The sequence below is a fragment of the Mauremys mutica genome, chromosome 4, assembly GCF_020497125.1.
Source record: "Mauremys mutica isolate MM-2020 ecotype Southern chromosome 4, ASM2049712v1, whole genome shotgun sequence".
Classification (NCBI taxonomy): domain Eukaryota; kingdom Metazoa; phylum Chordata; order Testudines; family Geoemydidae; genus Mauremys; species Mauremys mutica.
Window position 1 is genome coordinate 121,802,437 of NC_059075.1, and position 71,602 is coordinate 121,874,038.

The 71,602-nt window shown below is 46.6% G+C and overlaps 4 protein-coding genes across 4 annotated transcripts; all 4 read right to left on the bottom strand.

Moving 5' to 3' along the window:
* Positions 1-3,513: 3,513 nt before the first annotated feature.
* Positions 3,514-18,078, bottom strand: LOC123369039 (olfactory receptor 10V1-like). The gene is made up of 2 exons (XM_045014410.1): positions 18,048-18,078; positions 3,514-4,607 (listed from the first exon to the last, which is right to left on the bottom strand). The coding sequence occupies exon 2, from the start codon at positions 4,459-4,461 to the stop codon at positions 3,514-3,516; it is 948 nt and encodes a 315-aa protein (XP_044870345.1). The 5' UTR covers positions 4,462-4,607; positions 18,048-18,078.
* Positions 18,079-27,376: 9,298 nt separating this feature from the next.
* Positions 27,377-28,821, bottom strand: LOC123369740 (olfactory receptor 10V1-like). Its single transcript, XM_045015673.1, has one exon. The coding sequence runs from the start codon at positions 28,819-28,821 to the stop codon at positions 27,874-27,876; it is 948 nt and encodes a 315-aa protein (XP_044871608.1). The 3' UTR covers positions 27,377-27,873.
* A 21,227-nt stretch (positions 28,822-50,048) lies between these two features.
* Positions 50,049-51,039, bottom strand: LOC123369040 (olfactory receptor 10V1-like). Its single transcript, XM_045014411.1, has one exon. The coding sequence runs from the start codon at positions 51,027-51,029 to the stop codon at positions 50,049-50,051; it is 981 nt and encodes a 326-aa protein (XP_044870346.1). The 5' UTR covers positions 51,030-51,039.
* A 10,451-nt stretch (positions 51,040-61,490) lies between these two features.
* LOC123369041 (olfactory receptor 10V1-like) lies at positions 61,491-62,764 on the bottom strand. The gene is made up of 2 exons (XM_045014412.1): positions 62,759-62,764; positions 61,491-62,483 (listed from the first exon to the last, which is right to left on the bottom strand). Exons 1-2 carry the CDS (start codon positions 62,762-62,764, stop codon positions 61,491-61,493), a joined length of 999 nt encoding a protein of 332 aa, XP_044870347.1.
* Positions 62,765-71,602: the final 8,838 nt, after the last annotated feature.

Genomic DNA, 71,602 nt, shown 5'->3' on the forward strand with positions numbered 1-71,602 from the left:
TGGACAAGGGGGATCCGGTGGACATTGTGTACTTAGATTTCCAGAAAGCCTTTGACAAGGTCCCTCACCAAAGGCTCTTACGTAAATTAAGCTGTCATGGGATAAAAGGGAAGATCCTTTCATGGATTGAGAACTGGTTAAAAGACAGGGAACAAAGGGTAGGAATTAATGGTAAATTCTCAGAATGGAGAGGGGTAACTAGTGGTGTTCCCCAAGGGTCAGTCCTAGGACCAATCCTATTCAATTTATTCATAAATGATCTGGAGAAAGGGGTAAACAGTGAGGTGGCAAAGTTTGCAGATGATACTAAACTACTCAAGATAGTTAAGACCAAAGCAGATTGTGAAGAACTTCAAAAAGATCTCACAAAACTAAGTGATTGGGCAACAAAATGGCAAATGAAATTTAATGTGGATAAGTGTAAAGTAATGCACATTGGAAAAAGTAACCCCAACTATACATACAATATGATGGGGGCTAATTTAGCTACAACGAGTCAGGAAAAAGATTTTGGAGTCATCGTGGATAGTTCTCTGAAGATGTCCACGCAGTGTGCAGAGGCGGTCAAAAAAGCAAACAGGATGTTAGGAATCATTAAAAAGGGGATAGAGAATAAGACTGAGAATATATTATTGACCTTATATAAATCCATGGTATGCCCACATCTCGAATACTGTGTACAGATGTGGTCTCCTCACCTCAAAAAAGATATTCTAGCACTAGAAAAGATTCAGAAAAGGGCAACTAAAATGATTAGGGGTTTGGAGAGGGTCCCATACGAGGAAAGATTAAAGAGGCTAGGACTCTTCAGCTTGGAAAAGAGAAGACTAAGCGGGGATATGATAGAGGTATATAAAATCATGAGTGATGCTGAGAAAGTGGATAAGGAAAAGTTATTTACTTATTACCATAATACAAGAACTAAGGGTCACCAAATGAAATTAATAGGCAGCAGGTTTAAAACAAATAAAAGGAAGTTCTTCACGCAGCACACAGTCAACTTGTGGAACTCCTTACCTGAGGATGTTGTGAAGGCTAGGACTATAACAATGTTTAAAAGAGAACTGGATAAAATCATGGTGGCTAAGTCCATAAATGGCTATTAGCCAGGATGGGTAAGAATGGTGTCCCTAGCCTCTGTTCATCAGAGGATGGAGATGGATGGCAGGAGAGAGATCACTTGATCATTGCCTGTTAGGTTCACTCCCTCTGGGGCACCTGGCATTGGCCACTGTCGGTAGACAGATACTGGGCTAGATGGACCTTTGGTCTGACCCGGTACGGCCTTTCTTATGGTCAGTTGTGAGCCTGCTTTTCTTTTAGTTCTTACAGCAGGTTGGCACCCACCTCTCACAACTGCCCTCCTGGCTGATGGTTATTCAGCAGGTCTTCAATGACTCATCCCTCTCACCGAGTCACACCCACTGTCCCCCATTCTGGGGTATACAGTCTCTAGCTCTTTCTCATGCCCCTGGTATGGGGCCATAGCACTGAGGCTTCCCTCCCAGCAACACGGCCTTCTCTAACACTGCAACAGGGGCCCATCTCAGTACCCTCAGTTGATATGTCTTTTTTGGCAGCCCTCCAGGAGCTCAGTCTTCAGCCATACCAGCAGGGCCCATCACAATACCCTCACTCAGTCTGGCTAGGTTCTGGGCTCAGTGCTGCCTGCAGTGAGCTGTCCATGGTCCTGCTGCTCTTCCAACCAGCCAGGCACCCACTACTCCCTCTTCAAGCTCCAGGCAGCAACCGACTGCTCTGCTTCTGCTGCTCCTTTTTATAGGGTCCTTCTGGCCCTTGATTGGCCGCTCCAGCAGCCCCTCTGATTTGCTGCTTCTCTGCAGCCACTCTAGGCCATCTGGAGGTCTGTCCCTCTGTTCTTTTCTGGGGTGTGGTGCAGCAGGGCTGCAAAGGCTCTAGGAGGAGCCTCCAGACCTAGTTCATCCTGTCACACCAACCCTGACATGACTGACAGGGCTGGAGGGAGAGGCCAGCCTTGCCCACAGCAGTTCTTTAACCCCTTTGTCACCAGTTCAGGGTTTACAGTCCCCATCACAGTGAAAAAAAAGTCTTTTCCAGTTCACTGGCAATTCTGAAAAAATCAGGAGGGTAAAAAGCATTTTGGGTTCATTCAAGGCCAAAGTTTTTCCTCAATTTTTTTGGCAAATTGAAAAGTAAAAAAAAAATGGGATTGAGCCTTTTGAGTTTGACCATTTAAAACTTTATATATATATAAAAGTAAAGGAAATTTTGAAGCAAAACATTGAAACATTTCATTTAAAAAATGTCAAAACAAAATGTTCTGATTTTGTTTTTGGAAGTTTGCCTAAGGTCACCCAGCAGGCCAGTGGCAGAGGAACGAGTTGAACCCAGATCTCTTGAGTCCCAGTCCAGGGCTCTATCCTCTAAGGATCACTACTGCTTAACAGACCATTTGTATATGCACATATTCCATTTCCATCAACAATTGCAGTCATTGCAAAAACAAATTAGGTTCACAATTTTATGTTCAGATCTAAAAGCCTGAGTTTTTGAAATCAGACCCATTATCACAAGAAGAGCTTGGGGCATTTTAATTGCCACCCGTGACACTAAGACAGCAAGGACAGGGTTAGTAAATCAAAGAATGAGCACTAACTTTCAATAAGTCTGTTTTATTGGTGATAAAAGGCATGTATAATCATTTATTTCAGAGAGGAGGAGAGTACTGCATGCTCTCCTCAGATGATGGCATGGTGTTGGGATGCATAATAAAAATCATCATGGACATGAATTAATTTTTTGTTGCTGTTCACTTTAAGCAGTGAATTTCTCACTGCCAGACTCTAGCTCTCCTTTGGTTTCCATTGCAAGGCAACGCTGTCTCCTGTGTTCATGTGCAGGAACTGCAGTGGCAATATTCCTTTTAGGTTCCATAGGGTTTCCTATGGTTTATGCAGTGATACAGATTTACATTTTCCAGCTGTATAGGTGAAGTACCTCTCATCCTGTCAAGGAATGACTAACAGGCAAAGCTCAGAAGCAAATGGAGAGTCAGCGGCTAGAGCATAATCATTAATTATTTCCTTATTAATGATCATAAAGCTTGGATTATTTTGCCCTCATTCTCAAGGTAGACACACTATGCCACTCTTCAGCACCCCATAAAGCTTAACCTGCCTTTCACTTTTAAAGAGGACTATATGAACTGTTTTAGACTATCTAACCAGTGTGTCCATCCACACGCCAAAGAAGCCTGAGCCTTTTCTGCTCGTAGACAAAGCACTTGTTTCATCCTTCCCTAGGTATGGTTCCTAAAGTGAATCCTAAATTTCCTTAGAATCAGAGTAATGCTCCATAGCACCTGCCTAGATAATATCACAATCCCACTCCCAGCCCCTACCAGTGACAAGACAGGAACTGATGTCTTAGAGATGAAACATTCTTCAACCAATGTCCAATATCCCAGAGCCATCCAATCTCCTGTTGTGTCTTCGGTGGAAGTGTCATTTACCAACCAATGGTCCAAAGTGGTCACTTTCTCTGGAACAGCATTGCCTTTCCCAGCGCTCTCCCCAGAGCATCCTTTAGGTCCTTGTTCCTCATGCTGTAGATAAGGGGGTTCAGTAAGGGGGTGACAAAAGTATAGACCACAGACACTGCCTGGCCTTGCACCGGGGAGTAGCTGGAGCTGGGGCGTAGGTATATGAAGCTGCAGCAGCCGTACTGCAGGAGGACGACTGTCAGGTGGGAAGAGCAGGTGGAGAAGGCACGATGCCGACCTGCTGCAGAGCGGATCTTCAGGATGGCGGCCACAATGAAGACATAGGAGATGCAGATCAGCAGGAAGGGGATAGTCAGGACTATCACACTAACAACAAAGATGATGGCCTGGTGTATCTGTGTATCTGCACATGCCAACCGCAGGACGGGCAGCACGTCACAATAGAAGTGATTGATTTCATTGGTGCCACAGAACGGTAGATGAAATAGCAGGATGGTCAACTGCAAGGCTAACTGGAACCCCAGAACCAGTGACCCTGACACCAAGCAAGCACAGACCGTCCAGTTCATAATGAGGGTGTAGCGCAGTGGGTGGCAGATCGCCACATATCGGTCATACGCCATGACAGCCAGCAGGATGCAGTCAGCACTGCCGAGAAAGACAAAGAAGAACATCTGGGTGCCACAGCCAGCGAGGGAGATGGTGGCCTTCCTCCCAGACAGGAGGTTGACCAGGGCCAAGGGGGCAATGACAGAAGAATAGAAGATCTCCAGCACTGCCAGATTGGCCAGGAAGAAGTACATGGGGGTGTGGAGGGAGCAGTCAGTGTGGACAGTGAGAGCAACAGTGGCATTCCCACAGAGGCTGAGCAGGTACACAAGCAGAAAGACCAGGAAAATCAGCAGCTGCATCTCGGGGAGGGACGAGAAGGATTGGAAGTGTAATTGTATCAGCTCTGTTCGGTTTTCATCCCCCATTGGACTTGCCGAGTGAGAAGAGTGGAGAGGAGCAGTTACTGGCAGCTATCATCAAAGGCAGAACATGAGCTGTCAGGTTCACACAGCAACTGGGATGATCAGATTCAGTATCAACAATCACAGAAGAGTCCAGAGACTTGGATAACCTGTCAAAGTGAGTGTGGAATAACAGAAATGTTGGTGAGGAAGGGATCCTGAGAAGTCATCAACTCCAGCCCCCTGTACTGAGACAGGACCAAGTAAACTTGATCAGTATTTGTCCAACCTATTCTTAAAAATCTCCAATGATGGGGATTCCACAACCTCCCTTGGAAGCCTGTTCCAGAGCTGAACTACTCTTATAGTTAGAATGTTTTTTTCCTAATATCTAATCTAAATTTCTAAGGCTGTAGATTAAGCCCATTGCTTCTTGTCCTACCTTCAGTAGACATGGAGAACAATCCATCACCAGCCTCTTTATAACAGCCCTTAACATATTTGAAGACCATTCTCAGGTGCCCCCTCAGTCTTCTTTTCTTAAGACTAAACATGCCCAGTATTTTTAACCTTTCCTCAGAGGTCACCTTTTCCAAAGCTTCTATCATTTTTCAGAGGGGTAGCTGTGTTAGTCAGGATCTGTAAAAGTGTCAAAGAGTTCTGTGGCACCTTATAGACTAACAAATGTATTAGAGCATGAGCTGTCGTGGGTGAATACCCACTTCGTCGGATGCATGAGGTCTTGCTCCAATTTGTCCATATCTGTCCTAAAGTGCCACACCCAGAACTGGAGACAGTACTCCAGAAGAGGCCTCACCAGCGCCCTCTTTGAAGAAGAACAACATCATCTGGTTGCCTTGGCCAACAAGGGTGATGATAACCTTTCTAATCAATTGATTTAGGCTCCTTCATACTTAAAATCCCATTTGAAAATAAGAATCTCCTATGTCATCTCGGTGTTTTTGAAAATTTAGCACTAGATGGATAAACTGCAACTTTTCAAATTTGTACAACTTGATCAACTTGACATCCATGCATATTGTCATACAGTACCGGATTTACCATGGCTCCAATGGCTCCATAGTGCCGGGCCCAAGATCAGAAGGGGGGCCCATAACACTCACTTCCTCCCCTCTTGCAGCACTGCAGAAGCAGAGCCTCGGAGCAGCAGGGAACCAGCATGAGAGCTGAGAATCCAAGGAACTGTAGCTCCATGGCCAGCTCCCTGCCTATAGAGCCAGCCCTGGAGCAGGGAAGGAACTACATTTCCCAGCATTCCCTTGGCAGCTATCAACAGGAAAGGGAGGGGGAGGAAGTGGGGAAGCTGTGAGACCCCATGCACCGCAGCTTGCTGTGGATGGAGAGCTGGCTGCTAGAAGGGGGTGGCAGTGTGAATGGGGAACAAGTGTGCCCAAGGAGTAGGAGGCTTTGGTCCAGATATCACCCTCAGAAGACTTCCCCAGATTGCATTAGGGATGCTGGTGTGACCTCGCCTGGCAGCCCCCAAAGAAGGAATTGGGTGGACTAAATGGACAGTGCACCTCTCTAGCTGAAGCCTAGCAAGGGAGGTATGTGGATCCCACTAGAAGATAAAATGATAAGTAAGGGAGGGAAGGCTCTACTAGAGTACCTGGGCAGCTTTAGATAGAGTACAGGAGGATTTCCACTTCTGAGCCATGGAAAAATAAATTGGCTTTTCCTTTCTAGATTTATCTAATATTCAGAAAGGGAATCTAGCACCTGCCTTCCAGATTTGAACACTCAAAATTCAGGAATGCTCAAGCTCAATTTAGGCTGCTGTTACTTCATTTCTCCCAAATCAAATATACTGAGCCACTGTAATTTGCTGTAGAAAAAGTAGGATAAAACTGAGCAACAAATGCTGGCATCTTCCCAGTTCTAACTAGGGCTCAAACTGCTATTTTCGACAGCCATTACCGTTTTTTTTAGTTTTGTTTGTTTAGAAAGAAGACAGTGATATTGCACTGGCAAATTCCCCATAGAAACGAAGAGTGGAACAAAAGAATAACAAAGATACCTCAACTTTTCCTCATTTATGTAGGACAGTCTTATAATATGGATCCAAATATCCTCCAATCACACAAGCTGAAAATTGTTCCACTTTACTGCAATTCTGTAACAATCCGGGAACCAGTCCTGTCTGTGTTCTGTGCACATCCAAAATTCCTACTGAACTCAGAAGTGCCTTGCTTTTGTAACCATACTACCTGATATTTTCAGCCCTTGTAAGCGAAGCAGGTTTACATTTAGTAATTGGGTGGGAAGCCTCAAAAGTTAGGTGCTGTAGGAGGTGTTGCTTATGAATTAGGTAATGTGAGACCTTCCTGTTACAATAGTAAACCAGTGCAGCATAGACTGCACTTTGCTCCTAGAGTCTAGAATGGGGTCCTTTGCTTCTATACTCAGCCCATTAAAGACAATGAAAAGACTCCCACTCACTTCAACAGGCTTTGGATAGAACAAGTTATACACAGAGTAACTCCCCTATCTTCATAGGGTCCTGGTCCCACAGTGGAGAGGGGCCATCTGAGCTTGTTGCAGAGCTGCTGCTCAGGGATGGGAACCCCCTGGAACTCCAGCCTCCAAAATCATTCAGGCTGCACTTTCTGCATGACTATGTGCTAGCTGAGGGGTGCGTGGGAATTGGTGGCCTCTGCTGCAGGTGATGGGCATCTCAGGTACTTAAAGCCATGGCCTAGAAGAGGAAAGTGCTTAACTGCAGAGTCTGCAGCTGCCTAGGGCCAGCGCTGAGGATTTAGAGTCCATAGTGCTGCTGTTGCAAGGTTCAAGCATGCTCAGCCTTGGAATTGGCACCCCTCCTTAGACTAGTAGCTACAGCTATCTAAGGCTGGCCTCTGGCAATTGGCCCCATGGATGTAGCCAGAGAAGCTGCAGGTGACTCTGTGACTACTGGGGGCCATTAAGCTAGAGCAGCTAAAGAAACTGGAGTTAACCTCAAGGAACAGAGGTCACCCATAGGAAAGGAATGTCAAGGGGAGCAGGGAAAGAGGAAACAGGTCAGGCTTGCAGGGGAGAATAGCGTCCAAGGTAGAAGGGAAACAAGCATGGGGAGAGGTGGGGGTGACCAGGTATCAAGTATCAGAGGGGTAGCCATGTTAGTCTGGATCTGTAAAAGCAGCAAAGAGTCCTGTGGCACCTTATAGACTAACAGACATATTGGAGCATGAGCTTTCGTGGGTGAATACCCACTTTGTCGGCTGCATGTCATATGCCATCATGTGCCAGCAATGCCCCTCTGCCATGTACATTGGACAAACCGGACAGTCTCTACGCAAAAGAATAAATGGACACAAATCTGACATCAGGAATTATAACATTCAAAAACCAGTAAAAGAACATTTCAATCTTCCTAGTCATTCAATAACAGACCTAAAAGTGGCAATTCTTCAACAAAAAAACTTCAAAAACAGACTCCAATGTGAAACTGCGGAACTGGAATTAATTTTCAAACTGGACACCATCAAATTAGGCCTGAATAAAGACTGGGAGTGGTTGGGTCATTACAAAACCTAAACCTAATTTCCCCATACCAATTTCCCCCTACTGTTACTCACACTTTCTTGTCAACTGTTTGAAATGGGCCACTCTCTTACCACTACAAAAGTAATTTTTTCTCCCTTGGTATCCTACTGTTAATTGAATTGTCTCATTAGACTGACCTCACACTTGGTAAGGCAACTCCCATCTTTTCATGTGCTGTGTATTTATACCTACTACAGTATTTTTCATTCCATGCATCCGATGAAGTGGGTTCTAGCCCACGATGCCCCAAATAAATTTGTTAGTCTCTAAGGTGCCACAAGGACTCCTTGTTGTTTTTGCTACTACAGACTAACACGGCTACTGTTGGAAAATTATAGTGCTAATGAAGCCTTTCCGTATTAGGCCTGAGTGAACCAAAGTTATGTTATGCTTGTCCAAACTGTGTTGGAAAGCTTACAGAACTCATTAGACTGAAAGCCGTGTATCTACCTAAGTCAGCTATTTCGCTTATCAGTTTTGTTTGGCTCCCCAAGTATATGTTGGCTCCCCAAGTGTATGCAGCTGCGTTCACATGTATGCATCCAAAGTATCTAGTACAAAGGGTCAACGGGTGTATCTTGTTTCCCCTTCAGAATGACAAATGTATCCTCAACAGCTGTATGTATCTTGTAGCCCCCACAAAATGATATATGTATCCTGCATATCCAATTATCCCCTAACAGATGCATATACAGGTTCTACAGGTCAACCAAATGACGTAGACAAACGTAGGCTAAGTTGTTTGTTTCGGGGTATAAAGGTAGGCCCATCTGGCCATGTAAGGTGTGTCTCTTTCTCTGGCACTAGCCGAGAGGAACACCCGCTCAGCTGACCGATCAATAAAGGGTGTGGTACTTGTCTTCCTGTCTCCGTGCCTCCTTGGTGTAATTAGGTAAGCTCCGGGGAGAACGAGCCCTTTTGGCTAACAAATGGCGACTCCGCCGGGACTTCTCTCCCTGTTGGGGGCGCTGACCGGCGGCCGAGGACGGCTCAGGAGAGTGGCCACCTTGAGCTATTGGTTTGCTCGAGCTCCGAGTCGCCGCAATCGACCGGGACGGCTGCGCCCCCTCCACAGAGAACTCCAAACGACACGGAGGCAAGACAGTACCAGAAGAGGGGAGTCCACCTGCCAGACGTGGCCACTCCGGGCGTGGTAAGTGCGTTACCTCCTGGGTTTGAGGATTAACGCCCCCGAAGAGTGAGGGTTGGGACATTGGGCCCCTAACGGTAAAAGAACCCACAAATAGGAAGGTGTGTGGGTAAAAGCTTTCTGGTTAAGGTACCTAGGTTCAGACACGGCTAATGAATAATTCCATTAACTCCACGAGTCCGTGGGCCGTGCTGAACAATTACTGGGACTTAGAGCAGCCCCAGGGCTGGCTTTTCTTTTTGGTAGGGGTACTTTTGTTTCTTGTTCTATTGGTATGCTGGAAGCCAAAACTGTAATCGGGTCTAGGAGCGTGTGAACCCATCTTCTCTTCCCCCCCCTTCTTTTCCGTGTGGGTAAGGGACAGTCTAAACATTCCACCTCACCCCCTAAGGGTACCCCAGCATATTATATGTACGTACATTATGGTTCTAAAACCTGCAGGTATTTAGAGAATTGGAATCTTTATACGCGTGAAGATCCATCTAAACAATGCCCATTAAAAGGTACCTTTAATCTAGATAAGATCATATATCTCAGAGGAGCTTTTAATCACCAAAGAAAAGCCTCTGACACAGTGTGAGCAATTTGTCTAGGAATGGGTTAATTTGAAATTCAGCTTGGCAGAGAGATGAAGAAAAAGTTGTTTTATGCTCAAGGTCAAAAATCAGCATAAACTATGTTAAGTACAAAAAAAAAAAAAAAAAAAAAAAAACAACTGCTTTCAGCCCCAGCTGGCTGTAGAAAAATAGAGACAGGCAAACTAAAGGCAGTACAAGTTACAGAACTGAGATTACATTTGCAAAGCTTAACTGTTTGGTAAGATCCAACAGTCTGACTTTGTGACGGATGCCGGTGTTGGTGTGGCTTGGTGACACTGGAGAAGCCACAGGTAGCTGACCTGGACTGGAATCTCTGAAAGAGACACCGCAGGAGATTCCAGGGTGTAAAAGAACAGCCCTCCCAAGAGCGGAAGCATGTTGGAAATTCTGAACAAGCTGTATACAGGATAATCTCCCGTCCACCTATTCCCCTTTTCTGAATGTTATATACAGACGTGGCCAGTCTGGATATGTGTAAGTATGGGGCATTTATATTTTTCTTGAGTGATGTGGGAGCATTCCCAACACTCTCCATTGTTGTTTTATTATTTTTAATGAAGCTTTAAAATTTGGTTATATGGTGTGCTTTCTCTATCCACCCCCCCCACCGTCCTGCCGTGTCAGTTTGATCACCTGACATGAGGGATAATTGGTAACAGAAATTTGTCACAGTTTGGTGAGCAATAGAGAATGGGGGAACCCTGTAGAATTTACACCATCTATTTGTTTTACCCTTGTTGTTTTATGCTTGTTTTATTTGGTTCTGTTGGTGTTATATGTTGAGGATTGCATACTTAAAGGTGTGCCCATTCTCAGCTGCAGTAAGTCTGAGAACTGGAGAAGGGTTTAGCATTCCTCTCTCCACCCTGGTTGACCAGGAAGGGTGGCAGGTGAATCTACCCCCAGTCGTAGCAGGACTGGGCAATAGAGTAGTTGGAGAAAAGGAAAAAAATGTGTATTTGATAACTAGAATTAAGCAATTAAGAGCATAGATCATGAACCAGGCAGCAACTCAAACCTGCGCCAGGCCAAGTTGCAGGCCTTGAGACAGGACTTCCAGTTATAAAAGGAAGCCCTGGCTAAGCAAGTACCAGTCCTTCAGGGACTTGTTAAAATGTAACCATTCGTGCTCAGCATATGCCGTAACAGCAGTGTGTTTGCTACAAGAGGCAATTAAATAGTTAACGCCAGTGGGCCATGCGTTTTGCCCAGGTGGCGAGCCTCACGAGGGAGGACTCGGGTCGTCTTGTGAATAAAATGTTTTAGGAAAAAAAAAACCAGAAGGGTGGGGGCAGAAGCCCATGAAAGAAACGGTTCAGCGCAAAAAAAAAAAAAAAAAAGGATCGGGCCCAGGCGGGCAGGCAACAGACAGAGAGCTTGGAGAACAGGTTGGAAACTTTTGAGGGTCTAGTGGAAGAAAGAAGTAAGTGAGTGTAAGCATGGGGATTTCAAATACTCAGGAGGATATTTGGAATGGTGATTTGAATTGGTAAGTGGCTGTTGAAAGACAAAGCAAGTGATATAAGGAAAGAGCAAGTGATTTGAAGGAGAGTGAAAAGTTAACTCTGTAGTTGCTGGAGGGAGTAGTAGTTGAACTTTGTAAAAATGCTAAAGAGAAAAGTTCTTGGTGTTTTTTTTTAAATGTTTGTAAATAAATTCAGGCAAAGAAATTATTAGATTGCAATCATTTGGCTATGAACAATTTTGTTGAATTAGCTAAAGAATGTATACAGTGCTGTGTAAATAAAAATTTATTAGGCTCTAAGGCACTATCAGTGGTGATGTTTTCTTTCAGTGTTTAAAAGCAGGAGTTAAAAGTAAAAAGCAAGCCAGAAAGCATCTGTATTAATGCAAGTTATCTAACTGATAAGGTAAAAGCCACTGAAACCTGGGCTGCCTATAAAACATATACAAAAAAATATGGGGTAATTCCCCTGTTTTGCCTAAAATCAACAAGGGTATTTGTATATTTTAAGCAATAATTGACTGCCCAGAAGGGGTAGACCTTTGTTTTTGTCTTTCAGATAATCAAAGAAAACTAATGCCAGCTAAACAGCATACAACATACCATGATTTACTGGCAGAGTAAAAATTATGTTTTGTGTTCTATGTTCTGTCTTGTGTGGTGTCTGTCTCAAGTGGCCAAAATTGTTGTGTTTAATATTTTCATGGGATGGTCTGGTTTGAAATAAGGCAGAAGGCTTGAATTGAAATGCAGATATTTGTTTTGTTCAACTTAAAATACAAAGTGTTTGAATACATCAGAAAAATGTGATATACTAAAGTCTTATGTATTTTCTTAAGTAAAAGAAAAAAAACTGCATTGGCCAAATTGCATACTAACAGTCTTTGAAAGCAAGGACATAAAAAGTTAACCCACTCCCCATATTGTACATGGGATCCTTCTGGCTACCTCAGATTTCTAGCCAGAGGGCTGGGGATGGTGGGAAGCTATTGAACTAGAGGTTGTATTGAATGAACTCAAAGTGGGTGTGCTTGTCCTGGCTTGTTGTTCCAAAGCTCTGTAATAAGGTTATTTTAGTAGAAGGGTATATGTGGCATACATTAAATAATAAGACTAATGTACTGTATAACAGCAATGTGTATGTGTTCATTGTTAACAAAAGGTGTATAAGTAAAAAGTAAAAGTTTCCTTTGTAGGTTAAAAAAGGAAGCCAAAAAGGGGAAAAGGAAAAAGAACGAGTTAAATGAGAAAAACTTTAACTAGCAAGCTCAGTCCAAAAAAAAAAAAAAAAAAAAAAAAAAGATACACACTGACTTCGTTCAAGGACACTTGGCTAACAACCAGAAAAGGGGGGCTGTACAATCTGCAAAGACACTAATGCAATGTGTTAGGTTTCCTTTTTACACAGGTAAAGACGCACTACCCGAAGACCCTAGCAGCCCTGCCACTCCATGGAACCTGGAGACCGGATCAATGTACAGGTCCACCAACAAAAGACTGCTTTGGCTCCACGCTGGAAAGGCCCTTATTGAGTCCTGCTGATTACCAACACCGCTGTGAAATGCCAAAGACTGACTGCCTGGACCCATGATTCTCACTGCAAAAAGACCCGTCCACATCAGGAGAACTCTCCTATATGATTAGCCTATTCTTTCTTCTAGTTCAACTGTGCTTCTGGACAGCAGGGAAAAAGGACAAGGTGACGTGCTAGCTAACCTCTCCCTTGTCCGCTGACAGACCTACTGTGCCTTTGAACTTTTCTAGAAGAATCAAAAACCATTACAGGCTGGTGTATTCCTAATCCCTCCCCTGTAGAATGCTGAACTACAACTGTTTGGGGAAAGAAGAAAAAAAACACTCACTCCACTGACATTGCCAAAGTCCAGGAATTCCTGACTAAAAAGGACATTGAGAACTGACCCTGGTGAAGAAACCCGAGGAATTATACACTGGCAGAAAAAAAACTTGTGGGACCCATGTTTGGGAATGTGGAATTACTTGGATTTTGGGGTTTATTCTACAGGCTGCGCCCTGTGTTTTGGATAAATCCTTTAGTATGTATTGCCCTTCCTAATTGGATTTTAAATGACATTGTCTTTATCCAGTTTTCAGATCACTTTTACATACCCAGATTGCTCACAAGGGGCTGCCATTAGATTAGCACAACAAAGAGCCTGGGTTATTTCCTATAGAAGGAAAGGGAATTGACCAGATCCCTGTGGGCTGGGGCCAATAGTGTTGCAGTCATCTGAATTATTTTTCAAAGGCCAAGAACATAATAAGAAATTGGGCCGACTAGAAAGGGCCACTAGCCTTATTTATGAAGTTCAGCTAACCCAAGTATACGCTGAAGTTGGTGAGTTACATGTCATTTCCACCCTTAGTTCTATAACCCAGAAGTTACTGACAGAGATGGTATTGAATATCACTGAGGCTGGGAAGGCATTGCAGTGGGATCTAGTATGTTTAAAATTTCAGGATTTCCTCGATGACCAGCTGATGGCCATTTGAAGTGATCTTGAGCACCAGACTTGACCCACTGCCCTTACAGACATATCAGGAGTACCATCTGATCTGTGGTCATGAAGACATACTTGGACACTTTCTGGGTGGAAGTGTGTACATTTACAGTGCTCCTTCCAAGCATATGGACCGGTTGGGGTGGGTGTGGCTCCCACATACCGAATCCTGCCGGGTCCATGGGGAGGATGCATATGGGATTAAATTATTCACCGAGACATCTGGGAAATTAAACCACTGGGTATACCTACCTGAGTTATAGTCAGTGCCCCGATCCCTTCGTTGTTAAATGAACAAGGTTCCACTCTTTTGTCCATGCATTCATTCCTGGGTTGGGGGTGACTAAGCTTAAAAGAGCAGTTGTAAATATTTCTGCAGAGCTTCATTGCTTTTTGGCCTCAAAGTGTGAGAAAACTCAGCCAAAAGGTTTGGTGAGTATTCTCAAAGGGGGGAGTTGTTGGAAAATTATAGTGCTAATGAAGCCTTTCCGTATTAGGCCTGAGTGAACCAAAGTTATGTTATGCTTGTCCAAACTGTGTTGGAAAGCTTACAGAACTCATTAGACTGAAAGCCGTGTATCTACCTAAGTCAGCTATTTCGCTTATCAGTTTTGTTTGGCTCCCCAAGTATATGTTGGCTCCCCAAGTGTATGCAGCTGCGTTCACATGTATGCATCCAAAGTATCTAGTACAAAGGGTCAACGGGTGTATCTTGTTTCCCCTTCAGAATGACAAATGTATCCTCAACAGCTGTATGTATCTTGTAGCCCCCACAAAATGATATATGTATCCTGCATATCCAATTATCCCCTAACAGATGCATATACAGGTTCTACAGGTCAACCAAATGACGTAGACAAACGTAGGCTAAGTTGTTTGTTTCGGGGTATAAAGGTAGGCCCATCTGGCCATGTAAGGTGTGTCTCTTTCTCTGGCACTAGCCGAGAGGAACACCCGCTCAGCTGACCGATCAATAAAGGGTGTGGTACTTGTCTTCCTGTCTCCGTGCCTCCTTGGTGTAATTAGGTAAGCTCCGGGGAGAACGAGCCCTTTTGGCTAACACTACCACTCTGAAATGGCACAGACAGTTCTATGCCTCTTTTCTATCAAACCGAGATGACGCAGCGTCTTTGCTTTCCCAGTGCCTGGCGGAGAGCAATACCTAGATAAAAGCAAGCAGGCAGAAGCTTAGTTTGGACATAAGGGAGGCACCGATAATGTGTTATGGGAAAGTGGGGTGATTGTCCTTCCTATCCTTTCATTTAAGAAGTTTTCAATTTGGGGTGCTGCTGGATCCTCAATGACACCTGGAAGTACAGGTGGCAGCAGGGGCCCAAAGCATAATTTTACAACTGCATCAGTTGTAAAATTTTAGACAGGTAAAGGGGGTGTTGGAGGGGACAGGAACAGCATGGGGGCCCCAGGCTGGGGATGAGGAGGGGAGGAGTCACATGGAGGGTCACATGGGGAGGTCACATGCCCCCCCCCTTTGTGTCCCTTCCATGAGTGCAGTACTGGCGAGAAATTATTTCTACTTGCACCACTGTGATCAAGTGATCCATCCCCTGTCACCCATTCCCAGCTTCTGGCAAACAGAGGCTAGGGACACCATCCCTGCCCATCCTAGCTAATAGCCATTTATGGATCTAGCCTCTATGAATTTATCTAGTTCTTTTTTGAACCCTGTTATAGTCTTGGCCTTCACAACATCCTCTGGCAAGGAGTTCCACAAGTTGACTATGTGTTGTGTGAAAAAATACTTCTTTTTGTTTGTTTTAAATCTGTTGCCTATTAATTTCATTTGGTGACCTCTAGTTCTTGTGTTATGAGAAGGAGTAAATAACATTTCCTTATTTACTTTCTCCACACTAGTCATGATTTTATAGACCTCTATCATACCCCTCTTAGTGGCCTCTTTTCCAAGCTGAAAGAGCCAGGTAAGGGAAGAAATTTGGAATCTAACATTAACCCAGGGGAAGAGTTATAAATCCAGGTGATCTCTGATCTGGAGGCAAGCCTCGGGGTGGATCAGAAGCACTTGCACTTCCATCCCTATAATGGTCTAAACAGATCTATGCAGGGAAACAATATCTGATTCAAGGGGCTCTTTAAAGTAGAAGACAAAAGCATAGCAAAATCTGAAATTCAAACTACAAATAAGACATAACGTTTTAACAGTGAGGGCAGATAACCTTTGGACTATTTTACCAAAGGGAATGATTAATTCACCATCACTTGAAGTCTATAATTGGAGACTGGTTATCTTTCTAAACCACAATTTATCTGACATGATGGCATCACTTATGTCAATAATTCCCTCTACTATAGGAATTAATGTCTGAAATTTTAAAGCTTGTGATATGCAGGAGATCAGATTAGATTATCATGGTCTCTTCTGGATTTCAAAATCTCAGAATCTCTTAGTTAGAGGATGACTTATTCCCTGAAGAAAGAGGGTTTATAACTCTTCTAAAACTCAAAACTTATTATTGTTCTTATTCAGATAAATGTCCAGACTTTTTGAATACTTCTAAACTCTTGGCCTCAATATCTTGTAGCAATGAGTTTCAAAGGTTAATTGTGCATGAGGTGAAAAAGCATTTCCTTTTATCAATATTAAATTTGCCACATTCCACTGGCATGGAATGAGCCCTTGGTTTTGGACTATGAGAAAGTGGCTTGATTTTCAAGCCATGAATTTAGCCAGCCGGGTTACAGCAGGCAAAGAAATCCAGCATTACTATGGCAGGAAGAGCAGGGACGTTTCCTTTTTACTGGGTCTCGTTTCCGATCCTTTACCCTGAGAGTGATCAGAGTAACTGCTGTCAAAATAGATCCCCATCTGCCTCTGAAAAGATTTGGGTCCCCTCTCAGAGAAAATCAAACCCACCCAACAGCTCCCCTATTTCTGCTTTTCATTAGGAACATTATTATGCTAACTACTTCCCAAGATGGCTATATGCTCATCTCATACCCAGAATGGTAACTCAAGAGCAGTGTTCCTGTCCTTTTCCTCACCACCAAAAGCTGACAAAGAATATGAGAAATGAAAGATCATTGCAGATAACAACAGCACTGTGCATTTGTATAGCATATTCTATCCCACATGAATGTGGAGATGGTGAATATTATTCTCCCCATTTGAGATAAGAAGAAACTGAGCTTTCCACACTAGTCCATTTTGCTTCCCTAAACCTGGGGATGGACGGCCTTGTAGGGGGGAGCATGTCTTACCTCCTCTCAGAAGCAAACCCAGCAACGGTCACTCCCTTCCTGCATCTCAGTTCTGAACATCTCCCTCTAGCCCTGGAGCTTTTACATGCTGTCTGGGCCTTAGGGAGTTGAGCTGATGAAGCAGCATCCTACTGCTTCTCCCAGGCAGGCAGCAGGAAGGGGCTGCTGGAATGAAAGGTCTGGCTCTGTTTTTACTGATACTCATATTTGGGTAGAAGTCCCACGGCCCTTCAATGTGAGGATGCCCGAGCAGTGTCTCGCTGCTGAGGGGAGCTGAGAGCTTCCATCTTCACGTGGAAGCTCCAGCCTTGGGCAGCCCAGATACAGTTCCCAGAGCCCTCCTCTGCCTTCCTGAGGCCAATTTCACCTTCTAAGTCCTTGAGGACATTGTCCCTAGAGGAGAGAGCTTAGCCAAGTACAGTTTTGATTCAACATCTTTCGCATCTCCATTCCCCACCACTCTCCTCCAGGATTGCCAACCCCAGCAGTTCAAAAATCACAAGTCAGCCTCTCCCCCTTGCCAAAATAATCATGAGATTGGCTCAAAATTCATAATAGGTTTTTAAAAAAAGAAAAGTAAATAACGCTTGGTCTGCTGATTGTCAAATCCCCCTGCCCAGGGCATGTGACATTAGTGTTGCCATTTTACAGCGAAAAATATTATTGTTGACCATTGTGCCACTATGCCAATTAATTTTGTGCCCCAGCTCTCCCTTCAATTCTGCACCTCCAGCCCAAAGCAATTCATTTTTCGTTTACCCCCTGCAAGCCCTCACATGTGCCCCAACCCCATCAACTCTGCCTACCCAGCCATGCAATAATTCTGCACCCTATATGCGTGCCCCAGTCCCACATCTGCCCCTTAGTGCACCTCTGCTCCTCCTGCAGCTATGGAGGCTCTTTACCCTTTTCCAGGGTATCTTCACCCCCACCTAAGGCCTGGGGGAAGGCAGCTTCAATGGGGGATTCTCCTCATCCCCTCCCCCAGACCTGGTGTTGCAGGGGTGCTGCTGTGGGGTCGGAGGAGGGGAAGACTGACCCATTCTTCACTGGAGGAGAGGGAAGGATTGGGGACCTACCACAAACTGCTGGGCACGTCCTCCCTTTCCCCTCCTGTGAGAATAGGATCAGCTGCTCCCTTCCCACTCCCCAAAAACTCCTCTCCAGAGGGGATTGGAGCCTCCCTGCCTGCCTTCTGCAGCAGCCCTGATTGGCTGCTCTATCCCAGGAGGTGGGGCAACAGGGAAGGCAGCCAATCAGAGACGAGTTCCCCCCAGGAACGGCTGGAATTCCTGTGATGATTGGTGCTTCTTGCCTCACTGCGAGACATGCTCCAGCTGGGGCCTAAGTCCTGTGGCTCGTGAAGATTCCCGTGGGCTGATGGCACTGCTCCCCCTCCCCAGGAGATACACAAACATGCAGTCAGGGCTTGAAAGGAGCAGCTCACACAGAAGCCAGCACTGAGGTAGGGACTGGAACTGTGACTGTGCTTGGAGGGACACACCCAGCCTGCAAGGACTAGACCAGGAGCCAGGAAATCCAAACTGCAAGCTCCAGGGAGTCTGTGCATGGCTGGGATGGCTCCCATATCACCTGGGAGCTGAGCCCATACAGTGGCCACATTTGGAAGGAGGAGCTAAGGGACCAGAGCCAAATTGACATGCCCCAGCAACCAACTGCACACCCTGAAGAGCTTGCAGCTCTCTGGGAATGCTCCCAGGTGTGAGCTGCGCTGGAGTAGGGACGGTCATTGTGGGAGAGCGCTGGCTGCATGGAGTTGGGTTAGATCATCTGGAGGGGAATCTGCCCTTCAGTTGTTCCCAGCAGCAAGGGGAGACTTTTGTTTCTCTCACCCAGAGGACTTGAGCCTGATCCAGAGCCCCTGCTCCACGCAGGAGAGTCTGAGCCTGCCACCCAGCTGTGCCTACTAGTCTTCCCCTCCACCGGGAGCCCATGGACGACTGTCGGGGACCCCCTCCCACCAAGAGGGAGAGAGACTTGCTTTAGAGCAAGGAATACCTTCTCATCGCGCTCCAGTGCCAGTCAGCAGCTAACGCCTGGGGGGGAACTGGGGGCATTTTGTTATTTTCACTCTGTTAGTGGGTATTTCATGCATATCACTGTGGGACGGGTTGGTTACTCATTGATTTGAGAACCTTCGTTCCCTTTCCCTTCTTTTAATTTTACAGCTATTGCTTCCAGGAATAAAATGTTGTTTATCTTTAAAATCTGGTGGTCCTTGATTCCCTATTTTGGTTACAAACCGTACCTGGGCATTAAGGCCTACTGGTCAGTGCAGAAGTGGTCAGATCTGTTGGTCAGAGCTGGAGTCAGGAATCAGTAATTGGAGCCAAGGGTCAGGAATCAAACAGGGTAGCAGGGCTGGAGTGGACAGGCAGGATAGGAGCAAGGCTGGGAACCAGGCAGGATCAAGGGTGGAGCAGGGCAGGCACAGAAGAAATCGCAGCTACGGGTTTGTGCCTTGATCGGTTGTTGCTGTTGGACTTCAGAGCAGGTTTGCTGCCTTCCTTGGCCAGTCAGGCGGAGAGGTCAATCAGGGGCTCAGCTGTGCATAGGCTGCCTTGAGACTGGACAGGTGCAGCTGCAAGTCCCCATTCCTGCCAGTGTTTATGAATTGTAATGTCCTAGAGATCATAGGGATTGATATTAATTTATGTACCCCGCCTCTAGGTGGCGATGCCAAGCTGTCATAGGTCTTCTCCCCCACTTGGAGCTGTTGGGTTCCAAGATGGGGACCTGCATGGACTTCTCTAAACTAAAATCCTAGTTTAGATCTGGTTTTCGCTGCCACCAGTTAGTTTAAAGTGTCTGACACACTGCCTGTCCCCCAGGCTTCCCCTGGGGAACCCAGATTCAAACCCCTTGAATCTCACCAGAGAGAGAGAGAGAAACAGCCAGTTCCCCTCCCCCCCTTCCCTCTCTCCAGCCTGCTCCGGAGAGATACACACCGAGTCAAATCCTTGACTCAACACAAAGAGGGACTCACCTCCCCCTCCCCTTCCCTAGTCCTTGGGAAAAATACCTTGATTCAAACTCCTTGAATCAAACAAAGAGAGATTCACCTCCCCCTCCCCTTCCCTTGAAAATGCAAACAAGAGAAGAATCAATCAAGTCCTAAAAAGAAAAGATTTTATTAAAGAAAGAAAAAAGTACACTCTCTCTGTATTACCAGGATGCAAAAATACACAGAGTCTAACCTATAAACCTGGAGAGGCTCTCCCCGCCCCCCTCCTTTCTCAGAATAATCAAAGTAACAGCAAACAGAAATAAAGATATTTCTCCAGCAAACACACAATTGCAAATATAGAAAGCAACTCAAAAGACTAATCCGCCTTTTTAACTAATACTCACTATACTGGATAGTAGGAAATACTCCAGGAGAACTTGGAGACATGTCTGGCCTCTCTTAGGCCACGTCTATACTTACCCGCCGGGTCGACGCGGCGAGTTCGACTTCTCGGAGTTCGAACTATCGCGTCTGATCTAGACGCGATAGTTCGAACTCCGAAAGCGCCGCGGTCGACTCCGGTACTCCACCGCGGCAGGAGGAGTTGCCGGAGTCGACCTTGGAGCCGCGGAGTTCGCTTCCGCGGCGTCTGGACGGTAAGTCATTCGAACTAGGGTAGTTCAAATTCAGCTACGTTATTCACGTAGCTGAATTCGCGTACCCTAGTTCGAACCAGGGGCTGTGTGTAGACCAGGGCTGAGATCCAAAGAGAGCACACAACTCAAACAAAGTATCAGAGGGGTAGCCGTGTTAGTCTGTATCTGTAAAAGCAGCAAAGAATCCTGTGGCACCTTATAGACTAACAGACGTTTTGCAGCATGAGCTTTCGTGGGTGAATACCCACTTCTTCAGATGCAAGTGGTGGAAATTTCCAGGGGCAGGTTTATATATGCAAGCAAGAAACAAGCTACTCTAGCTTGTTTCTTGCTTGCATATATAAACCTGCCCCTGGAAATTTCCACCACTTGCATCTGAAGAAGTGGGTATTCACCCACGAAAGCTCATGCTGCAAAACGTCTGTTAGTCTATAAGGTGCCACAGGATTCTTTGCTGCTTTAACTCAAACAAAGAACACAGACAAAGCCTTCCCTCCACAGAGATTTTAAATTATCCTGTCCCTTGATTGGTCCTCTGGTCAGGTGTTTCTCAGGTTACTGAGCTTGTTAACCCTTTACAGGTAAAAGAGACTTTAACCCTTAATTATCTGTTTATGACACAAGCGCTAAGAACCCAAGGCCCAGTGGCCTAACATGGGTTTCCAAATCCCCGAGGGAGGGAGGGATAAGTGGCTTTACCACCCAGAGGAATCAGGAGAAGACTCCGAACAAAAGGCTTTAAATTCCGCTCTCCTCAGAGAAAGCGGCAGATTAGCCACTCCTTCTCCTCTTCAAAATCCAACCACAGCGTAACCAGGCTTCCAGGCATCTTCCATGCCAGCCTACTGCCCACACGTACATCCCCCACTCGCACACGGCCCTCCTAACTCACCTCATTGCACACAGCAGTACAGCACAGGGCATCGTAGGCCCTACATAAATGTGTCGACTCTTTTTTGCTTCTTCTGCAATGAGGCAGAAGAGTTTTGGGGAAACCTCCTCCCTAGCACTCCAAACCAGGGAGTTCAAACCAGCTGACACCTTCAGTATGGATTTCTCCTCACATAGTCAGAAGCCATTTGATAAACGTTGCCTTTTGTGGTTCACCTAAATGCTGCTCAATAATTACTTCCAGAGTAATACTTAGCACCCATACAGCCCTTTATAGTCTGAAAACACTGTCAAGAGAGCCCCTAAGTAACACCTAGGCCATGTCTACATGATGGGGACTATAGCAACATAGCTATGGTGCTATAGCTGTGCCTGTACAATGCTGTATCGTAGATGCAGTCTACAGTGACAGAAAGAGTTTTTGCATTGCTGTAGGAACACCATCTACCTCTGCCGTTGACCTAGCTGCATCTATCTTGGGGGGTTAGGTTGGCATAGTTATGTCTCTCTGAGGTGTGGATTTTTCACCCTTCTGAGCGATGGAGCTATGTCAACTTAAATTTTAAGTGTAGACCAGGCCTTAGAAAAGAACTCGTGAAGTAGGCAGAGAAACTGACACTAAGATAAAGGCACAGATCCTCAAATGGTATTCAGGCCCTAACTCGCATTGATTTCAATGTCAATTAAGCACTTAAATTACTTTGGGGATCTGATTCAAAGCAATTTGCTAAAGCCATAGAGTGATTGAGCATCAGAGCCAGGACTGAAACGCTGTGTCTCCAGTCCTCCAGTTCACGCTGCCTTCTCTCTGAACTGAAGGCCCAGAACCACTGCCCTTAAAGTTAAGCATATTCCATTCTCATTCCCATTGCCCTGCTTCCCTAGAGGTAGCAGTGATTGAGAGCACTGCAAAGGCTGGGCCTGGGTTGTAGAACAGCTGTTCTGTAAGAGACCTGGATTTGAGTCTTATTCCCAGACTCGCTCCTAAGTGGGGGAGGCATCTTGAGGGAAAGAAGCGTCTGACTTTATCGAACAGTAACCCCTCTGGCCAAGGGAGGGGTGACACTGCTGGGCCCCAGAAGGAGTTTCAGGTTTATCACCTACCATGTCACCCACAGAATTTTGTCCATTCTGGACTTTATTGTCTGTAATGATGAGTTTTCCAACCCTTCCCATACTCTAGTCTAAGAGGCCTCACTCTTACATGAAATCCAGCTGAAATTTTCCTTTTATTCAGTTCCTTCCCATTCCACCTAATCACAATTCCTCACCTTTCTTGGTGTTCATGTCCCTGCCAGACTTCAGCTGGTCATAACAACCCTCACCTCACAATGGTGGTGAATAAAACCTTAAAATGTGAACTGATACCTGTTTTTGTGGGCAGACAGTTTGAAACAGAAACTCTCAGGCCTCATACACCTCATTACAGTGTTAACTCTTGCACATGACAGTGTAAATGACAACATTGCTAATTGTTTCAGTTCCGGTCATTTTAGCACAAATATAAAGTTAATGTGTTTATCCCACTATACGAAATTACCTTCCATACCTCCACAAATGCCAAAAGCCCCAACTAACCAGCAGCCCAAATCTCCAGTTTCTCCCCAGACAGCTTTTGAGATATAGTTCTATATTTAATTATTCCTGAGGGCATTCTGCACCAAAAAATTAAAACTTCTGCACCAAAAAATTAAAACTTCTGTGCCAAAAAATTAAAACTTATATGCACAATATTTTAAAATTCTGCAAATTTTATTTGTCAAATAAATGTAGAGGCTCCAGCATGGCACCAGGGAGCACAGGCCACTGACTGCACAGAGGTGGGAGATCACTGTGCAGGTCCACCCCAGGACACAGACTCAGCAATGAAGCTGCACGCAACCCTGACACAGTGCAAGGATAGGGCCCCACCCCTCTGTGCCCAGTACACCAGGTGTGAGCAGGAAGGCTCAGCAAGGCAGGATCCAAGCATGGAGGGGCTTAGTGTGGGGGGATCCAGGTGTCGATTGAGACAGTTCTGTGTGGGACAATCTGGGTGCAGGTGGCTCAGTGGAGGATCCGGGGTGTGTGGGGGATCTGGATGCACAGGGGCTTGTTTAAACAGTAATGAGACTCTGCAGGGGGGGTCCAGGTGAAGGTGGTTGGGGCTCAGCAGGGGGGTGTCTGGGTGTGAGGCAGATGGAGCTTGGCAGTGGGGTCTTGGTGTTGGGGGCTCAGCTGGGGGTGGGGACGTTGCAGATGCTGGAGATCAGTGGAATGGGGATCCAGGTGCAGCTGGTTGGGGCTTGGTTGGGTGGGGATCCATATGCAGGTGGCTCGTCAGGGTGGTCCAGGTGCAGGGGAAGTGGGGCTCATCAGGGGGGTTTCTGGGTCAGGAGGGTGAGGCTCGGCGGGAGGGTCTGGGCAGGAGTGGGTCTGGATGCACAGGGGTTGGGCAGATGGGGGAGCAGCTCCCTGTACAGTGATCCTTCCCCCTGCAGATGAGGATCAATGGGTGTAGGAAGTGCAGGGAGTGGGAGGCAGTTTGCGAGCTTCCTACAGCTAGAGGAAAAATCTGGTGGTGGGTCTGACACTGTCCCGGATGCCATGCAGGGGAAGAGGAAGTCCCATCCTCCACAGCCGGGACTAGCAGCTGAACCCAGAGCAGGGTAGGAGCCACCAGCTGGGTCTTCCCCAGTCCCGGCCCCACAGTGATTTACCTTCCTGACGGCTGCCCTGGGCACCCGAAACATACTGCTGGGGAGAGTCTCATGACTGCTCTTGTGGCTTCCCTTTGCTCCCACATTAGAAAGTCATTTTTTTGCAGGGAAGCAGAGAAATCTGCAGTGGACATAAATTCTGCATATGCGCAGTGGCGCAGAATTCCCCCAGGAGTAATATTTTCAATAAAAGCATTACTGCTTTATCAGAAATGACAATGTGAAATATTACAATCTCTTAATTTTTACCTATCTGATCCCTGGTCATGTTAGATTTTATCTCCCCTTCTTTACCATATCACGATCCACAAAAGCAGTAAATTAATGTCTTAATTTTAAGCACATGAGTATTCCCATTGAAATTACTGGACTAATCCCATGTTTAAATGCAAACACATGCATAAGGGTATGGGCTGGATCTGAGCCTATGTTAGCACATGTGTTAAAATAAAACAGTCATCACGTGAGAGAAAAAACAGGTACAAAGATTTTATTTTGTAATGCATAAATTGTATTAAAGAGTCATTTACAAGCACATTAAACACACAGATCCAACTTGAAACAACTTTAGAAAGAGGAATAAAATTTTACAAGAGTCAACAGTAAAGAAAAAAATACAGGAATATCATCATACATTTAGTCTGCTGTAAGGCTATTTTTCTTAAAGACACACCATGACATTAATTCAGGTTTTATTTAAAAGAAGTGAAAGGTATTATTGATATCATTAATCTCTTGTTTTATTTACATATACATATAATTAACAATAAAATTAAAAACCCCTCTTATTCTGCAAATTATGCGTATAGATGGGTTTCTATTGTTGTTACGCTCATCCTCCCTCCCCTATTGCTTAGATTTGTTTGTTTTCATCCATTTGGCTCATATTAGCTTAGTGTGTTGTAGTGAGTCGGCCTGGCTCCCGGCCGCACCGGAGAGAGAGGAACCAGAACAGCCACCTCAGTGGGCGGAGCCACCACCACCTGTCCCCGCCCCCTGGAAGTCAAGGGGCGGGACAAGAAGTATAAAGGCCCGGCCCCAACGCTCAGTTGGACCCCGGCGGCCGGAGAGGACAGACACTCCGGCCCGAGCTCCTGCTAGACCGAGCCTTCCCCGAGCCAGGTATCCGGAGGTGGACGGACCGAGCCTTCCCCGAGCCAGGTACCCGGAGGAGGACTGGCCGAGCCTTCCCCGAGCCAGGTATCCGGAAGAGGACTGGCCGAGCCTGCCCCGAGCTCGGTACCCCGAGGAGCTGTTGGAGCATCCCCCCGACCCGAGTCCGGAGGAGCAGCCCGAGCTAGCCGGCTCTCAGCACGGCGAGGAGCCCATGGTGTGGGACCCAGCGCCCGACCCCAGAGACGAGCAGGTACCCGAGGAGGGGGAGATGGAGTGTAGCCCGGGGGTAGCCGACCCCTGTCAGGCTGTAGGCACCGAGGTGCCCATGTCAGTGTGTTGCGGTCAGGACCCCACTGACCAGCGGCAGTGATAGCCGCTGCTAGGGCCCCGGGCTGGGACACAGGGGAGTGGTTGGCCTGTGTCCCCCCTGCCACCCCACTCACGGGTGGCAGTCTCCCCCTCACACCAGCGCGCAGGCACAGAAGCCTACACTTGCCTGATTGCTGCTCAGCTCCTGAGACAAGGACCGGAGCCCCTGAACTTTGGTTGTTGCTCAGCTCCTGAGACAAGGACCGGAGCCCCTGAACTTTGGTTGTTGCTCAGCTCCTGAGACAAGGACCTGAGCCCCTTGAACTATTGGTTGTTGCCCCGCCCTGACCTAGGGCTTGGGCTTACTGACTATTGTTGTTGCTCAGCTCCTGCTGTAAGGACCTGAGACTAGAACTGCTGTTGTGCTGCCCTGCCCTGACTGAGGGCCGGGGCTTACCTTATTGACTCTGGATGCTCAGCTCCTGCTGTAAGGATCTGGGCTAGAACTGCTGTTTGTTGCCCCGCCCTGACTGAGGGCCCGGGCTTACCTTATTGACTTTGTTATTGCTAAGCTCCTGCCACAAGGACCTGAGCCCTGAACTATTGCTGTAGCTCAGCTCCTGCTCCAAGGACCTGAGCCCTGAACTAATGCTGTAGCTCAGCTCCTGCTACAAGGACCTGAGCCCTGGACTAATGCTGTCTGCTCAGCCCCTGCCTGAGGGTCTGGGCTAGAACTGCTGGTTGTTGCCCCGCCCTGACTGAGGGCTTGGAGCTTAAACCTCTGACTGTGTTATTGCTCAGCTCCTGCTGTAAGGACCTGAGCCCCTTGAACTATTGTTTGCTGCCCCGCCCTGACGGAGGGCCTGGGTTTATCTCAGTGACTCTGTGTGCTCAGCCCCGGACTGAGGGTCTGAGCTTAGAACTGTTATTTGCTGCCCCGCCCTGACTGAGGGCGTGGGCCTTATTGACTGCTTGCCTTTTGTTCAGCCCGCCTGAGGGGCGGAACCCCTGGACCTTCGGAGACTGATAACGAACTTAGGCCGTGTAGTGAGTCGGCCTGGCTCCCGGCCGCACCTGAGAGGGCTGAGCCCCCCGCACCGGACTGTTACATGTGTGTATGTATGTTTATGTTTGTACAGCACCTAGCACAATAAGGCCCTAATATGATCAGGGCTCCTGGGTGCTAGTGTAATAAATCATAATAGACATTAATTACGGGAAATAGTTGCTACTGCTGAGTCCTGCTACCAATTTGCAGGGTTTTACCATCAGATATTTCTTTTGATTGCCTATTTCCTTTCCCCTGTTGCCGTGTGAAAGACCCATACAACAGTGGGTATGTCTACACTGCAATCGTGAGGTATGATTGCAGCACTTGCAGGCATACCCAAGCTAGCTATGATCGAGCTAGTTCGCAAAAAATAGCAGTGAAGCCGTGGCAAGGGCTACTCACCTGACTATGTACCCAGTGTCCCGGATACCTGTGCCACTGCCCATGCTGCTGTGGCTTCACTGCTATTTTTAGTGAGCGCTCTTGATCATAGCTAGTTTGGGTATATCTACACATGTTGCAATCACACCTCTTGATTGTAATATAGACATACTCGGTGAATAAAGACTGGCTGACTATACAGGAGGAAGAGCAGAATTTGCTATACACAAAAAAGTGTTGCTAAAGTAAACTGAAGAGAAGGAGATAAATATTTCCTTGTCTAACTTCTTTCAGTTAGAATAATCATAGGCAATTGTTTCTAAAAATCATAAATTGAAAAAAAAAATTATAGGAAGGAGAAATTTTAGTTGACATCATGTAACCCTGGTGTTATTTTATACCGCTTTTGGTTGAGAGAGATAAAGAAGCAGCTCCTCCAAAGCCCACCCAGTCAAACATACAGCTAGACCGGACTCCCTAGGAGTGACAACTACAGTGTTTCAAGCAGATTCTCAGACCTTCAGTCCACTGGGCAGAGGAATCTGGTACTCTGCTTCTCCTGGACTAGTCTAATGTCTTTTCGTACTCACCAGGAGGACTTGGCAATTTCAACAGCAGTTTCTCCTTGTAACTAGCATGTGTGACCAGAATGTACCATAGCACCTGGGTATACAACTTCACAATCCCATTCCCTAATACCCAGAGACATGGCAAGGCCCCTGACATGAAGGTACTATAAGGCAAAATGCTCCTTATCCCATTCCCAATCAACTGGGGCTACCCACATTGTGTCTCTGGAGAGGGTCTTGTTTACTGAAGGATGTCCTAAATCTGTCATTTACTCTGAGGCAGCATTTTCCTTCCCAGTGCTCTGCTCAGGGAATCCTTTAGCTCCTTGTTCCTCATGCTGTAGATCAAGGGGTTCAATACAGGAGTGACAAAGGTGTACACCACAGACACTACCCGGCCTTGCTCCGGGGAGTAACTGGAACTAGGGCGTAAGTATATGAAGCTGCTGCAGCCGTACATCAGGGCAACAACCATCAAGTGGGAGGAGCAGGTGGAGAAGGCACGGTGCCGGCCAGCTCCAGAGCTGATCCGCAGGATGGCGACCACAATGAAGGCATAGGAGATGCAAATCAACAGGAAAGGGATGGCCACGTTTATGACACTACAAATATAGAGGGCAACCTGGTGGACATGGGTGTTGCTGCATGCCAGACGCAGAATAGCAGGAATGTCACAGAAGAAATGGTAGATTTCATTGGTGCCACAGAATGGCAGGTGGAAGATCAGGATGGTCATATTAAGGGATACCAAGAAGCCCAGTACCAGGGATGCAGCTACAATGCTCACACAGACAGTCCAGTTCATAATGAGGGTGTAGCGCAGTGGGTGGCAGATAGCCACATATCGGTCATACGCCATGAAAGCCAGCAGCACACATCCAGCACCTCCCAGGAAGATAAAGAAGAACATCTGTGTGCCACAGCCAGCCAGGGAGATGGTGGCCTTCCTCAAAGATGTGAGATTGGCCAGGGTCAGTGGGGCAATGATGGTGGAGTAGCAGATCTCCATAGCTGCCAGGTTGGCCAGGAAGAAGTACATGGGGGTATGGAGGGAGCGATTGGTACAGACAATGAGCACAATGGTGCCGTTCCCACAGACACTGACCACGTACATGAGCAGAAGGATCAGGAAAATCAGCAGCTGCACCTTGGGGAGACTTGAGAAGGGATGGAAGTAGAATTCAGTCATTCCAGTTCGGTTTTCATCCCCCATGGAAATAGCAAGCGGAACCTGCTGAGAAGAGGAGCAGTTACTGTCAGCAGTAACCAAGGGCAGAACAAGTAGTAATGATATCAGACTGCAGCCAAGAGATTCAAATTCAATATCAGGGAGCAAAATCTAACTCTAGTGCAGGGGATGGGGTTACCTGTCAAAGGAGGTGGGACCTTGCCTTCCATGGAATAACATCTGGTTGCCACAGCTGATGAGAGAGAATACATTGTTTCTTGCGGGGGCGGGGGGAGGCGAGTCACACAAACTACTATTTTCAGACCTTCATAACTCAAACAATGCAACACTAAGTTTGCCAGAATCCTCTAAGTACTACGTCCTGGCCAAATGTCAGCTTACCTACCTTGGCTGTTTTGGTCCTACCTCTATACAGAGCCCAGCTCAGGAAAATTTCAGGCAGAAAGGTAAGCATGACATGCTTTAACAGGAGGTAAAGGGAGCAATTAAAGAAGATAAAAGATTGAGATGCTAAACAAAGAGATGCTGAAAAAAAAATGAAGGAATTACAAAGCAATAAATCATCCAGAGCATATGGTACAACCAAGAGTTCTGAAGAGCTTCGGAATGAAGCAACTGAGCTGCTTGCAAAAAATATGCCATCTCATTAAAAATATCTAGTATACTGGAAGAGTATCAAATGTTGTACCTATATTTTTTAAAAGGCTAGGGTTGGTGCAGGGAATTACAGACCAGTACACCTGAATTGTGTTCTTGGTAAATTGGTTGAAATGCTAATTAGAAACAGAATTATACAACATGTAAAAGATTACAATAGGATTGGCTAACCAGCATGGCTTGTGCAAGGAAAGTTGTGCCTTGTGAATGCATTAGAATTCTTTGCTTGTGTCAATAAGGCAATAGATAAAGGAAATATTTTATTAGACTTAGAGCAGGCCTTTGACAATGGACATCTCTACATTGCAATCAGAAGTGTGACCACAGCACATTTAGACATACCTGAGCTAGGTTTGTTCAAGCTAGCTCAGGTATGTACACTTCTTATTGCAATGTAGACATATCCGAAGTCCCTCACATGAGGCTATTAGAGAAATTAAATAGTCATAGTGTGAGAGGCAAAGCATTGATGACAATTCAGAAATGGGCTGAGAGACAGAAAACAAAAAGTAGGAATAAATGGTCAATTTTCATCATGGCAAAAAGGTTAGTAATGGAGTGCCTCAAGCAGTGATGAGCTTGAGGCACTCCTGACCCCACGAGAGGGTCATGGTCATGCCCCCCCACCCCAGGGACCCCTGCCCCATCCACCCACCTTCCCTGTACCCTGACTGCCTCCCGCCGCCCCATCCAACCCCTCCTCTCATTCCTGATGGCCCCCTGGGACCCCTGCCCCATCCAACCACCCCTTCTCTCTGTCCCCTGACTGCCCCTGGAACCCCTGCCCCTGACTGCTTCCCACCACCCCATCCAACCCCTGATCCTTTCTGACTGCCCCACCGTGACCCTTGCCCCTATTCAATCTCCCTGTTCCCTGCCCTCTGACTGCCCCAACCCTATCCACCCCCCTCCAACCCCCGAACTCCCCTGCCCTCTCTCCAACACCCCCTCCCTGCCCCCTTATCATGCTGCCTGGACGTGGCTGGCGGCGCTACAGTCCAGCCGTGGCCAGAGCCAGGAGCCCAGGGACGTGGGGCCGGGACAGGAGTCGCGCGGCTGGAGCCCAGGGACGAGGGGAACGGAGCCAGAGGGCCGCGGCCGGAGCCGGGAGCCTGGGGACGCGGGGCCGGGGCAGGAGTCACGCGGCCGGAGCCAGGCGGCTGGCCGGCCGGAGTCGGGGAAGCCGGAGGGCCGTGGCCAGAGCTGGGCAGCCGGGGATGCAGGGCCGCTGCTGCGCCTGGACCCACACTGCCGGAGCCCGGCCGTGTCGCACCACAGCAGGAGCCGGGCGGCTGGAGCCACGGGGCCAGGCCGGAGCCGGGGGGCCGTGTCTGGAGCCGGGCATCTGGGTAGGTGGGGTCACGGCCGCCGCCGTGCCCGGACCCGCACTACCGGAGCTGGGCCGCGTCGCACCACAGCAAGAGCCGGGCGGCCGGGGACACGGCTGGAGCTGGGCGGCCGGCGCCGCGGGGCCGGGCAGGGCCGCGGCCAGAGCCGGACAGCCGGGGCCAGGCAGGGCTGTGGCCAGAGACCGCGCACAGCCCTCCTCATTCCCTCTACCCCTACCTCAGCTCCGTCTTTGTGGGCCTGAGCGGGAAGCCTGCTTGCTTCTCATCCCTCCCAGGCTTCCCGCACAATTCGCGGGAAGCGGAGGGGAGGAGAAGCAGGGCGGAGCATTCATGGGAGGAGGTGGAGGCAATGCTGAGGTGAGCTGGGGCCGCAGCAGGGAGCGCTTGTTAAATTTAAATGCCCTTTTAGAACCAGTTGTCACACGCGGGACAACCGGTTCTAAAAGGGCTTCTAAATTTAACAACCGGTTCCTGCGAACTGGTGCGAACCGGCTCCAGCACACCACTGGCCTCAAGGTTCCACACTACCTGTGCTGTTTATTAAAACAATCTGCAGGAGGGACTGAGCAGTGAAGTCACTAAATTTGCAGATGACACAAAATTATTTAGGCAAGTCAATACCAGAAAAGACAATGAGGAACTACAGAGACATTTTGTAGCCCAATTACATGAATGGGCTACAAAATGGTAGATGAAATTCAACAGTGGCCAATACAAAGTAATCCATATTGAATGGAATAGTTCAAATTACTTAATTACCTTACTGGGTTCTAACTTTACTGTTACGTCTGGATAAAAGATCTGAGCATTATTGTGGACAGCTCAATGAAGACAGAATTGGATTGAGAATGGAATGCTGAAAATGTCATTATAGTGGTACAACCTCACCTGCAATTCTGTGTTGGGTTCAGTTCTGATCACTCCATCTCCAAAAGGATAAACAGAATCAGAGGCAGTTCACAGACAGGAGACAAGAATGATAACAGGCATGGGAAAATTTACATATGATGAGAAACTGAACATATTGTTTATCTTAGAGAGGAGACAAATGAGAGAGGAGATGATAAAAGTGTACCAAATACTGCATGGTGCAGAGAAGGTCTATTTGAAATGTCTAGTCTCCCTGTCTGATAACACAAGAACAAGGGGACATTCAAAGAAATGGAAAGGTGGCTAATTCAAAACTGAAAAGCCTTTTCCACACAATACATCATTAGCCTGTTGGGACTCATTGCCAAAGGATATATTGAGGCCAAGAACTTAGCAGGATTTAAAAAGGCATCAGTGCTTTATATGGATAACAAGACTATCTAGAGATGGAAGAGTAAAGATTAAAAAGAAAGGTATAAACCCTCATGGTTAGACAAACACCTGTCAGGAAGGGTCTAGTTATTACTTAGTCCTGCTTGAGCACAGAAGACTGGACCTTCCCTTCCAGTCCTACACTTCTAGGACTCTATGCTCGGGGGCATAAGCCAACTTCCACTGGAAGTTAGGAAGAAACCTTCCCTGGGGACAAGTTATCCCATTATTACCTACTGAAGAATTTCTTGCAACTTCATCTGAAGCCTCTTGTACTAGCCAATGACAGGATTGTGGGTTACACAGGATTCTGGGTTAGATGGACCAACCACTGGTCTGAATTAATATTGAAATTCATGTACTTTTAGGACTGTATGACCTCCCAAGAAAGGTGGGTTAGAATGTACCTATTGGGTTCCTGGAAGTGGGCGGGTGAAAGGATCCCCCACCCCCCAGCCTAAGGGGAGGATCTACAGGACCTGAAAACCCAACTGAGTTTGGGGGACAACTAATAAAATAACAGGGACAGGAGTGCGGTCAGAGGGTCAAAAGAAGGGAGCCTGACGGGGACACCGAGCAGAGAACCCCAGACAGCGCCCACTGTTCCTCGAAGGTGTCAAGGGAGCCAGTGGACGCCGCCCAGAGGAACTCTGCCCGGATACGTGAACGGACAGAGGATTGGAAACAAGCCCCACAGTCACAGGAGTCTCCATTGGCCAACCTCCTCTCCCTGGTTTTGTAGATGGCTGTTTTAGCCAGGGCTAGGAAGAGGTTGACCAGGAGGTCCCGTGACTTTGTGGGGCCACAGATAGGGAGTGCATAGAGAAGGAGGTGAGGAGAAAAGTGCAGCCAGAAACACAACAGTCTATCGTGAGGAGCTGGTTTAGGGGCTGCAACCTGGCGCACTCTAAGTAAACGTGTGCCAAGGTCTCCCTCACGCCGCAGAAGGGGCAGGTGTCTGGGACAAGGGTAAACCGCACCAAATACATGCCCGTGCTCACGGCCCCATGAAGGAGCCACCAGCTGATATCCCCGGCGGGCCTCGGGACCAGGGTGGAGTATAGGCTGGCCCAACGGGGCTCCTCACCCTCCAGAGGTGGCAGGAGGTCCTGCCACTTTGTGTCGGGGCAGGACACGAGGGTGAGGAAGTGAAGGGTGTGGAGCATGAGCATGTATAGATGTTTCCTTGGCGCGGTTTGGAAGTGGATCGGCTGCAGATTGTGCAGCCGGCTTACAGAGAAGGGGTGGGGGGGCCGGTTGGGTCCACGGGGCAGGGGCCCGATGAAAAGGTCCAGAGGTGGAGGGTGGGCGGGGCGTGCCCTCGTGCAGGACCCGGTCGAGGTAGGCCCGAGCAGTGGGCGGCAAAGTGGCCCTCACATCCTGAAGTACGCGCCAGGGAGTACAAGGCCTGGAGAGCCCCATACGCCGAGCGAGCGTCAGGGAATCCAGCCAGTCTCACCAGTCGTAATCCAGGAGGTCTCCGACTCTGGTGACTTCCGCCAGGACCAACCTCTGGCGCACCGAGGGGGACTCCGCCACCTGCACACGGAGCTGGGGATTGTGTAGCAGGGGCTCCGCGAGGAGATCTGCCCCCTCGGTGGCTGCCATGGACCTGGTCGCCGAGAACAGTTTCCAGGTCTGAAGGAGGTGCTGGTAGAAGACAGGCAGCCCGGAGAGGTCTCGCGGAAGATGTGTGTTAGAATGTAAGCAGTATGGCCACTTTTACTATACAGTGGATGTCCCTAGCTCTCTAGCTATGATATAGGCTGGTCAGAGAGACAGAAAGGAAAGAAGAACTGAAGGATTAGTGCTACTGAATAACAAGAAAGAGTGAAAGCAGCAAAGAGTCCTGTGGCACCTTATAGATAACAGACATATTGGAGCATGAGCTTTCATGGGTGAATACCCACTTCGTCAGATGCATATAGTGGAAATTTCCAGGGGCAGGTATATATATGCAAGCAAGAAGCAGGCTACAGATAACGAGGTTAGTTCAATCAGGGAGGATGAAGCCCTCTTCTAGCAGTTGAGGTGTGAAAACCAAGGGAGGAGAAACTACTTTTGTATTTGGCAAGTTATTCACAGTCTTTGTTTAATCCTGAGCTGATGGTGTCAAATTTGCAGATGAACTGAAGCTCGGCAGTTTCTCTTTGAAGTCTGGTCCTGAAGTTTTTTTTGCTGCAGGATGGCTACCTTTAAATCTGCTATTGTGTGTCCAGGGAGATTGAAGTGTTCTCCTACAGGTTTTTGTATATTGCCATTCCTAATATCTGATTTGTGTCCATTTATCCTTTTTCATAGGGACTGTCCACTTTGGCCGATGTATGTAGCAGAGGGGCATTGCTGGCATATAATGGCATATATTACATTGGTGGACGTGCAGATGAATGAACCGGTGATGGTGTGGCTGATCTGGTTAGGTCCTGTGATGGTGTCGCTGGTATAGATATGTGGGCAGAGTTGGCATCGAGGTTTGTTGCATGGATTGGTTCCTGAGTTAGAGTTACTATGGTGCAGTGTGCAGTTACTGGTGAGAATATGCTTCAGGTTAGCAGGTTGTTTGTGAGCGAGGACTGGTCTGCCACCCAAGGCCTGTGAAAGTGAGGGATCATTGTCCAGGATGGGTTGTAGATCCCTGATGATGCGTTGGAGGGGTTTTAGCTGGGGACTGTATGTGATGGCCAGTGGAGTTCTGTTGTTTTCTTAGTCTATAAGGTGCCACAGGACTCTTTGCTGCTTTTACAGATCCAGACTAACACGGCTACCCCTCTGATACTTAAGAAAGAGTGAGTGGTGTGGTGGGTGCTTCAGATGAGTAAGAGAGAGAAACAAAGTGCAAATGAGCATGGGCATCTGCTACAACCAACCAGATTTCAATGGACATTAGGCTCCTAAATAGCTCTGTGGATCTGGGCCACAGAATTAGTATCAGGAATGAGGACTTGCAGCTGCACTGCCCAGTCTTCAAGCAGCTTATGAGCACAGCTGAGCTGGGCCACAGCAAGGCCACCTGATTGACCACTACACATCATGGCCAAGGAAGTCAGCAGGCCTGCTCCTAACACAACTGATCTCTGACTGCTCAAGGGACATTCCTGCAGCTGCTCTCTCTCCTGTGCCTGTCCGGCTCTTAGCCTTGTTCTTGCCACTGCTCAGTCTGCTCCCACTCTGTTTCCCTGTGGGCTTCCTGAGCCCAGGTCTAGCTACTGGCTTCGGTTCCTGACTCCAGTTCTGACCCCTTGGCTCTGATTATCGCCCAGCTCCCATTCCAACCATGACACATACCCTTAGGCCATAGTTCACAATACAATAAATATAAGATAAAATACAAGTTTAAATCAACACTGCCCAGTAAGAAGAATATAAACTTTAAAATACAAAAATTAAAAACACAACCTTTCCCCCAGGATCAATTACTCCTTTAAAGTCACAGACCCTGAAATGATATACAACTGTAAAACAACCAGGGTTAGAAACACATTATTTTTGTTAGATCACAAAGACCGTCTCTTCCACACTTGAGTCTTCTTTTTGCAGCTGACCAGGCATTTAGGGTGACTGCCCATATAATCAAAACATTTTGCTACATAGCAAGTATTCTAATTTTTGACACACAGTGCTGGAAACAGTATCTGAGCCAGGAATGTGGTAAACCATTATATTGGTAAATCTTCAACATGGCCAGACCTGCTTGGGAAAGATGATTGTCTCTCGATAGTAGCATATCTCCCTTCCAAATATGCTGTCTGCAGAGTATGAAAATGGAGAGCTGTAAATCCAGCTATTTCTTGTACCCATTGATATTCTTTAAATGAAAAAGCCAAGAGGACATACTTGTTGCAGGGACAACTGCCACTTCCAGTTGTCTGAACATCATATCTTCTGCTCTAAACTTAGTTAGAGGTGTCACACACTTGCCTACAACCCTAGCCAGCTTCAGTTCCAAGAAGCCCAAAGAATGGAGAGAATAACAGGCTTGCAAAAGCCAGGAGAACTTTAGGGTTTGTTAAACTGCTCCTGCAAAACTTTGGAAAGCGCTGTAGATTCACATGCTGAACATGCAGACAATAATTAATGTGAAGGCACTGAGCTTTAGTCAAAATAGCACATTCCCCAACCTTTGCCCCAAGTAAAGCAGCAGGGGAAGCTGAGCATCCTCCTTAAAAATTTGTTTTGCACAAACCTTGCATCTTAAGATCTTCCCAGCACAAATGTATGCACCATATGGTATTTGATTACAGACTTTAGCCCTAAAAACTCTAAGAGCCAGTGCAATTAAACTGTCCTCGTGGACTCAAGTGAAACAAAGCATGGCTTGCATGGAACTTAAGGCTCTCCTTTTTACCTCCTCGATATGTTTATCCCATTGGCCATTATGTGTAAACGAATACCTGAATGGGGAAAAAACTTGACCTGTTCACTGTAATGGCCATCAATCATCCATTTATGCAGCCTTGGTCTGCAGACAAAGAAAATTACTTTAGTTTTCTGAGAGTTTATCAGGTCAGACACCCCTACCCAGGGATTTGGAGCAATCAAATTTTTTAATTGCTCCACTCCAGCTCTGCTCCAGCTCCAGGCATAAAACCTACCGGTCCACGCTCCAGCTCTAGGCTCCACTCCAAAGCCCTGCTCCTACCAGCAAAAAGAGTTAGAATCCTTTAATGTGTACTCCAAGCTTAGAGAAATTTGGGATTACAAAAACATGCCATCTGCATAAAGGACTAACACAAACTAGTCCCAAATTTTGGGAGGAAAATACTGTACCCCTTTTGGAGGTAGTAGAAACCACATACCAACAACACTATTTTTGCTGACATGGTTGAGGAACAGTTTCACTCCCATTTCCATTAGGATCACTGTTACATCATAATCACTCTCCAAGATGTTTCCCAGGTGATGTGCATTTCTCAGACCCAGAACAGTAATACAAATGCAGCATTACTGTCTCTTTCCCCACCGTGGAAAGGTGATACTGACTGTGAGAGATTAGAGATCACCACAAATAATACTGCACTTCTAAAGCACCTTCTATCCCATGATATCAGAGCCCTTTACAAAGGTGTGGAGTGGTCAATATTAATAGTTCCAGATTAGAGAAGGGGAAACTGAGGCAGAGGGATAACATGACTTAGATTCATAGATTCTAAGGCCAGAAGGGACCATTGTGATCATCTAGTCTGACCTCTGACATATCACAGGCCATAGGACTTCCCTCAATTAATTCCTCTTTGAACTAGAGCATATCATTTAGAAAAATATCCAATCTTGATTTTAAAATTGTCAGTGATGGAGAATTCACCACAACTCTTGGTAAATTGTTCCAAAGGTAATTACCTTCACTGGTAACAATTTTCTCCTTATTTCTAGTCTGACTTTGTCTAGTTTCCATTTCCAGCCATTGGATCTTGTTCAACCTTTGTCTGGTACCTTGAAGAGTCCATTCGATAATTTTTGTTGCCCATGTAGATACTTATAGACTGTGATCAAGACACCTCTTAACGTTCTCTTTGTTAAGTTAAGTAGATTGAGGTCCTTCAGTCTATCACTATATGGCATGTCCTTATCCTTCCATTATGCTCATGGCTCCTCTCTGGACACTCCCAAATTTATCAACACCCTTCTTGAATTGTGTCCAAGCCAACAGAGCAAGAAAGTGGCTGAGTCAAGAGAAACCAGGAGCTCTGACTCCTAATCCCGTTTAACCACTTGTGCATGATGCTTCCCCAAACTTCCAAATTCGGTGGATTAAAGGGAATTGGGGTGTGCTTACCTCACATCAGAAGCACAACCAGCTGCTGTCTTTCCCTTCCGGCATCTCAGTTCTGAAGAGCTCCCACTAGCTCAGAAGCTGTTATATACCTGCCAGGGTCATTAGGGACCTGAGGTGGTGATGATGAAACCACCCCAGTATCTCTCACCTCAGGCAGCAGAAAGGGGCTAAACTGGTCAGAGTGCAGACTAAGCTTTTCCTTCAGTCTGTAATGGGTCAAAACTCCCATGGTCCATCTATGGGGGAGAAAAGGACTGAAGAAGGCTGGACAGGGCAGGCAGCTTTGCTCACCTGGAAGGGCAACACTGTGCCTCCTTGGTAGCAGGGGTGGCTCCAGGCACCAGCACGCCAAGCGCGTGCCTGGGGCGGCAAGCCATGGGGGGCGCCCTGCCAGTCGCCACGAGGGCGGCAGGCAGGTTGCCTTCAGCAGCATGCCTGCGAAGGGTCCGCTGGTCCCATGGCTTCGGCGGACCTCCCGCAGGTGTGCCGCCGAATCCGCAGGACCAGGGACCTCCCGCAGACAAGCCGCCAAAGGCAGCCTGCCTGCTGTGCTTGGGGCAGCAAAATACCTAGAGCCGCCCCTGCTTGGCAGCTCAGCAATGCTGGGCAGGGAGAGAATGGGGTTAATACCTGTCAGGGCTCTGCATACCCTTCAGGGTTTGATTCATACAGCAGGCTACAAGCACTAATCTCTGCAGAGTACCAGCACCTGGGCTGGCCCTGAGCCTGGCCTTGCAACTTCCCCTGGCAGTTGGTTATAAAGAGCTTTAACTCTTCCCCCTCATCCTACCCTCCTAACCCCATCAGGGACTGACACCCCACCCCCACACTGCCCTCCTAACCCCCTCAGGGTCTGACTTCCCCCTCCCCCACACACACTGCCCTCCAAACCTTTCAGGGACTGACCTCCCCCCCCCACACACACACACTGCCCTCCTAACCCCCTCAAGGTATGACTGTGATATTACACCCCATATTCTTCATATGAATATGGCATAACTAAGATAATTTTATGCAAGATGGCTCATGTAAGGTATCATTGGAAAGGTAATAATTTACTGAAAGTGATTATCCAATTTGTATGCATGTATCTTTTCTGTATCTAAAGTTATTCAATATTTCTATGTAACAATTATATCTGTGTGTATACTTGGGCAACACCTACCAGACAGTAAGAAATCAGCCTTAATGGGCCATTAGAAAAAGACAATGAGTCTTCGAAGATGTGGATCTCCCATCTGCCTGGAGTTTCTTCATGTAGACATTATAAACCTGGTTTCATAGTTGCTTTGACACTGCAAGGTCAGGTGATAAGATCACCTGATACAAAATACCACATTGGACGTTGCTGTTACTTTTCCTCTGTAGGGGGATGGGGATCAAACAAAGGTTTCCCACCTTAGGTAGATCCTTTTAAGGCTGGGGAGGAGGTTAATCTGGACTCTCCTCCATTGCCTTCCCAAGAAGAAAGACTGCTGAAAGTAGAAAAAGGAACTAACTTGAGGGGAAAGGTAATGGTGAGTCCAGACTGAGACAGGGGTCTAGTCGATAAGAAGAAATAATGGGAACTGTAAGATATGGAAACTCAGCAACTTGCCTAAAACAACATTTAGGGTGAGAAATTATTTCTTGAAACCAGTTTCTTTAAGATATTAAGTATGTGTTTTGTTTTATTTGCTTGGTAATCTGCTTTGTTCTGCTTGCTACCCCTTATAATCACTTAAAATCTGTCTTTTGTAGTTAATAAACTTATTTCTTGTTTATAACATAACCCAGCTTGTGCAATTCATAATTGGGGGCAGGCGGGGGCAAGAGGCTGTGCATACCTCTCTTCATATAGAGGGAGAGGGCGAATTGTTATGAGTTTATGATATGCAGATCTTTCTACACAGTGCAAGACAATATACCTTTGGGTCTGCACTCCAAGGGAGGTGGGTACCTGAGTGCTGGGGTAAGTCCCTTCAGCTGAGTCTTCCCAGAGCTGATCTCAGTGTCTGTGTCTTTCTGCAGTTGAGTGTGGCCCTGGCTGTGTGTGTGCTAGAGGAGGCTTACGATCCTGGCTCAGCAAGACAGGGTAAAGGGGGCCCAGGCTGGCAGAACAAGTGGGCTCAATAGTATCCTAGTAAAACAGGTGGCAACCCATCACACTGACCTCACACACACACACTGCCCTCCTAATCCCCTCCAATTCTGACCTTCCTCCCCCACACACACCCTGCCCGCCTATCCTTCTCAGGGATTGACCTCCCCACCGACACACACCCTGCCCTCCTAACCTTCTCAGGGACTGACCTCCCCACCCACACACTGCCTTTCAAATCCATTCAAGGACTTCCTTTCTCCCATCCTCCCAGTACTCTCACTGCCTGAAGTCCCTCCCTGTTCTACTTCTCTTAGCATCTGACTTCCCTTGTTCTTTGGGGACAGCAGCATAGCAAAGATCATCGTAGGCCCTACATAAACATCTGAACTACTTTTCCCCTTCATGTTCTTTCTCATTTTGTTTTGTTTTTAACAGGCCTGGGGTGTGTAGTTGATCAGATACTGCACTGGGCTACTTCCCCTTTACAGATCACACCCCAACCTTTGATTTATTTTAACATTTTCACAAAATCCTCTGTTTGGTTTAGTGAAGTGTCAAAACCACTCTGAAAGACAGTTATGCAGCTGCTGTTAATATAATAGCAATGAAGAGCTGGCAGATGGTCACAGGTGTCATAATGGATTGGTTCACATGTGTTTCAAATGCTTCATCTCTGCTAAGATGGCAGTGTCCCTCACAACATCTCCTTGTGCTTCTCTCTAGTGCATTACTGTCCAGCACCTCTATTGGACTTCCTCCTCTCTCAGTAATTATTTTATCTTGCTGAAACACAAACAGAAACTGGTGATAAAAGCTTGCAGGCCTAGGGATTTATTAGGGAACCTGATTTTTTTTTTGTTGGGCAATTACCTTATCTGATAATTGGTAACCTTTGGGGCCTTGTTAAACTAGACAGGACTCTTTTAGTCTTTTGGGACATGAAACACACACACATAAATTAACAATATTCTCAGGTGCCTACAAGTGAGAGTTTAGGAAATTACAGGTGAGAAGTTTCACTAAAGACAAAGTTTGAATTGACATCCAACTAAATCCATTGGAAAGACCTGGAATTTCTCCCAATTTCTATAAGAGGAACTGGAACAGTTCAGAGTTGATCTGTTCAAGAACCAAAACTTCAGATCTCACACCCATTCTGAACTTTCATGGGGATGGGACTTGGGATACGGAATCCAAAGAAGGATCCAGATCTGAAATTCATAAATCATCTCCATCTATATAATAGGCTGGAACAAACCCTCAGGGCTTGGCTACACTTGAAAGTTGCAGCACTGGGAGTTACAGCGCTGGTCATGCAGCTGTGCAGAAACAGCACTGGTGTGTGGCCACATTTGCAGCATTTACAGCGCTGTTGGGAGTGCTGCATTATGGGCAGCTATCCCAGCATTCAAGTGGCAACAACGTACTTTTCAAAAGAGGGGGGTGGAGGGGGGTGTACTGTGACAGGGAGCGGGGAAGATAGAGAGTGTGGATTTTTGGAGCCAACACTGTGTGTTAGCTTCCTGGATTGAAAAATCACAAAATGTTCGTGAACCCTTAGTCTTAACTCTTAATTGCAAACAGCCTGCCTCCAACACGGACTCCCCGCTGTTTCACTCACTCCCTGTGGTGTACTGTGACAGGGAGCGGGGAAGAGAGAGAGAGTGGATTTTTGGAGCCAACACTGTGTGTTAGCTTCCTGGATTGAAAAATCACAAAATGTTCACGAACCCTTAGTCTTAATTGCAACAGCCTGCATCCAATGCTGTTTCTCTGTCAAGCAAACATTCACTCCCTGCCTCTCATTTGATCGTTCACAGCCAGGTACAGATAGCTCCTGTTTGCTGTGATCAGTGTTTGTTTTTTTAGATAACCAGTTCAACGGAGCTCCGATCGGAGTTCACAACAAAACAAAGAGAGGCTGCATAACAAAACAAAGAGAGTAATTTAGTTAAAAGCATTCTGGGATATCTCCTTATTCCCTGGAGGCCAATAAAAGCGCTGGTGTGTGTCCACACTTGATGAGCAGCGCTGGATCACCAGCGCTGCAATCGCTACACCCCAACCTGACCAGGTGTACAGCCAGCGCTGCAGCCAGGGAGTTGCAGCGCTGGATGTGCCTTGCAGGTGTGGACGGTTACTAATTGCAGCACTGGAAAGCCTCTACCAGCGCTGCAACTTGCACGTGTAGCCAAGCCCTCAGATGAGAACAGCAGGGATTCAGCCACTTGGGCCCCTATGGTTCGTGCTTCTTACCAACGCACACAAACTTTTATTATCCTGTTGATGTCCTTCTCTGTGTAGGTTTAGGACTACAACACTCTCACTTGGAGTCTCCTGTCCCAGACTTGTACTGTGTTTGCCCAACTGCCAACCCTTTTAAATGTGAGGGATTTTGAGATCCAAATCCAAATTTTTGTGGCTCATGCACAGCTACAGAAATTTTACCAACTTTCCCCACAGTTTCTCTTTTGTTGTCTACTTTGTTAAATGTCATTTCTGTCACTCAGATACCTTTTTGACAGCAATGGATCCAGTTAATTGGTTGTATTCTTCAGGAAATTATAAAATTATTTAAATTTTGGTTAGCACCAAATTGACCCTTGACTTGAGGGCTTTGATTTTTCCAAAGCCCCTCCAGATGCCTCCTTCAATACTGAATACTCTGCTTTGAAGGCAGCCACATTTAGGTACCAAATTGGACCAGTTTGTGGCAATTCCATAGGTCAGCAGTTCCCAAACTGTGGGTCATGACCTCAGATGAGGTTGTGCCATCAGCAGTGGCATGGTCAGGATGTGGTGTGCAGAAGATGCTGTTTTGCTCTGTAAAGCATGACCTCACATGTATGGTGCATATAAGGCCATGATGCAAGGATGATTCCATTTTGCTATGCACCTTCCTGGGTTCCTGGAAGGAAACAATTCATTAAAATGGGGTTGTGCTGGGAAATAAATTGAGAATTGCTGCCATCCTTGCTCCAGATTCTAAACTTTTATTTTAGATAGATAGATTAGAAAGATGTGATGAGCTATTTTGAAAATAGGGAGCCAGCTGCGAATGCTGAGCCCTTCTGAAAATTCTGGGCATACGCACAAAGGGAGGAGATGAAGCTGGACAGGCAATTCTTAATTCTAGTAATTCCTAACTTTTGAGTACATAACTTTGCAACCATAATAACATTCTTTTAACATATAATCTATTTATTTCTCTATATATTAATTCAGTTAACACTTCTATGGGGACTGGTGGTCTTGGGGCATTGCAAGAGGGCTAGAGAGACTTTCACCAACAGACCAGGAGTCTTGGGGAACTGCAGAATGAAAATGGCAAATAATCAGAGGATGCAAGTAAGTTATTACAGCTTCTCTGCCCAAGATCTATCAGCTCTGCAATAGGGCACTCCAATGTGGATCTAGCCTTTGGAAAGATACAGAAAAGGATGGACCAAAAGACTCATGAGTAGAGCAGTGGCTCCCAGGTCATATGAGTGGGACAAGTGCTATGATAAAACCACAGGCATCTGTGAGTCAACAGAAACAATGGAAGAACAGAAATCCACCCAATGCGAGTCTCTTGAAATGTCAGAGATCCAGCAGCCACTACTTCCCCTCCTGGCCATTTCCAAGACAGTAGCATGGGACAGACCTGTGGCCAGGGCACCCATTACTCACACAGGCGGTAATGGGCTGGAGCACCTACATCCCTGCCCAATGGGGGAGCTGCTGCCAGACACCTGGTGTTATGGGCTGGGAGGCAAAGCCCTGGCAATTCCCTGAGCCCCCTACCCTAGGCAGGGCAGCAGCCCAGATACTGGGGCTTTTCACAGGGAGCAAGAGCCCTGGGGGCCCGTGAGGCTGCAGAGGACCTTCCCCAGTGCTCTTGGAGCTCACCCTGCCCTGAGCTGGGGGGCCAGGCTTGGCATGTCCCAGTGCCTCCTTCCATGGCTGCAGCCCCACAAACCTGCCTGCAGCTGGCTCTGCCCTGTGTCACCTATGCGCCATGCTGAGCTGTGCCCATGCGGCACTCTGAGCCCCACTTTCTTCTTCACCCCGGGACAGTCATTCTACTGGAGACTGGTCCTCTCCCTGGGCCCCCTCCTTAGGAAAATTCTGGTTGTGCCCCTGATTCTCACACAGTGCCGGATTCTTCTCTACAGTGTATTAAGCAGGGGTTGGTCTAATAATGCTAACAATGCGGGCTTTCAGCCTTTCCTGTAGGAGACTATTCCTCAGGCTAAGGCCCAGGTATTTGATTTCGGTGGAAGCTACGAATCTAAATACATTTGAGGATCTGGGCCTATGAACCTGTTTGGAAACATCATGTGGGAAGCTGAACTTTTTCTTTCACTCTCTCCCATCCCATTCCAGCAATTCTGCTTCCTCCATGGCATTTACACCTTTCCAGAGCTTGTGAATGGTCATCATGTCCCTGTCCCCGACGGTTGTTCTTTAGGCAGACAAAAGTCCTCATTTTGGTTTAGTGAGGCATCAAATCCAGCTTGAAAGACAGCTGTACAGCTGCTATCATTAGAATAGCACAGAAGGGCTGGTAGACAAGTATCTAATTCACCGCCAGTCATAATGGGTTGACTCACCAGGGTTTCAAAAGCTTCATCTCTGCTAAGATCCCAGTGTCCCCAGAAGCATCACCATGTGCTTATCATGTATTGTAGCCTCAGCAGGAGATCGGTTTGAGCATTGGCCTGCTAAACCCAGGGTTGTGAGTTCAATCCTTGAGGGGGCCATTTAGGGAACAGAGGTTAAAAAAAAAAAACCTGTCTAGGGATTCGTCCTGCTTTGAGCAGGGAGTTGGACTAGATGATCTCCTGAGGTCCCTTCCAACCCTGATATTCTATGATTCTATCACAGGATGTCCGTTATTCCATAATCTTCCTGAAACACAAACAGAAAATGGTGATTAAAACTTCTGGAACTTGCAGGCCAGGTGCTTTGTTAGGAAACCTGAACTTCTACAATCAGCCGATTCCCCAGTCTGATGATTGGTAACCTTGGGGCCTTGTTAAAATAATCAAGGCTCTTAGGGGGGCTCAGAAAACATACACCAAATTAACATAATTCCTAAATAGCTACAAGTGACACTTTAAGACATGACTACTCAAGCTTCCCAGAGGGGAACTCATATGGCCATGGCTGGAGGTGGACAATGTGGGACAGGGCTTTGAGGTAGCACTGACCAGCCTCTCTCTTAGGTGCTCAGTTGGCTAGTTCTTACTCATAAGCTCAGGATCTAGCTGATCATCAGATGTGGGGTCAGCAAGGAATTTTCTCCCAGGTCAGATTGGCAGTGACCATGGGGCGGGTTTTGCCTTCCTCTGCAGCTATGCGTCACTTGCCAGGATTATCTGTGTCTATCTCACTTAATCATTTCCGTGCCATTGCAGGGGCCTCGGACACTGGTGCACCCGCATCCCTCCTATTCTCTGCCTGTGGCATGCAACAGTCTAGTCTCCTGTGGGGCTGTAATGCTTTGGTCTCATTTTGGTTGTTGAGTTTAGTGTAGGGGTGACTAGGTGACATTGATGGCCTGTAATATATAGAAGGGCAGAATGGATGATCTAGCAGTCCCATCTATCCTTACACTATGACTAACTTTCACAACAAAGTTAAACTTATATCAGATTGTCCCCAATGGAGAGACAATTGGTTCTATAAGTCCCATTGAGTTGAGTTGGGACAGTTTTCAAGGATGAGCTAATAAAATGTGACTGGCCACAACCAGAATGCCAGATCCATCCCTTCCCAGCAAACTTGATGGGAAAGGGCTCAGAACTCAGAATCTATGGAATGATTCAGATATGTTCACAAATGTCCCCTACCTATATTTGTATAACCTCGCTGTATCATCCTTGCTGTGGGTGCAGAGCCAAATTGTTTTCACTTGTGGCCCCCATCAAAAAAACCCACCTTCTCTTGTTTTTGTCTCACTGCCAACACGTTTAATGGCAGAGGCTTTAAGACCCAAAGCCAAATCATATGGAGATAGACATGAGCCACAAAGTCACACTTCCCCGACCTCACCCCTGAGACATGGCTGCTATGCTAGAGCTACAGCGATTTTTATAAACCTTCCCCACATCTTCACTCCTGCTTCACGTTTTCAATTCTCCAATCACCTTCCTCCCTGGATCCTTGTTCAAATATCAAGTAGCCCCCTGGAAAGCCGTCTCATTCAGATCTCATGTTGTGCCAGGTTGCTGCAGGTCGATGATGTGGTAGTCTTTCCCTTGGTGCTACTGTCTGTAAGAAAACCTTCAGATGTGGCTGTCATCTGTCCTGATTTTTGTGGGACTAAATTGAAAAGGCTGTTGTGCCTCGCTCATTGTAGTATAGAAGTACTGCTAATGAGAGAGCTTGATCCTTTCCCTATCAGAATACCCTTTGGCACAGGGCATGACTGGGTTGCAGACTATGAGCTCAAATCTCACCCTTTCCAGTGTGTAGCATTAATGTTTGAGTACTTCATAGTCCTTAATATTCCTGTCCTAGGAAGCAGGCAAATATCACTCACCCATCTTTCATTATCCTGTGAAACAGTTTCTGTTTCTGTGTCTTTTTTAACGTACTATTTGATTATTTTAAAAAACCAGAGAGAATGTGAATGGGGGAAATAAATCACTGAGGAAAATAGAGAAACAATGACAGGAAGGGAAAACCAAAAAATGCCCCCGTCATCCTGTATATTAGCACCGCCTCAGCTGAGCCACTGGGTCTAAGACAAAACCAGAAAAGGAATGAAGAAGAATATTATCTAATACTAACATGGGAGACCAGCAGTTACCAATCCCAGGAGCCCCAGCCCCAGGAGTGAGTCTGCTACACCTTCGCTGTCGTTCCTGTTTGAGAACAAGGAGAAGGATCCAGTCTCAGGGCTGCTGGCTGGTTACAGTAAACTGGGATCCCGCTGGTGACTGGGTGTGACAGCTCCCCCTCTGTGCCAATCCCCCCAAGATAGGAATGGATACAGCCCCCAGCTACAGAGCATTTGCTCTTTAGGATATGTCTACACTGCAAGTGAAAGTGTGATGGTAGCATAGGTGGGCATACCTATGGTAGCATTAATCTAGCAAGCACGGGTAACAATGGCAGTGTAGACATGGTGGCACAGTCTTCCACATGGGCTAACAACCTGAGTACAAGCCCACCAGGAACCCTGAGTATTTATACATGTTGCTAGCCTGTTCTGAAGCCCAGGCCACTGTGTCTACACTGCGGTTGTTACCCATGCTACCTAAATGAAAGTTCCAGATGCAGCAGCTCCTGCTTTTAACTCTTCGCACCATCACCACTGTAATCCCCTCAGTGTCCCTCATAATACTCACCCATCCCTCAGAGACCTATGGATAGGAATAAAACAGAGGAATAGAACCTGCTCAATGGGTCTTCTCTAGCTGTCTGAGAAGGATGGGGGGCTGAGTGAGGTCATAATGACTCCCGCCATGACAAGGCAGGGGCTGAGTGAGGTCATAATGACTCCCAGCATGGAGGGGAGGGGGCTGTGTGAGGAGGAAGGGGCTGAATAAAGGGAAGGAGGCAGCATGGAAGGGATGAGGGAGAGGCTGTTTGCCTGGGAAGGCATTGTGAGTAGGGGAAGTGTCAGCCTAGTGTGTGGACATGTCTGGGAACAGGAATAGGCCACAGTTACACTGAGCTTGAAGGGACTCCAAAGCAACCAACAGCTGAAAGGAACTCACCCTAGGCCAGCGCTCCTCCAGCACAGCACAGCTTTAATAGTGGAGGTGGGAGGGGAAAGCTGTACCCCTCCAGAGTACTGGGGCCACCAGGGAGATTGAATTGGAGATTGAGACTGAGGTCAGGACAATGAGGAGACAAGGAAAGGAGCCCTGAGACTCCCTGACACAGAGGGAAAAGGCACTCTGCGGCCTCATGTGTTTGGCCTCCCCTGCACTAGAAGATGAAAGTGAAGCAGAGTTCAAGCAACACATGGACCCGCTTCACCCCAAGGGGGCCGATGGCACCACAACGGTGAGCACTGGTTGCACTATGCTAGTTAGTAAGAAAGGCCTCCAAGGTGCAGAAAGACCTGCTATTAGGGACTTAGTTAAATCCCATGCCCAGACAGGCAGGGGCGGCTCCAGGCCCCAGCACGCCAAGTGCGTGCTTGGGGCGGCATGCCGCGGGGGGTGCTCTGCCAGTCGCCGGGAGGGCAGCAGGCGGCTCCGGTGGACCTCCCGCAGGCGTGCCTGCGGAAGGTCCGCTGGTCCCCCAGCTTCAGTGGAGCATCCGCAGGCACGCCTGCGGGAGGTCCACCGGAGCCGTGGGACCAGCGGACCCTCCACAGGCACGTCTGCGGGAGGTCCACCGGAGCCATGGGACCGGCGACCGGCAGAGCGCCCCCCGCGGCGTGCCACTCTGCTTGGGGTGGCGAAATGGCTAGAGCCGCCCCTGCAGACAGGCAAAGGCTCACACAGAGCTGAAAGGATGTCAGTGCCATCATACCAACAAGCAATTATCAAGCCTGTCCTTTATCTGAATGTGAGCCATACATTTATTTCAGCATGTCAATAGTAAAGAGGCAGCACAAGGGACAGGACACATATCAACCTCCTAAGACTTGCTGAGATACCTGATGGCTGCACCCACTTTTCTTTTGGGTGCTCTGCTTACTCTTGATTATAAGAGAGTGGGTCCGATATCTGGAGGAGGGAGCGTCTGATAATTGTTTCAGGGTTGGTTATTTATTGACATGTTTGTTACTCTTGTCCAGGCCTTTTCCTTTCACCCCTTGTATCCACCTAGACCCCCTCTCCTCACAAACATAGCGTCCTTTTGGAAGAAGTGCTGGCTTCCTTCTCCAGTCGTAACTCCTTCAGTGTATCCAACCTGTAATTGTCCAACTGGGCATAGGGATCTGCAGACTCACTGATTCATTTGCACCACTACCGGGTGACTAAACAACCTTCTTAAATCAAAGTATTGTTTATTTTTCAGTAGGAACAAAGCAGTTTGTGAAAAAATGAGTTTCAAACAGCAAACAGTGTACATGCATGTCTGCCTTATACAAAAGGCTTCCCAACCCCTGATGGTTACCCAGACAGGTATAATTTCTTCAGACCCCCTAAGGGGAGCCTGCATCTTAGTCTGATGTCCCCCAACTTGAGAGAGAGTTCTTAGTCTTTTTTAAGTTGCTATAGTCCTTTTGATTTCCCGTACACACAGGCCTTTTCCCGTCACGGCATTTTCTCTTAACAACTCTCAAGTGTTTGTAGAGAAGTGGCTTATCTTAAGCCATCCTGTTTCTTTCCTGCTTGTTTTTCCTTACAGTCTCCTATTAAACTGAACCAGTATATTCATACAGCAAACATCCCAATTACCAGATCAACATACAGTATCCATAAATTATTACAGAGCAGCTCTAATTCCAGCACAGTGACTATCTCTTGGGCTCCCCCAAGATTCCATCTCCTGTGCACATTCTATATAGAGAAACTCCATGCAGACAAATGATGTTAAAAGACTCCTTTTAAGGTTCCATGTCAGTTAGTCAAAAATGAGGACACGCTAGAATTAAGATTGCCTGCAGCAGCAGTTTTATCTGTGTCCTTTCTGTCACTCTGTGTACTGGTGTGGAAACACTGTTGAGGTCTGGGAGCATTCTCAGTGACCAGTTAGAAGGTTCAGAAAAGTAGGAGCAAGTATCTAACAAGTCCTACTGAGCATGCATACATGGTGATTTTGCTGCTGCTCATAACTCAGCCACATCTAAACAGAATTTTGTGAAGAAAGCAAAACACAAATATCTGCCTGCCAAATTTCAAGATTCTAGTCAAAAGCCCTAAGCTACTAGAACTATTAAAAAAAATGTAGGGAAAAATTAATACTGACAAAACTACCCTTTTTCCACTAGCCTGAGAATGTCTAATCAGGATTTTTAAGATTTCCTTGGCATTAGCCTGCAACCGACATGAAGTTTCATGGCACCATCATAATCTCACTTTCCAACACTATGGACTTCTTGTACCACCACAACCTGGGTCCAGAGCAAAACTGGTTCCCTAGAGCTGGAATCTTGTATGGCCTATTCCCAAGCCGCTTGAGCCATCCAGTTCTACACTGTTTCTCTGATTGAGGGCCCAAAGGTGTCACTTTCTCGGGACAGCACTTTCCTTCTCAGCACTCTGCTCAGAGCATCCTTCAACTCCTTGTTCCTCATGCTGTAGATCAGGGGGTTCAGTACAGGGGTCACAAAGGTGTAGACCACAGACACCACCTGGCCTTGCTCTGGAGAGTAGCTGGAGCCAGTGTGGGAGTAAATGAAGATGCAGCAGCCATATTGCAGAAGGACAACTGTCAGGTGAGAGGAGCAGGTGGAGAAGGCGCGGCTCTGGCCAGAGGCAGAGTGGATCTGCAGGATGGTGGCCACAATAAAGACATAAGAGATGCAAATCAGCAGGAAGGGGGTGGCCAGGGTTATGATAGTGGCAGCAAAAATGATGGCCTCAAGGCTCTTCGTGTTGCCACATGCCAGCTGCAAGACGGGCAGCACATCACAATAGAAGTGGCTGATTTCATTGGTGCCACAGAACGGCAGGTGGAACAGCAGAACAGTAAATTGCAGAGCAAATAAGAACCCCAGCACCAGCGACCCAGCGACAAGGCGCACACAGACTGTCCAGCTCATAACGAGGGTGTAGCGCAGTGGCTGGCAGATCGCCACGTATCGGTCGTATGCCATGACGGCGAGGAGGACACACTCAGAACCTCCCAGGAAGATGAAGAAGAACATCTGGGTGCCACAGCCCGCAAGGGAGATGGTGGCCTTGCTTCCTGACACAAGGTTGGCCAGAGTAAGGGGAGCAATGCAGGAAGAGTAGCAGATCTCCAGAATTGCCAGGTTGGCCAGGAAGAAGTACATGGGGGTGTGGAGGGAGCGGTCTGTGTGGATAATGATTGCGACGGTAGCGTTTCCACAGAGACTGGCCATGTACATCAGCAGGAAGGCAAGGAAAATCAGCCACTGCATCTCGGGGAGTGTCGAGAGGGGATGGAAGTGGAATTGTATCAGCCCTGTTTGGTTTTCTTCCCCCATAGACCTGCCAAAAGAAAAGAGGGGAGAGGAGCAGTCACTATAACCTGTCCTCTAGGGCAGAGCAAGAGAAGATGGCTTTAAACTGCTGTGAAACATTCATGTTCAGTCTCAGGAAGAACTTTCCAACTCTAAGAAGTGTCCAGGGCTGGCTAGCAACCACCCTCACTGTCAATGTACATGTGTAAAATTGGACATCCATCTTCCAGGGCTAGTTCTGAAATCAGACATGAACTGATGTAAGGAAACCTACTCATGGTCTCCCTACAGTGCATTTTTCTATTAGGTATAATTTCTGAGTCCCTTAAAATGCAAGGAAAGACCTGTTCCTACCTCAAGGAGTGCACCTCTTAATGTCCACATGACACAATAAATGAGCTCATAAACTGACAAGGAAGGGGGTAGAAAGGAGAGGGAAACAGTGAGGGTGACAACAACAAAGTGACACAGTTTGATGATTCTGTTAACTTAGTGTTGCCAGTCTCTTCTCCCACCCCCCTTTTTTTTTTCTCCCCGCTCCCTCCTCAAAGGCAAGCCAACCAGGGTGAGTTCTGAGGGGAGGTTTTAGCAAGACAAGAGATGGCAGGTTTGCGGAGGGATTACCATGCAACCCAGCTGCATTGGAGCAATGAAAAGGAAGGCACAGACACAGGTGTGGGAGGTGCTTCCTATAGGAGATGGTGCCAAGGCATCCTTGGCTGCAGGCTGAAAAGGAGACAAGAGTATTTTTCAGCACTAACAGAGGAAAAGCAACTACACATCTCAGGAATTCATTGAATCGGTTAGTGAATTAAAAGACCCTTCACTGGCAGCCCTGTTTCTGAAGGCCAAGAGGTTACGGCAGTTAAGCGGATTCCTGCAGAGAATCATAGAGTCATAGAATATCAGGGTTGGAAGGGACCTCAGGAGGTCATCTAGTCCGACCCCCTGCTCAAAACAGGACCAATCCCAAACTATATGAACAACCCAAAAGCAAAAGGTGAATTCTGTGCTTAGTAAGGTCCTCAGAAACTCAAAGATTTTTATCAGCTTCTGCGCTGGTATCAGAGAAGTGACTATCAGAGGGGAAAGTCCCAATGTCTGGAAAATAATTTCTCACCCCTTTTAAGCATCTTGTATTCTATCACTGACTATTTTCTTTTTCCTTCACTCCTGCAATTTGTCCATCTACCCTTCTCCCCCCGCCCGCACAATGTTTCTTCATCTTGCTCACTCTCTTATTACACATGGCTGCTGCATTATCAGAGGAAAGTAGGTCTCCCAGACCAGATTGCCCATTCCCTGTTCCCCAGCCAACACCTGCCTTGCACTCAGTTCTGCCCCTACAGCTGTTTGCAGACCCTGCTTTGTTGTTTGTTGTCAAAGGGCTGGGAGCCACTTCACAGGATATATCTATGGGGAGAGCAGATACTGGATATAATTTTGCATTTTCCAGCAGTTGGTACCCTATGATCTCAGCACTCCTTTATGGGAGAGGTGAGTGGAAATACGATGAGCTTCATTTTACACCTGGGGAAGATGGGAGCACAGAGAAGGGAGGGGACTTTCCCCAGGTCACACAAAAGTCAGCCCCTGTATTAGGAATTGAACCCAGGAGTCCTGGCTGCCCAACTAAACACAGAGGGTAGTTGCGGGGGTCTCACCTCATTTCTGAAGGAAAGTCAGCAGCTGCTTTTCCTTTCTTCAGTACCAGTGCTGAAGAGCTCAAGCTGGGAGCCTTACATGCCTTACACGGACCCTTGGGATCGGGGCTGGAGCTGAGACCTCCCCTTGCATCTCACCTCAGTCAGAGAGCATGTTGATGCTCAGTTGAAATCCTGGTTCTGTTTTCACCCAAACCATACCTGGGGAAAATGACATCAGTCCCGGGACACCCATGGGGGCGGGGTGGAAGAGCCTGAAGGCCATGGGATGAGGCAGACAGGTCGGTGCCGCACTGGTGAAGGGACTGCACAGGGCCATCCCTCCAGCTCATCAGCACCAGCCAGGGATTGAAGAAGCTAAATACCCATCAGACCCATGACACATGGGGGTTTGGGTCATGTGGACCGTGCAGATTGGACTGTGCAGAATCTGGATTCAGCCACTGCCCCTGGGCCCAGCACTATAGATCCCCATGGAGTTTCAAATCATAGAGTCTCCTAATGGTCCCAGATCACCCCCAATCCACCCTCCCAACTCCCTCAGAGACACACACACATGCGCGCACACAAACACACACACACACGTTGTCCTCCCAACCCCCTCATGGTATGATCCTTGCACCTCCTCTGGACTTTCCTTCCCCCCAAACCATTGCCTTGTCCATTCCCACAGTGCAGGATTGTTTCCCATAGTGTATTATCCAGGATATTTTGTGATTCAATTTTAAATGTCTCAGGTAATGGAATGTCCATGCTTTCCCATGGGAGACTATTGCACACCCAGACAGGCCTCACTGTCAGGAAACATTACCTGATGTTTCCCTTTGCTGGAAGTTCATCCTTTACCCCCTACATACAATCCTTCTCCCACCTTACTGTTTGTGCTTTCCCAATAATTGCTAATGGCCATCACCCCGCAATTGTTTTTTGGCTAAGGAAAGCCTGATTTTATCCAGGCCTGACATCAAACCTCAGATAACTGCTTGGGAGGTTATTTTACAACCACTATCCCTCTAGCACACCTGAAGTATCAGCAGGCAGGTGTCTGGGTCACAGATGGCTGATACGGGATCCCAGGCTGGTGTTTCATAGTCTCTCTTTCTCTGCTAAGAAGTCAGTATCTGTACACCCTGATTCATTACACTCAAGTGCCCAGACCCTCATCTTCCAGACAGCTGCAATGCACACAGAGTTGCTGCCTCTGTGGAAGCCATGCTCCCAGGGCCGGCTCCAGCTTTTTTGCCGCCCCAAGTGGCAAAGAGAAAAAAAAAGATAAAGCCGCGATCAATGGCACTTCAGCAGCTGCTCTACCGTGCCGCTTCATTCTTCGGCAGCAATTCGGCTGCCAGTCCTTCCCTCCAAGAGGGACTGAGGGACCCGCCGCTGAATTGCCGCTGAAGACCCGGACCTGCCGCCCCTTTCCATTGGCGGCCCCAAGCACCTGCTTCCTGCGCTGGTGCCTGGAGCCAGCCCTGCATGCTCCCCAGTTCACTAGTGTTCCTTCAGGCCAACACTCTCCTCAGCACACAGCACTTAGTCATGTTATGTAAAACCAAACTGATATTTATTTGACAAAGCTTAAGATAAGGATTCAAACAGAAGCAAGTATAAGGATTGGAAACATACAGTTACAGCCAAAATAAAAATGTAGAACATAACGTAGAGCCTATGCTTATTAACAAGTTCCTTTCCTGTCTGCCAAGGTATTTCTCACCCAATGGTCAGCCTGTAAAGCACTTGTCCAGGCCAGAGAGCTGGGATCCATTTTTCATGATACAGTCATGCTGGCCTTCATAACAGACAAAATCTTGTGCCTTCTTTCTCCTTTTATACAGCTCCAGACCTTTTGTCTCTTCCCATAACCAAAATCTTTCATTAACTTAACTTAGGCCCTGATGGTCCCCCTATTCAAGGTCTTCTTCTTGGCCTCTTTTGGGCTTTATGCAGGCCCAAGCCCACACTTTATCTAGACTGTGAACACTTGGCTGGGCTCGGCCAAGCCGAAAGATGTTAGTTCTTCTTACTCTTGATTGAGTTAGGTCTGAGAGCCACCTCACCCCAGGTAGCTCATTTTACCTCCAGCAGCTTTGGAACACAGTATTCTACATGTTACTAACTCTTAAGGTGTTGCCCATACATGCATCCTGAACTAACCATGACGGCCAGCAAGTTCTTAGCTTCTGGCAGGGACTGCACCTGGTCTCCTTCAGTGAAATAGCATGAAGATGGCAATTGCAGGGGAAACATGCCCATATGGGCAGGGCTAGGCAAGTCCCTAAGAATGGACTCATAACTCTGTACCCTCCCCCGTCTGTTCCCAACATGGGATGCCTGGATCACAGTTTGATATTCAGGTCTCAACTTTGTGGCTCACGTCTATCTCTGATATAAAGTCATATTGCCCCCTTTCATTCCTGGGATAATGCTGCTGCTATGGGGCCCTTTCATTCCACCCACCTAGAAGAACAATTATTTTTATAAACTGTTCCCCACAGTCTCTCCCACACTCTTGCTTTGCTGAAAACCATTTTTCTGTCTATCAGATGAGGATAAGGTCTTGTGTACTCCGGGGCAAGCTAGACTTAAATCTGTGGCAATGCTACCCTCACAATCTAGGGCACACTTCCTATACCCTACCAAGGGCTCAAGGCATGACCCTGTTAATTTAGGCACCCCCACTCTTTCTCTTCTGAGGCCTCTGGGCATAAGGCACCTACCCTTACCCACGGGGCTCAGGGAGAAACCTGGTCAATTTAAGTACCCAACCTTACCCCTTTTCCCTTGGGGCTCAGGGCTCTATGGGTCCGTGGGACCTTTTCCCAGTGAAAAAACCTTACACAGCTCTGCTCTAAACATCTATTTATTAGTAACACACACAGAATATATATACCAGGCTAATCTGTTATGCTCACCACCACTCCCAATATAGACAAATTTCACCTGATGGCCAGTCAGGATGCACTCGTCTGGAGGTTCTTGGCACTCTGACATGTCATGGTCATGGAGGGGGTACGATGTCTCGTAGCTTGTTGTTGCAGTGCAGTCCGGAGTTGATTTCCAAAGAGCATTGTTTTTCATTTACATTATATAGGTAAAACTAGCTAGCTCCTTTAACTCTACTAAACCTACCACATCGTCCAACATCCCCAGGTAACAAAATTTAGCCAATCACACACTGGTACCTATGTTTCCTTCTCCCTGCCCAAGTCTTTTCCTTTGTATCTCTCATGCCCAAATTGTAACTTATTTATGACCTCTGTTTATGCAGATGGTCAGCATAAATTCACTGGTCAAAACTTATCTTGCAGGGAGGGATAACTCAGTAGCTTGAGTAGTAGCCCACTAAACCTAGAGTTGTGAGTTCAATCCTTAAGGGAGCAATGTAGGGAGCTGTGGCAAAAAAAAGTAGTTGTGGATTGGTTCTGCTTTGAGCAGGGGTTTGGGCTAGATGATCTCCTGAGGTCCTGTCCAACCATGATATTCTATGATTTTATTACTTTTTGTTGAGTTTCTGTATTCTCCCTAAATCTTTGCAACTACTTTACAACCCTTGGTGGTTATAACTCTTGTTAGGGAGATTCCTGGGATGGGAGTACTTTATCAGCAGCAGAGCATTCTTTTTTTCAATTTTAGTGGTGAACTCCCTGAGTTTCACCCAAGGCTGGTCAAGGCTAATTTAATATGGGGGTGAGTTAGGGCCCTGACCTACAATTCCCCTCCTTGATAATTCTTTCACCAAAGCAGTCATCACTACCAGGAGATACCCACGCCACATTACTTGGATACATTTCCCAGGGATGGTCAGCAACAGTATTAGACGATCTTGCATGTTGGGCATTTGTATCTTCTGGATGGTTCTTCTTACCCACACTATCAATATCACCATGCTAAAAGCAAAGCCAGTTGGATTCCAATTATCACCAAAATGGAGTGAATCATTATATTAAAAGCTCCAGTCACCCTAGGCGACCAGCTCAGTAATGTTTCCCACCAAGAGTGATATCTGGTTTCAGCAAAGTTTTTTTCAAAACATTGTCACTTTGTTGATTGTTGTGCTATACTTCAATGCTAATTTAGTCTTCATGCATTTTATATATCGCAAATGGTCTTGCAGCATATGGTGAATTAACAGTTATCTAACCACACTTATATTCATACCTGCATTAACAAATCTTATATCATTAACCACATGGGCATTATACTGCAAATGTTCTACAATCCAAAGGGGTACATAATATTCAAAATCACAACCCTTAACTTTATTAACATTACAAAACATATATCATTTGAAAATTCATAATTTGCTGAACACCATTGTCCTGTTAAGCTATGTATAACAACACTGTGAGTAAAGCGATGAGATTTTACTATATGAGTTTTACTGAAACATGTTGTAGTTCTGGGTAATGCCCACAAACCAGAGACAGAGACACCCTAGCATGTCAGCAAAGAGCTAAAGAGCCATTACCGGCTTAATCGGACATTCTCCAGTGCGGGGGGGTGTTTCCAAAACAAGAAATGTACAGTTCATCTGAAGGATAGTTGGAGCTCACATACACAATGGAATTGCCTGCCTGCATGATCCAGCAAGGATTTTTCCAATATAAAGCATTAGGGTGGGGGGGGGATGTCCCTAGCCACCTCTCTTCTCATTCCACCTCTCTGCTTATGACAACAATGACACTCAAAGAACTGAACAAAGGGCGGGGAGAGGGTCCCACGCTGGAAAGGGACACAGCCTGTGAAATGTATTTCAGCTCATGTTTAGACAAACCTTTTGCTTTTAAGCCTATTATAGGAATTAGTTTGCATGTTTATCCTTTTATTTATTTTGTAACCAATCCAGACTTATATGAATCCATATTTCTACTCACTTACAATCTATCTTTCTTTAGTTAATAACCTTGTTTTTATCTAAACTAGTGTGTTTTGGTTAAAGTGCTTGGGATTCTCTACTTAGGTCATCAAGCATAGTGCATATTCATTACCCACTGTTAGAATGATTGACTATCTATGAGCTTATACTGTCCAGGAGGGTCCTGAACAGTATAAGACACACATTTCTGGAGTGCAAGGCTGGCCCTGAGGGATATGCAGGTGTCGCTCTGTATGCAATTCATGGATGGCTGGGCATATCATTCAAGTATTCATCTGGGAGTGACTTTACATGCTGGTGGCTGTGAGTGAGCAGAGCCTGGAGGGGTTTGTTGTTCACCAGCAAAACAATGTAAAAAGCATCCCAGGCTGGAGAGCTAAGGGGACACAACAGTTCAGATTGCACCCTGGGGAATGTCACAACCACTTTACTTTCTTCTGATGTGGACAAATTGGAGAGAGTCCAGCGGAGGGCAACAAAAATGATTAGGGGGATGGGGCACATGACTTATGAGGAGAGGCTGAGGGAAGTGGTGTTATTTAGTCTGCAGAAGAAAAGAGTGAGGGGGGATTTGATAGCAGCCTTCAATTACCTGAAGTGGGGTTCCAAAGAGGATGGAGCTCGGCTGTTCTCAGTGGTGGCAGATGACAGAACAAGGAGCAATGGTCTCAAATTGCAGTGGGGGAGGTCTAGGTTGGATATTAGGAAACACTGTTTCACTAGGAGGGTCGTGAAGCACTGGAATGGGTTACCTAGGGAGGTGGTGGAATCTCCAGCCTTAGAGGTTTTTAAGGCCTGGCTTGACAAAGCCCTGGCTGGGATGATTTAGTTGGTGTTGGTCCTGCCTTGAGCAGGGGGTTGGACTAGGTGACCTCCTGAGGTCTCTTCCAACCCTAATCTCCTATGATTCTATGATCATCACAGGTACTAATGGAGTGCCAGTCATGGTCCAAGCCCCCATTGTGCTAGATCCTACAGAGACATAGAACTGTTCACATTTTAAAATTTCTTCACAACCATCAGTGACAGAACCAGCTTTTTTTTTTCTTCTCCTCAATGTAATCTTAGATTCCAGAGCATAATGAGGTGGGCACAGAATACACAACACCTTGGATACTTCCTTCACAGTTTCTGTTCTTCTGCTTTATGTAGTTTTATTTCTCTTCATCATTCTGGGCCTAATTTTCAAATGGCCATGTACCTATAGGCAAAAAGAAAAGTGTTGGCAATTGCATTCCTAATTTGCACACACAAAGAGATACTTTAGTGTCTACCTAGTTATTTGCATGGGCAAATGTCCAATTTGCACATGCCACGGGAGTTACCACACATGCAAAGTGAATCAGGAAGTTTATTTGCAATTTTGCACACAGCCCTAAGCATCTGACTGTTGGAGATCTAGGGCCTATGTCCTAAGAAAAGCTTAAAGTCTTAGCAGGTTAAAACCCCTAACTCCTAGACAATAGGGATTGGGCTAATAAATCCAGAACCAACGTTAATATTCAAAGGATAGTTTTATTAACAATAAAATCTAGACATAAGCATTTCTTTTCAACAGGAACAGAAGGCTGTGCGCATATCTGGGCATAGCCACAGTTGCAGGAGGGAAAACATCATGAATGGGGAGTCCCTGACACTCAGATTCAGTGGAGTTATTCAAGTACAACTCTCTAATAGAAATAATGGATGGGTTTTGTTCACCAATCCTTTCCTTTAAGAAGTTAATTTATCACTGCCAGACTCTGGCCTGCCATTGTTTTCATTTGTTTGTTTGTTTTTTCAGTATGAAGTAACACTGTCTCCTTTGGTCAGTTTCAGGAACTGCAAGGCAAATATTCCCACTGGGTCCCCTATAGTTTTTCTGTGCTGTTTGCAGTATTCTAGAGCTGGTTGGGTCAGGTGCCTCTTCTCCTTTTGCAGAATGTCTGACTGACTGGCAAAGCCCAGAAGCAGAACGGGAGGCCAACTAGGGGAGGGAATGGATAGCTGCTCAGCAAAGTGACCTGCTTTACAAATAGTGTGCATGTGTTTGTGTGTGCATGTGTGTGTGTGTGCGCGTGCGTGTGTTGCATGTAGGATCTACCTGTGTGTGTCTCAACACTGCCCTTCAGGGCCTGTAGGACAAATGGGAGGGTTTAATCATCAGCCTCAGCTGAGGTGGTCCATAAGGGATCAATCAAAGCCAAATGTCAAGTCTGGGAGGAACTGGCCAGAGATGACAAAAAATTAGTCTCCCAGAAATCCCTTTGGAAAATCTTGGCCAAGGTTGATAATGGCAACTGATGTGAAAAGATCCATATGTTATCCCAATATCCTTGATCTACCTTGTCCTCCAATTTCTGTGCAGATCTTACCAGCTGAAAAGCTCTATATCCATGTGTAGTGGGGCAGCTGCCCCACTCTCGCAAAAAGGGGGTTAAAAGCAGCCCTAGAGAGGGCTGCAGTAGGGAAAGGGATTAAGAACAGCTGGGGGAAGCTGACTGAGTAGCTGACCACAGCTGTGGCTGGCTTAATCAGGGCCCAGCTGGCTCTTATAAGAGGGCTGTGGGCCAGAGGCAGAAGAAACTCTCTCTCTAGCTTTAGGGGAGAGAAGGACCTGGCTGCCTGGGAGCCGAGAAGGGTACCTAGGGTGGAGCAGTGCTGGGGAAGGGCAGAGAGAGCTGGAGAGCTCCAGCCTAGTAAAACCCCAGGCTGCAGACCTTGTTAAAGGCCTATAAAAGGTACTGGGGTTGCAGAGGCACAGCCCAGCCCAGGGCAGGCAAAGGCAGTAGGTCCTAACCCCCCTTGCTGATGATAAGCGGCTTACAGACTGCAGTCTGCCCCAGTGAGCAGGGGCTAGATAGTGACTGGGCGTAGCCACTGAGGCAAGGTAGGGATAGAGGGTTGGGGGTTCCCCTGGGTCAGGAGACCCAGATTGGGGGTTACTGCTGGGGGCAGAACCCTGATCTAGGAAGGCACTGGGGTCCAGGAGGGACATGGGGGCAAGAGGCAGGTGAGACACTGGCCTGAAGAGGGTGCTCTGGGCTGGAGAACTAATTCCCTGGATGACCAGCAGGAGGCGCCGCGCCGGTGAGTCATCGCCCCACCACACCATGTTACAATTTCTAATCATAGGTCCATGCTATACAGTTCAGGGGACCTGTTCCTCAAAGAGTCAAATGGTCTAAGTTTTCGCTGCCACTAAACTGAACCGTAGTTTGGGTCATTTAATTTCTCCAGAGCAATTCTCTCCCTGGATGCCTCACTGTATATGGCTTTGAAGCCAGTCCTATTAGCTTACCTCTCTTCCTTATTATATTACAGCCGATGTTCAAGGTACAGCAGATGTCCCCAGCAAAGGAGAAACATTATTTTCATTTTTATGGAGACTAATTGGGCATTTTACAAGGATATAAACAAGACAAAAGTCAAGTGGAACCAGGCTGGAAAACAAAGAACAATAAACATTAAAAGAGCGGGGAGCTGTGGCAAGCAGCAAGACGAGTTTGCTTTCTACATTAATTTCTCTCACTAGAGACCCTTCTTGGGGCATAGTTGGATACTGGGCACCAGGGGCTGAGATCCCAGACAAAACAGTTAGACCACGTGCCATTTATGACCACCCCTGTCCAGGAATTTGTGTACCAAGTGTAAATAATAGCAAGTTACATGAAGAATATTCCCAGACACCATTTCACTGATCTCTCCACCAACAGGAGGCTAACCCGTTGGGCCCCCACTATCTGCTACTGCTTGCCAGAGGTGTGACAATATTGTTCAATGATAACCACTTATTCAACAATACGATACCACTCCCCTGTGCCATGTCGTCCACTCGATCCGCAGGCCCACTGGAACCAGTTATCTGTAAGTACAGTGCTCTATCCCTGTCCCAGTCACCCTAAATTATCTACATTCTGTCTCTGGAGGGGGTGTCGTTTACTGATTGATGGCCCAAAGCTGTCACTATCCCTGGGACAGCATTTTCCTTCCCAGCGCTCTGCTCAGGGCATCTTTTAGCTCCTTGTTCCTCATGCTGTAGATCAGGGGGTTCAGTACAGGGGTGACAAAGGTGTAGACTACAGACACCACCCAACCTTGCTCCGGGGAGTAGCTGGAGCTGGGCTGTAGGTATATGAAGCTGCAGCAGCCGTACTGCAGGAGGACGACTGTCAGGTGGGAGGAGCAGGTGGAGAAGGTGCAGCGCCGGCCGGCTGCAGAGCGGATTTGCAGGATGACAGTCACAATGAAGACATAGGAGAGGCAGATCAGCAGGAAGGGGATGGTCAGGACTGTGACACTTACAATGAAGAGGGCAGCCTGGTGGACATGTGTGTTGGTGCAGGCCAGCCTCAGGACAGCAGGGATATCACAGAAGAAGTGATCGATTTCCTTGGTGCTGCAGAACGGCAGGCGGAAGATCAAGATGGTCAGTTGCAGGGATAATAGGAAGCCCAGCACCAGTGAGCCAGCTACGAGACAGGCACAGACTTTCCAGTTCATAATGAGGGTGTAGCGCAGTGGGTGGCAGATCGCCACATATCGGTCGTACGCCATGACGGCCAGCAGAATGCAGTCAGCACCTCCCACAAAGACAAAGAAGAACATCTGGGTGCCACAGCCAGCGAGGGAGATGGTGGCCTTCCTCCCTGACACAAGGTTGACCAGGGCCAATGGGGCAATGACAGAGGAGTAGCAGATCTCCAGCACTGCCAGATTGGCCAGAAAGAAGTACATGGGGGTGTGGAGGGAGCGGTCGGTGCAGACAGTGAGTGCAACGGCCATGTTCCCACAGAGACTGAGCAGGTACATGAGCAGGAAAGCCAGGAAAATCAGCAGCTGAATCTCAGGGAGGGTCGAGAGAAGATGGAAGTGAAATTGTATCAGCCCCGTTCGGTTTTCATCCCCCCTGGAACCAAGACACGGGACCTGCAAGAGAAGACAAGAGAAGAGCAGACCCTGTCAGCAGTCATCAAGGGCAGAACAAGAGGAGACAGGATCACACTGCAATCAGGCAATTCAGATGCAATATCAGGAAACACTTTCTAACCCTAAGAGAAGCTCTGGGAACAGGACATGTTGCCGAGGTGACTGAAGGAATCATCTTCCCTCCGGACGTTCAAGGCTGATGCTAAGCACCCATCTATCCAGGATAGTAATGGATGCCACGCTCTGGCAGAATGCATTGGAATTTCTGGTAGGAAAGACAGCACTGAGCCCTGCTCCCTTCTTACCCTCATGGTGACTGATCTGTCTTGATTTTCAAACCAAACTATAGTTTTGATGCTGCGTGGATAACACTGGATCAATTAATAGTATTTTCTTGTGATGCTTCCTCTGAATCCGACCTGGAGGTGGCCATAAAAAACCATTGCAATAGCCGCAGGGTGACGAGAGTCTCAGAAAGGTTGTCTACCTCCAAACCAAAAAAGCAGCAGGAAGGAAAGAAGAAAGCAGTATGGTTAAATGGCAAGGCACAAGAGCCCAAGCCCAAAAACAATCCTCTATCTACCCTCTGGCCTTCCATGTTTTTATACTTCCCCCATCACCCTGCTATCTGAGCAACTAAAAATTGAATCCAGCCTAAGAGAAGGCAATTAACTGTTCAATGTAAAGATAAAACTTCTGTCATGGATCCACAGCTACACCCCAGCTACTAAACAGTTCCGTGGAGGACCCCCTCCGTTTGTCTGACCCCCAGTGGGGCTCACTTTTCCTCAAGGGCTGGCCACGCAGCCTCAGGACCTCCAAGATGGAGCCTTTGGGCTCCAGTTTCATGCTGTGAGCTTTGCCCAGTGAGTCCAACTGAACCAAACACCTGGTCAGAGACATGTACCCTCTCCAGGACCATGGGCTTCCCAGACAGTGTCTGCAGTGACACCAGGCAGCCTTTTCCAACCAGAGCAGGGTTCATTAGCCCACTGGCACATGGCATGGGGAAGTCCTTAGGGTAGCCCAGAGAAATAGAGGCCAGTGCACCCAGCCAGCCAAGCTGCTGTGGATCCACATCTGGCTCAGGCTCCCTGTCTCCGTCGGTCCAAGATGAGAGCTCCATGTCTCTGCAAAGTGCAGCTCAAGCCGGTTTTGCATTGTGTTATTGAAATGGAACCCCTAGATACTGAACCCGGCCCTGGTTGCTGCCAACTTAGACTGGCAGAAGGGTTACACTCTAGCCACCTGACACCTGCTTCTTTTGTTCCTGAGCTGGGGCAGGAGTAGGGGGGGGAGACAGTGCTTCCCCAGTGAGAGGTGGGGGGAATCGCCTCCCTCTTGGTTGCTGGTGGCTAGGTTTGAATGTCCTGGCCATTGGGGTTCCCATTGTCTTTTTGAATTCTCCACTGAAATGGGTTGGTTTCAGCCAGTCCCTTAACAGCCCATTGCTTCCACTGTAGACAGCTACTTGACACAAACACCTTCTGCCTCTTACTCTGCTCCAAGAGCAGCTTTAACCCTTTTGCACCCAGTGGGTCATGATACAAAGTACAGAGGGAAACTGAGGCATGCCTGAGATACTTAAAATATTACAAAAAATTCCCACTTTGTCACAATTTCCCTGAAGGGCAAATTATTCCATAACTGCCTGCTGCATGGCACCTATACCTTCCTCTGAAGCATCTGATGTCAGCATTCTTGACTAGATGGACCTTGACTCTGATGAAATCTGGAAATTCCCTATATTCTGATATAAAGGAACATTCACTATAGTAGACAAAATATAAAAAGGAAATTAGGGGAACCAGAAAGGAATTTGAAGAGCAAATAGCCAAAGACAAATCCCAAGAAATTCTTTAAGAATCTCAGAAACAGGAAGCCTATGGCCTTGTTTACAGAGGGAAATTTACCAGCATAGCTGTGCCACTACAATTATACTTACATAGCTAAGCTGGTATAACTTCCCATGCAGACACTCTTATCCCAGAATCATTATGCTTGTTTCTGGTTTAGCATCTGTCACTTTGAACTGCTATAAACTAAACCAGAAAAAGGCACTCTTATTCTAGGATAAGAGTATTCACATTTGCAGTTATACCCGCATAGCTATGCTGGTAAATTCCCCCATGTAGGCGAGGTATGAAAGAGAATTGGTGGGTCTGCTGGAGGGGTGAAAGGGGGCCATGATGATTAAGACATTACTGTAAAGCTCTCTGGTTGCTTTTCAACAGTGTTTACCGCATAGAATTTAGGGAAGACACCTACCCACCCTTTCACAGAAATAAAGATGAGGATCTGTCGGAGATTAAGGTGTCAAGATTGAGGTACCCACAGAAATTAATACACAAAATAGCAACAGATAACTGGGACTGGATTGTCGAAACCCAGGAGTTTGAAGGACCTTAAGAATGAAGTGGATGAGCTGTTAACTGTATTTGCAGTCTCTCATTACAATTAGCTACTCTACTGGAGAACTGGAAGGCAGTACATGTTGTGCCCATCTTTAAAAATAGTCAGTAGGAGTGATCCTGAGAACTACAGATCAGTCAGCTTTACATCTGTGCTAGGAAAACTGGAGGAAACAACGTTTAAAGAGAATTGTAAAGCATGCAGATAAACAAACCAGCCCAGCTTCTCTAAAGAAAACTTCGACTTCTTCAAGCTACTACACTTATATATGCTGGGTGACCATGGACAAGTCATTTTCCATTTCTGTGCTTCAGTTTCCTCATCTGTAAAATGGGGATAATGACATTGACCTCCTTTGTAAAGTGCTTTGCGATCTACATGTGAAAAGTGCTATATAAAAACTAAGTATTGTTATTATCGGAGGATGTCAGTCAAATAGCAGATGAAGGAGAACCAGCTGATCTTATTAAAAGCTTTGATAAAGAGGCTACTAAGGAAACTGAGGCTATGTCTACACTGGCAACTGAATGACAAAACTTTTGTCTTTCAGAGGTGTTAAAAAAACACACACACCCAAAAGACAAAAGTTTTGCTGACAACAAGCGCCAGTGTAAACAGTGCTTTGTTGGCAGGAGCACTCTTCTGCCTACAACGCTAGCGCTGCTCATTGCGGGTGGAAGTTTTTTGTTGTCAGGAGATCTGACAGACAGCAGCTACACTGTGTGCCCTTTAGCGGAACGGCTGTAGTGATACAGCTGTGTTGCTAAAAACTGTGTAGTGTAGACATTGCCTGAGTAGTTGTGGACTAAGAGGTAAAATTCTCTCATGGCTCAGAAAGCTGCTAACAAGAAACGTAGGAATAAACAGTCAGTTTTCATCATGGCAAAAGATTAACAGTGGGTGCCACAGGGTTCCACACTAGGGCTGCTGTTGTTCAATATATTTATTATTGATTTGCAAAAGGAGGTGAGCAGTGAGGTGGCAATGGATGTAGATGACATAGAATTAGTTAATTAAGATCAGAGGAGACTGTGAGAAACTCCAGAAAGGCTGGACAAAGCTAAGCAATTAGCAACGGTATGTTAGGCGAAATTCAATGTAAAAAAGCACAGTGTGATACCCATTGGAAGGAACTTACTCATGGACATTGATGTGTCCTAAATTAACTGTACCACTACTGAGAAAAAATCTAAGTGCCTCTGGGGACAGCTCAATGAAAATATCTGCTCAATGCACAGAGGTAGTTGAAAGGGCAAACAACTTGTCAGGGTGTATTAAGAAAATGATAGAGAATAATATGAAAAACATTATAATGCTGCTATACAAAAGAATGGTACACAGTCATCTTGAGGACCATGTTCAGTTCTGTTCAAATGCTTTCTAAAGGGATAATGCAGAAATAGAAAGGGTTAAAAGAAAAGCAATGAAAATCATCAAAGACATGAGAAGACTCCATATGAGAAGGGATTTTAAGATGAGATACTAGAGAGTTTAGAATAAGATGGGACATAAGAGGTGGAAATAATGTAATGAATAGTGCAGAGAAGGTCATTCAAGCACTGCTTTTTAGCCTCTCATAATTAGGCTTGGCAGAATTTGATTTTTATTTTTTATCATGTCAGGTGATAATAGCTATGTTTATTTTTAAGCATCTGTTTTATTGTTATAGATTTAAACATCCACAAAATCACGGATTTTAAACATTTTTTATTTGATCAATTTAATTGTTCACAGTTATGGGAAACCAAGAGGAAACCAGTTGTGGGAAACCATATAATGACCATAGAGGCTGAGATGCAAAAAACTATAGTTTTATAACCATTAAAACACAAATTGGCAACATCACATATCAAAATTTACCAAGCGAATATCCTTAAATCAACAAGTCATACCTGTTTTTACTGTTCATTCACCAGTCATTTGTAACAATCCCAGTTCAAAAGGCTAAACCAATGGATTTTTACTCTAATAAGTTCTCAAGCAGCATTTTTCTTATTTTGCCTGTCTGTAAATTTTGATTATTATCGATGGAAGCATTTTTAATCAGTTTGTATATGCACGGTGAAATAGACTTTTACCAACATTTACTGATAAAAATCTAATCCTTCCAAGTCTACTCATAATACTAGAATAGAGGGACAGGACAAGTAATGAAATGAAAAGGCAGTAAATTTAAAACTGATCAAAGGAGCTACTTTTTCCATGCAGTGAGCAAACTGTGAAACTGATGGACACTAGATTAATGGCAAGAGCTTATCTATATTTTAAAAAAGGATTAGATATTTGTATAGATAATAAGGACATCTATGCTCACATCGCTGGGATATAAAAAATTATACAACACTCCCCCATATTTTATATGGCATTAGCCAACTTTTGGGTGACCAGATGTCCTGATTTTATAGGGCCAGTCCCGATTTTTGGGTCTTTTTCTTATATTGGCTCCTTTTACCCCCCACCCCCGTCCTAATTTTTCACACTTGCTGTCTGGTCACCCTAGCCAACTTCTAGGTGAATGAGCTGGGAAGACACTTCCTCTTTTAGGCCTGTTTTTGCATAATTGTTCACTTCCTCCAAGCCACCTGGCACTGGCCAGTGTTTGGCTGAGCCAATAAAGCCACAAATGCAGGAGAAATCTTGTGTCACCAAGGGAAAGGAACGCAATATTCACTGAGCACAGCATGTATAATTAGAGTGGCCCTTTCTTCTCATTCCAGGGCTTGATCTTACCTCCACTGCTATCAGTGGTACAGCACCCAATGAGGCAGGATCAATCATCCAAAATATTTGCTGTTGGCTCAACAAGTATAGGGTAAACTTTACTATCCTCAAAAAGGCATGTAACTATCACCTATGGATAGAAAATGGGAGACCATCAGGTGGGAATGTTGTCTGAAATTCCCCCAGTTCAGCCAAGGATTATGCTTTCTGGCTGGCGAGAATTCACCTATGGTGAATAACAACACACTAATGTCTGTTGAATAAGTGAGGGCTATAAGGAGATGAGTGAGAGACAGTACAAGAGAAGCACAACTGAAACAGGAGGAGGAAGAAGCTCCAGAGCAGATTATGTGGCCCTGAGAGAAGCCTAAAGAGAGATTTTGGGCTCAGAGTGCTGGCTGGAAAAGCAGGCTTGGGTCAGTGAGCAAAGAAATTGTCTGCTGCTGTTTGATTCTCACTGTGTAGGGATTCCGCCTGGCTCCCTTCCCTTCAGTACTTTATATATAATTTTTGTAAATGAACAAGATTGTATCAAAGGTAATACCTGAATCTATCATCAATTTCTCCACTACAATGTGTAACTGGAACTACCTACAAGACTTCAAGATTTTTGGCTAACCGCTCAGCTCAAATGAGGTAACAATATGACAAGAGATTAAAAAGACTGTCACTGTTTTACCATGTGAGAAAGCTAATAACAGGGCACCTGATAAAGTATAAAGAATAATGCTTGGTGTAGAGAAGACAGATCGGGAAAATTGGTTCTCACTTTCTCATAACACAAGAACAAGGGGCCAGTCAATGAACCTGACAGGTGGCAAACTCAAAAGGAATTACTTTTTCCACTCAATGCACAATTATCCAGCAGAATTCATTGCCACAAGATTACATTGAGGCTAAGAGCCTATCCAGGCTCAGAAAAGAACAGAGGGTTATATAGAGTCATAATAGTACCTATGGAGGCTGATTTCAGAGTAGCAGTCGTGTTAGTCTGTATCCGCAGAAAGAACAGGAAGAAGTGAGCTGTAGCTCACAAAAGCTCATGCTGAAATAAATTTGTTAGTCTCTAAGGTGCCTCAAGTACTCCTGTTCTTTTTATGGAGGCTGAGATTTTCAAAGGAGCCTAAGGAAGTTAGGCACCAGATTCCAGTGAAATTCAATGGACATTGGGTTCCTCATGCCAGCCTAAAAAACAAGAGTTTTGTAAGGGATATAAACCCTCCTTCTCTAAATATTGGGGGTGACAATTTAACTTTCCCTTGGGGCAGGATATTCCATAACTGCTGATTGTGAGGAGTTTAGATATAATGGAGATGGGGGCCAGATAAGTACCATAGACAAGCTAGATGGAGCCAGTGTGGCAGTCCCTGGGTTCCTATATTGTTAGAACCTCTACCTGGCTGCTGTTGGAATGTAGCACCAGTTGCTGTATAATTGAGACACCCTCAGGAGTTAACCTCATACCAAACACAGAGAGAACAAAGGTCTCGAGGAAAAGGTTATGGAGAGACAAAAGGAAATGAGGGAGCGCCCACCACAATGACTTCTCACCTGGCTAGCCCCAATTTGTGGCCCCTGGACCCACAACCACACCGCAAAGGCTGCATTTCCCATCATTCTTTGGTCCCAAAAGCCAGCGGAGATGGTGGCCAGGTGGCTCTCAGCCTCCTGAACCCCGAGGCAGGAGAGCTGGCTGGACTCTCCCTTCCCGCAGCCTGGTTCTGAACATCTCCTTCAAGCCCAGGAGTCTTTACATACCGTGCAGAGTCCTTAGGGGACAGCGGTGATGATGGAGCAGCCCTGCCCTCATAGGAGCTCTAGGCTGGTAAATTATCTTGCAGCCTCCGGTCCTATTCCCATGCTGCCCTCCAGTGGTGCTCTTCTTTCTATTCATTTTAAAAGGCCAAGACTGATTTATGAAGCCATCGTTCACTCAATAATTGCCCTGTTCTGTTCATTCCCTCTGAATCACCTGTCACCGGCCACTGTCAGCGGACAGGACACTGGGCTAGATGGACAATAGGTCTGACCCAGCATGGTTGTTCGTGTGCTCTTAAGTGTTGTCATTACAAACACCTGTGCGTATTGAAAGCTGAAAATGGAGGGATCTGGTCAATTAAAATGAATTTAACATCAGAGTGAATAACACAAACCTCTTTTTTATTTTAAATCCCCTGCCTATGGATTTCCAGCCTGCTGCACAGGGGAGTCCCAGAAAGAAGGAGGCCTTGCCACAGAGTTAAGTCCAGCTTCTGCACAGGAACTTGCTCTTATCTAATAGACAGCAAAACAAGACAGCGGGAGAGACTATGGGGAACAATTTATAAAAATCATTGCTGTTCCAGCTGGGTGGAGATGAAAGGGCCTCCTAATAGCAGCCTTATCCCAGGGATGAGAAGGGGAAATATGATTTTATATCAGAGACATACATGAGTCAGAAAGTTCAGACCTGGATCTCAAACTGTTACCCAGGCATCCCATGTTGGCAACAGACAGGGAGTACGCAGTTACAAGTCCATACCCAGGGTCTGGGACTTGCCTAACCCTGCTCAGCTGGGCATGTTCCCCTGGTGATCGCCATCTTTGTGCTATTTCCCCAAAGGGGGCTGGGTGAAGTCCCTGCCAGAAGCTAAGAACTCACTGGCCCTCATGGGTTAGTGCAGGATGTGTGTGTGATGCTGACAGACCAGCTCAGTTTGGCGCCAAAGGCTATTTCACCTGTGTGTGAATTTCAAAGAAATGTTAAATGTATTAGTATGCATGAACCAATTCACTTGTTAGAATAGAACATACAGGGACGTTATCATATTGCATTTACATGGCATATGCCCTGGTAATTACACTTGCTTTACATTCATGAAAACTAGGGAATGTTAATGGCACTCTCTTCACCTATCGGTATTCTGTTGTCCGCTATCACATTACATGTAGTTACATTATGTATACCCTGTAATTAGATAATCCTAGATCAAAGGTGCATTAGTATTAGGATGAGAATTTACTTAATGTGTAAAACTTCATGAAAACTAATGAGAGATTGGATTGCTGTAACTAAATGCATTGTGTATGTATCTGTAATTGAATTGCCCAGTAAACAGGATTGGAGCCTTGGAACTGTGAATGAAGAAGCACGCTAACTTCAAAGCATGGGTCATTATGTTCAGCAATGGAGAATCCACAAATTTGGTCTGCATAGGAAAAGCCCATGCTGTGATGAAGATGCCTTGTCTTCTGTGAATAGGATCTAGAAATACTGAACCCAGAAGCAATCCAGCATCTCTGGAGTGATGGATTCTGACAGGGAATCCTGAGCGACTGGACAGAGGTCCACAAACCCATTTTGGGTAACCCTGAGAGACTGATGGAAAACTAGCAGATACTACATCTCCACTATTATTTGGACTATTAATTTAGACTTGCCTGTAATGTATTTTATCTATTTTAACCTCTCAATAACTCTCTTTCTTTTTCTTAGCTAAAAAGTATTTAGTTAGTTTACTAGAGAAATTGGCTACAGTGTTGTCTTTGATGTAAAACCAAGAGCATCCATTGAACTGGGGTAAGTGACTGGCCCTTTGGGGTCGGGAGTGACCTATTGTGTGGTGATTTTTGGTTTTAAAGACCTTCCCTCACTTAATCCAGCCTGTCTGGGTGGCAAGTTGCACTGGAGAGCCTAGTTGGGACTGTTTGTAACATCATAGTACAACTAATATGGTAATCCAGGAGTGCACTTTTGTTACTGGCTTGGTGAAATCTAATTGTAAAATATACAAGTTTGGGGTGTTTGCCCTGTTTTCTGAGAGTCTAACCTGAGATTGGCATTCTCCATTGTCAGCTACTCTGGACAGCATGACAGTATGTATGGGAAACATTTTTAGAGCTGGTATCATGTAGAATATTGTGTTCCAAAGTGGCTGGAGGTGAAACTGGCTACCTGGGGTGAGGTGGTTCTAAAAGTTAACTCAATCAGGAATGAGAACAAACAATTCACATCTTGTGGCCCAGCCAAGTGTTTA

Coding starts and splice junctions, on each gene's coding strand:
- LOC123369039 (XM_045014410.1), bottom strand. CDS start 4,461: ATGGGGGATGAAAACCGAACAGAGCTGATACAATTACACTTCCAATCC.
- LOC123369740 (XM_045015673.1), bottom strand. CDS start 28,821: ATGGGGGATGAAAACCGAACTGGAATGACTGAATTCTACTTCCATCCC.
- LOC123369040 (XM_045014411.1), bottom strand. CDS start 51,029: ATGGGGGAAGAAAACCAAACAGGGCTGATACAATTCCACTTCCATCCC.